This window comes from Dermacentor silvarum, chromosome 3 (assembly GCF_013339745.2).
Source record: "Dermacentor silvarum isolate Dsil-2018 chromosome 3, BIME_Dsil_1.4, whole genome shotgun sequence".
Taxonomy (NCBI): Eukaryota; Metazoa; Arthropoda; class Arachnida; order Ixodida; family Ixodidae; genus Dermacentor; species Dermacentor silvarum.
This window is the reverse complement of record NC_051156.1, coordinates 92128885-92200973: the sequence shown is the minus strand read 5'-3', so window position 1 is coordinate 92200973 and position 72089 is coordinate 92128885. Positions and strand designations below refer to the sequence as shown.

At 47.0% G+C, this 72089-nt stretch overlaps 1 protein-coding gene across 1 annotated transcript; it reads right to left on the bottom strand.

Annotated features, from left to right (window-relative positions):
* Nucleotides 1-14350: 14350 nt before the first annotated feature.
* LOC119444556 (estradiol 17-beta-dehydrogenase 8) lies at nt 14351-56472 on the bottom strand. The gene is made up of 3 exons (XM_037708936.2): nt 56149-56472; nt 23811-24004; nt 14351-14840 (listed from the first exon to the last, which is right to left on the bottom strand). Exons 1-3 carry the CDS (start codon nt 56312-56314, stop codon nt 14424-14426), a joined length of 777 nt encoding a protein of 258 aa, XP_037564864.1. The 5' UTR covers nt 56315-56472; the 3' UTR covers nt 14351-14423.
* Nucleotides 56473-72089: the final 15617 nt, after the last annotated feature.

Below are 72089 nucleotides of genomic sequence, written 5' to 3'. Positions count from 1 at the left end.
GTTGTCCGAACACCCAGCATCGGCTCAACCTCCAGGATCCCCCTTTCCCCAGACACGGCTATGCCGCGCACAGCTACATAGGTCCAACCCTCTTGTGTTCGGGTACGTGGTGTCGCAACACACCAAAAGCCTGCTCACGCAGACGCCCATAGGGGGAAGATAGCTTGTGTCTTGCTGCAAACTCGCCTTATGCTTGGCGCGCCAGACAAATGCGGACAAACGATTTTCGTGCCGTGTAGCGCGTTGCCTTTATATCTGGTTGTGGAAATTTCGGTGCACGTCGCAAAGAAAGCATGCGAATTATTAGCGTGCCTGAGCTCGTCCACTACGCAGCGGCATGTATGATGGGACAGCGCGTCCTTTATTTTTAGAAAAATAGAGGAGGCGCTGGCTGGAGAGTAACATCGTCGACGCAGCACCGGCAACTTGGAGAGCGCTTTTCGAACGCAACGTACCATCCGAAAGGCAAGTAATCGTGCTTGCTAACTACACGCGTATTGTGCATGCTCCTCGTGTGCGCCCAGAATGCGTGAACGTAGGAAACGGTACTCCCACAACAACAGTAATACCTGTGCTGACGCTTGCTGAGCGCCGGTTGGCAGAATTTAGTTATGCAAGTTTATTGCCTCAATGCGAAATTGAAAATCATGATAAGCGTTTTCTCCCGATGAGAAATATTATGTTCGGGAATAATCGTGATCATCATGCGCGCCTGTGCGTGAGCTCCCCCTTTTCTGCTGAAGTTGCATAATAGCGACCCATGTGCTTCTTCACCGACTCTTACTGCAATCCCGTTTCCTCGCTTATAAATGCTTCGACGTCGTAAATAATCTCTGCTTACGAGGTTTTGCGTTTAGGAGCAGTTCATGAGAAAAAAAATCACAGCTTGCTACTAGTAGAGCTTACTTTTAAGGACAAGGTGTGTTGACGTAACTTATACGCAACTAAACATGACGGGAAAGTTGCTTCTGAAAGGTGTCTTATGCTGTAGCTTTTATTTCCGATTTTTATCTGTTTATGCTATACGTTCGTGCAGTATCTGCGCATGTAAGAATTCAAAGTGTAGAGGGCCAAATATGTCACAGGTGCAAGCAGACGGCATGCTTAGCACTGTTTAACATATTCACAATTATTTCTCTTGTTCCCTGAATGAATGTCACTGGCAAATGCACATTTGACAAACTTGGAACTTCTTGAAATGATACACGAAGGCCAGTATTCACTGTGCCGCAGCTACTACAGTAGTGAGGTGTTTTCTAGTAAGTTTCTTTTTTTATATTCATTGCACGCTATTCCGTTGCATGCAAGTAGGCATTGTAGCAGTTGCGAGTCTGTCCAGTTACATTGTTTTTCATTTTAAGTCAATACAGCATAGACCACACAGTTAGCTGGTAGATAGTTCAGTGTATTTATAATGTGTCATGAAAGAAGCACGCTACTTTGCACGTAGTGCTAAAATGTCTGCTTGTTCTTATGGCATTTGCTGGTTACTGCAATGTTGCTCATCAAATGCATTTGATTTGAGCATCACCATACAGAAAATTCTGATTGGCACCCGTGTAATTTTAATAGTAATAATCAACCAACAATTCTTAATTCTACAGCTGTCAAGAATTATTTCTAATACTTTGTGTCCCTTTCCATGTGTTCTGTTTCATCATGTGTATTTCGTCAGCACAGTGGGCAGTCCTTTATTCATTCTGCTTGGCACTGCTGAGGTAGAAAATGTTAATCAGCAAGTCCAAATTATAATGCTATTGATAAGACCTCTATTACTGGGTGTTATATCTAATTGTAATAGTATTTTTGACCAAAATACCGGTGTCTAGAACAAGCATCATATGCAATGCAACTCTTATAGTGTTAAGTTGGGTAGGCAAGTATCTATGCTAAGTATACTTGTGCGTATACTTTCTACATATTAGCTAGTTTTTTAGTTACATGAAACAGCGTATGTTGTGACTGCTGAAGTCAAATTTATGATTGATGTGCCTGCTTGTTTTTGTTGTGCACTTACACTTACTGCTGTGGTGTCTTAAGCATTGTAGCCGTGTGACAGCTGAAGTATTGCAACAATGTCTAAGCTAGCTTGCACCTACTATTGCTACAGTATGTCAACAGATACATATCATCATATTTGTGCATTTTTTGAGAACCAGCTGTGTGGGCTAGGCGCAATTTGTAGTATCCTTATGAATCTGCCGGTCAGTTCAAGTAACTTTTGATGACAGAATTTACACAGAGAGGGAAGGGAGACCGTACAACCTGAATGCTGTTAAAAATGGACTTTTTATTTTGATGGAAGAATTAAAAATAACAATAAAACTGTATGTGTGCTTATATTTTGCACATGTCCTACCAGAGGGAAGGCGGGAGTTGTAATACAAAGACATAAAATCACGATAAACAGTACTTGCATTCAAAAAGTGGATAAGCACAGACTAATTTCTATCCCTTGTCATCAAGAAAGGGTGCTTTTTTATGCATTGATAACGGGGCTGGCTCACACGTCTCATTTATGTCGTATGCCTCACTGATTTCTCTTGTCACTCTTTCCCTGTTTGTGAAAAGAGAACAATATTAATCAGGCCTGAAGCCCTATCATGGCAATGCACGGCCATGTTGAACGAGCATACTGGTCTTTCGAGTGAAATGTGGTGATTTATTTTGCACGTATTTAGATAACGGCCAGTCTGTCCTGTATACATTTCACCACGTGTGAAAGGGATACAACACACTGCCACGCACACTAGACAAATTTGGTGGTATCTTTAACCAAGCAAACCTCGCTTGCCTGCTCCCCTTTCTCAATTCACTTGTGGACTGTCGTACATATCCTGCCTTATTTATTTTTCGCTGGAAATCTGTGTGCATAGCAGCCCACAAGCGAAATGAGAAAGGCACCCAGGCAAGGGAGGCTTGCTTAGTTAGAGATACCACGAAATTTGTCTTGTGTCCGTCAGGGGTATTGTAGACTATTCCTTTGATCATCTCTATACTTGGTCAAATGTACATGGGGCAGACTGGCCGACCGGTGCCTCAACATGCATCCAGGAGAGCATCGTAATTCACTCAAGAGAGAAACCGAAAGGCACAGAAAAGCGAGGATGGGGCGGCAGCTGGAAAAGCCAGTCAATAATTCACTCAAGGGACAAGTATGCTTACCCCACTGCATTGACACGACTGAAGCTGCGCATCAGATTTAGATTGTTCATCTGTTTTGTTCACCTATAGTAACCGAATGACCAACAAAAACAGTGAGAAACATCCCATAAAAGAATGGGAGAACATGTATGTGTCAGGGAGCCCCCATTATGATTGCATGACAAAGACGATCGAATGCTATTTAAATGACATGGAATAGCAATCACTCCGTGCTTTTTATTATATTTTTTATGCAAGTACTGTTTACTTTTGTACATTTGTATTGCAGCTTGTGTCCTGTTTCTGAAATAACTACTGTGCAGTACAACTGGACATGCAGTGTAAATATTTTCGTTAATCTTTCCATCAAAATAAAGATTGAATTGATATCTTTCGAGCCCTGTGGTCTCCCTTCTGTCCCTTGTTGTGTCGCACTCAAAAGTTAAACATGCACCAACTTTCTCAGTTACTTGTCAGTGTTGAGAATCTCCCAACATACTTTGCGCCGGAACATTCTTACCATTTATGTCACTTCTAGGCAGTGTAGTACTATTCCTCTGACTTTGTACTTCTGCATTTATGGTTTATGCAATGAATGCCTCATAGCACAAGTGAATAGTTGTAGAGATACAAGCTGTATGTTGACTATCACTAATTGCTCAGAGGGTGATCAGAGGCAGTGTAGGAGTCGGGAATCGTGGTCTCGGAGTATGGAAATACACAGAGGGTCGCACTCTAGCCTATGCCACCGGTGCATCACGTAACGGGTAGCTGACCTACGCTATCAGGGCGTCACGTCATATGGAGGCTTACCGTGCCCATACCGTCTTCCGAGCTGAGTTGACGAGGGTTGCTACTTTCGTGAAGATTACGAGGTCGAGATGTAGCGGAAACGGAACAGGTGGGTTTATTTACATAGGAATACGCAAACTTATTTACAGGATGAGAGCATACTCGTACTGGCCGGAGTATGGAGCGCAGTACATCATTCTCCTTACGTGAGCTACATGTCACAGCAGACAACATCGTTCTCGGAGAGCACCATCTACATGTGTGTGAGAGCACTCCCCATATACTCAGGGTGTCTCTTAAATAACTTCCGTCTTCCCGAGGCCACTCGCTAGGGAAAACGGTAATGTTCCAATTAACCAGTCATGTGGTTCGCATCGGCACAGCGCACCTCCTCCGAGGAGGAGAAGGCCGACACATCGTAATTCACTATTCATGGAACATTGAGAAGCCATTGTTACAAGCCATTCCCGTACATTGGAGAAGGCGCCAGCAAGTGGAGGAAGACGACGACTGAAGAAGCGCTCGTGTGGTTGTTGTTCCGCCATCTCGGCTTCGCTCTGTATATATTCCGTGAATACATTTTATCGTTTGTTTTGCCTATTCTTATCACCGCCACACCATTATCATCGCTTTGGCGCCCTTTGGCCACATCTGGCCCTTGCGCCAATAAACTACACTAATCAATGAATGGATCACGTTGTAAATGAAAAGGCACTACTTTCAAAACACAGACGCTGGTCGAAGACGCCGAACATGCCTCTGCATGTTTCTCGAGATGCAATTTATCACTCAAATGTCTAGGAGAACATCTTCAAACTCCACAAGACTAATATATCTGTATGTATGTAGATAGCGGTATTGCCAGTTCCTTAGTGATCTTGGGCATTGTGCTTACGCCATGCACGGGAAAACAAGACAAGCGGTCTGGATAAGTAGAATTCTGGATAATCAAGTGTTTTTTGCTCATGCTCAAAGTCGGAGTTGCTAGCGCCATGATTGTGCATGGGGCCGCGCGTTGAGTAGCAGTATTGCAGACGACCGGGCGAGTGCAAGAAGGTCGCCATATCCTGCTTCACATGACCACCTCTTGCGTCATGACGGCACCACACATACTCCTATTAGGAAACGAAACCGGAACTGGGCGTAGAAAAGATGTTATGATAAATTATTTTGTGGGCTCTGGGGGTTTCCAGTACGTTTTAGGGCTTTTGGAGGTCGACGACCTTTATTTAAAGCGCTGAAATAAAAAAAAACTGTCAGCCCTTCCACTGAGGTGGAGATGGAAGACAAGCAAAGCTGTACTATGGTCTGAATTCATCATCATCATTAGCCTATATATAATGTCCAATGCAGGACGAAGGCCTCTCCCTGCGATCTCCAATTACCCCTGTCTTGCGCTAGCGTATTCCAACTTGCGCCTGCAAATTTCCTAACTTCATCACCCCATCTGGTTTTCTGCTGACCTCGACTGCGCTTCCCTTCTCTTGGTATCCATTCTGTAACCCTAACGGCCCACCGGTTATCCGTCCGACGCATTACATGGCCAGCCCAGCTCCATTTCTTCCGCTTAATGTCAACTAGAATATCGTCTATCCCCGTTTGTTCCCTGATCCACACCGCTCTCTTCCTGTTTCTCAACGTTATTCCTAAGGTTTTTCGTTCCATCGCTCTTTGTGCGGTCCTTAACTTGTTCTCCGAGCGTCTTTCTTAACATCCAAGTTTCTGCCCCATATGTTAGCACCGGTAGAATGCAATGATTGTACACTTTTCTTTTCAACGACAGTGGTAAGCTGCCAGTCAGGATTTGGCAATGCCTGCCGTATGCAGTCCAACCCAATTTTATTCTTCTGTAAATTTCGTTCTCGGGATCAGGGTCCCCTGTGAGTAATTGACCTATAGTCGGATACAACTTTAGAAGACAGCGGCATTTGCCCCTCAAAGGCGGATGGACACGAGCCGGCACCAATAGGCGCGCACTTCAGGTGACGTCATGAGCCGGACGGCCGGTGTCCCCGCCGACGGAGAACATGCCTAACATGGCCGCCCTCGCTTCGAACTGGGCCGAGTCGCGTCAGCTCTGTGCGTCTCCCTTCGTCAGAGTGAATTCGAATTGTTTGTGGTGGTCTGTCATGCCGGAAATATTATTGTGAGCTTACGATGTACAATTTGTGCCGCGTGCGTTTGTTCTGAGCCGTGAGCCGGCGAAGAAAGATTGCAGCGAAGATCGGTGGCGCTGCGCTGCGCTTCGTGTGGAAACAAGATCCCGCGGCGGCATACCGCTGCAAACAAACATCGTACGTGTTTGTTCCGTGGTGTTTTGTTTTGCTCCTAAGTGAAGTTACGACGAGGAGAGTTCGCCAAAGTCTTGTACCTACTGTGAGCGGCGGGTGTGTTTGTGTACTGTGCCCCTGCGTTTCTCGTCGGACGTGGTGAAGTGATGGAGCAAAACCATTATCAGGATAAATGAGAAAAGCGTGCGCGGATGAAACCAACCTGCGCGTGTCTCAACAGAAAAGATTTGTGAAAGCAACCTCCAACGCAAAGATTCGTTGCTGTCAGCTCAGCGTGCAAACGACCGATCGTTGGCAGCAGTGTGATAAGATAGCCGCGCGTCTAGCGGCGTCGTTCGAGTGTTGTGTAGCACCGTCGATTGATTGCTTTCCACCAATGCTAACAATCAGTGACTAACACGCGCTGCTTGAGCGAATGTCATTGGATTGTTAACGGTCAGGCGTTTGGAAGCATGCAGTGTTTGTTTCCTCAATGTCAGCCTGAATGCTAATTTAAAATTATGACTGATACAGCTGGTGCCGTTGCAAGGGAGCTTGGCATGAATTCGCGTCGCTGTGTGGCTTAGAACTTTTCGCTCACTGCACGCGCCAGCTGTAGAAAGCCTGCTGTGACACAATCGCGCATAAGCTGTGCTGTCAGCGCTCGACTTGCTTTCCCACAACACAGCTTTGCGCTTTGTCGTGATATGTCGCTACTAAAAAATTCCTGACAGTGAAGGCAACAGAGCCAATGTGTACATTAAAAAAAAGTACGACAAAGTAGGCACAGCTGCTTGGGAACTGACTCCTAATAGTTCTACTCGCGTCTGCGTTAAATGTGTGTGCGTGTTTTCTTGTGTGTTTGTGTATATTTGTTATTTTGCCCTTTTTTGTATTTTATATCTTAGTGTTCGCGCTCGCGTTTGTGTTCATGTGTGTGAATATGTGAGTTCTTCCGTGCGTGTATGTATTTGTTCCTATTTCTATCCTTTTATTTTTGCATTTGTTCTTGTAAGCATGCTGCAGCCATGACTTTCGACAATTCCATTAACTCGTCTCATTCAAAGCACCAAGTCCAGTGAATAGCAGGGCTGGCCTCTTCGATGTCATTAAAGCCATTCTCTCTTGTCTACCTTGCCTCCTCAGTCTGCCACCTTGCTTTGTTTTCTCCTACTATTCTGACCTTGCTTCTTGTGCACCAAAGAAAGTTCTATCAGCTGTGACAACAGAAACATTGACAGATACAAAATGTTAAAAGCATCACGTGGCTTGCACAGTTACTTTGTCTCTTTCCCCTGTTAATGTGTTTATGCATCAGCGCATACGGTAGCTTACCAGAAGTGCACATGAAAAGGTGCCATATTGTGAAACAGCACCTTGCTATGTTGTTGCATTCAGTCTTAATAAACAGATGGTTTTGCTGCCAGTCACATGTAGTGGTACACATACATAACATTGTGCAGTGGGGTATCATTTCCTGTCATTAAGCTTTAATCATTACAAATGCAGTTTTCTAGTGAATGGAGTCCAGCAAAGTAGTGCTGTGAGAGCTTTTGCAACTTTCACCATTTATTACTTCCCCAATATCAATGTCTGAATCTGTCCGTCACTTTGCCTACGGCTTGTAATGAACAAAGTGACTCACTAAAACACGTTCAACTTTACTGAGCATTTTTCCGGTACGTAAATATGACAAAAAAATGCTAGCAAAGTTAATCACGTTAATAATTGTGCTTGCATTCGCATTACTTGCTCGAGTCAGATTAATAAATTGAAAATTGGCTATGACAACACTTCAATTTTCAGTGCAGACTGCTAACGGAGCCATAAAGCGTGCTCCGACTAATTTCACTATGGGGCGCGTCAAACTCGACGGTGGCTGCCTGAATGAGCAGTTTGGGCCTCACTAAGCTAATGTTTTATATTTGTTCTCTTAATCGCATTACTTGTGTGAGCCAGATAACAAAATAAACAATGCAACCACATGAGTGTGCTTTGGCATTCAAGCTGCTGACAGTGGCTGTCAGTTTGGTGTTGTCTGCTGCTATTTCACCACCACTCGCTATGAGATGACTGCGATTTCCAGTGCAGACTGCTAAGGTAACCATAAAGCGTGCTCTGACTGCTGCTATTTCACTATGGGGATCGTCAAACTCGACGGTGGCTGCCTGAATGAGCATTTTGGGCCTCTCTAAGCTAATGATGTTTTATATTTGTTCTCTTAATCGCATTACTTGTGTGAGCCAGATAACAAAATAAACAATGCAACCACATGAATGTGCTTTGGCATTCAAGCTGCTGACAGTGGCTGCTAGTTTGGTGTTGTCTGCTGCTATTTCACCACCACTCGCTATGAGATGACTGTGATTTCCAGTGCAGACTGCTAACGTAACCATAAAGCGTGCTCTGACTTCTGCTATTTCACTATGGGGCACGTCAAACTCGACGGTGGCTGCCTGAATGAGCATTTTGGGCCTCACTAAGCTAATGATGTCTTATATTTGTTCTCTTAATCGCTTTACTTTTGTGAGCCAGATAACAAAATAAACAATGCAACCACATGAATGTGCTTTGGCATTCAAGCTGCTGACAGTGGCTGTCAGTTTGGTGTTGTTGTCTGCTGCTATTTCACCACCACTCGCTATGAGATGACTGCGATTTCTAGTGCAGACTGCTAACGTAACCATAAAGCGTGCTCTGACTGCTGCTATTTCACTATGGGGCACGTCAAACTCGACGGTGGCTGCCTGAATAAGCATTTTGGGCCTCTCTAAGCTAATGATGTTTTATATTTGTTCTCTTAATCGCATTACTTGTGTGAGCCAGGTAACAAAATAAACAATGCAACCACATGAATGTGCTTTGGCATTCAAGCTGCTGACAGTGGCTGTCAGTTTGGTGTTGTCTGCTGCTATTTCACCACCACTCGCTATGAGATGACTGCGATTTCCAGTGCAGACTGCTAAGGTAACCATAAAGCGTGCTCTGACTGCTGCTATTTCACTATGGGGCACGTCAAACTCGACGGTGGCTGCCTGAATGAGCATTTTGGGCCTCACTAAGCTAATGGTGTCTTATATTTGTTCTCTTAATCGCTTTACTTGTGTGAGCCAGATAACAAAATAAACAATGCAACCACATGAATAGCTGCCCGAATGAGCATTTTGAGCCCGCCAACGATAATCAGGGTTAACAATAAATAGTGTTTCAATTCAGATATGCCAGCATTTAAATATGTTTCTATGCCACTTCTTAAATCGAGCACAATGTGTGCAGGACGTTGCTTATCAGAATTGAGCTTCTATTATAAGGAATATGCCATAAATGGAACTGCTTATTTATTTGAGAGGTCACGGAATGGATGGTTGGCTGTTGCGAACCCACCGGCAAAATTTTGGTAGCCCTAATAAGGGCTGTTCTTTTGTTAATAAGAAGCGTTTATGCTTCATCGAGTGGCTCAATGCCAGACAGCTCGCAGTCGGAGTCGCTGTCTTCAGTGTCATCTTCACCCAGCTGGATGATGATGGGTTGAATGTGCTCACTCCCAGACGTGTCAAATCTGAATTTTGCCTCCAAGTCCATCACATGCTGAATGCTCTTCCTCCAGTCTTCCGCCGTTACCTGCTTGATTTTCTCCCTCAAGATGACGTCGACCGTGGACAGCTTGAAGTCTCTGTTGTCCGCAGCGATGCCATTTTTGATCTTGGCCCACACAAGCTCAATGGGATTAAATTCGCAGTGGTACGGCGGGAGCCTCAGTACAATGCAACCGGCCTTTACAGCTGTGTTGTCTACAATGTAGCTCGGAAAGCGTGACTTTACAGATGCCACCAGCTCAAGCAACTGCTTCTTTATCCTTTCACCGTAGGTGATGTTCTTGCTTGTGAGCCACTCCTGTATCTTTTCCTTCTTCCAGGCTGTCGTCGGCAATTTCTCTTCTCGCCGGCTATGATAAGGTGCATTGTCTAAAACAATGACGCTACCAGCTGGCAACTTCTGCAGAACGTCATTGAACCAGCCCTCAAAGCGATTGCCGTCCATTTCCTCGTGGTAGTCGCCTGTCTTTTGGCCTCGGAATATATCCAAGCCGCCGTCGACGAAACCATCCTCGCTGCCGATGTGCGTCACGATCAGGCGCTGACCTTTCCCAGAAGGTTGTTTTAGACCCGTCGTCAGACCATTTGCTCGAGCGAACAGGCGTCCGCGCTTCTGCACCACGGTGTCTGTCCACACGATCGGCCGAGTGTGTCCCGCCGTCACCCATGTCTCGTCCAGGTAGAAGATCTTTCGGCCTTCCGCCCGGTAGCGCTCCACGTCACGGAGGTAGTGATTCCGCCAATCGGTGATGTCATCCCGGTCGATAAGCAGCGAGTTGCGGCTTCTCTTTTCATGCTTGAAGCCGATCTCGGCAAGCAGGTGACACACAGTACACCGCCTTAGTGATGGTATAGTTCCATACGCTCCGAGAACTCGGTAGTTACCTTCTCGACCGTCGGTACCTCGTTGCGGCGAAAGCAATCGTGCACACATGATCTCAGCGCGCACAACGTGAAGCTGTCAAACTTCGCGCTGTGTCTCCTCTTCTCCGCATTGCGTGGGCGCTTTCGCGAGGGCGTCGTCAGTTTGCCACCCGAAAAATGCGAAGCTTTAACTTCCTGTCTCACCCTGAACACAGTCCTTTCGCTTACACCAAGCATGTCGGCGACAAACTTGCTCGTGTCCTCCACGCTGCGTTCAGGCTGCCGGTTACGCCAAAACGTGTGGCAGTGGAAGATCATGTTGCCTGAATCGCTGTTCAGGATGTGGCCGTTCTTGTTCTTGCCGAGTCTCCTTGGTGGTGTGGTCATCGAGGCGACACAAGGCTCGTTCGGCAACAAAGGATTGCGTTCCGATGTCACCTCACTGGGCTCCATGGCGGAAAACTGGCACGGAATGCCGCGCGCGATCGTTCGCGAACTCACGAGATCGCAGGTTCGCAACCGCGAAAAAAAAATTAATTAAAATAACCCCAACACATTAAAAAAATAAGGTTGTGCAAACACACAAAAAGTATATATGAATCTTATGCTATTAAGCCAGCGACTGCTACGCCCGGTGCCGTCGATCTTGCTCTGTAGCAGACGACGCACAGCGTTGTAGAACGCACGGAGTTAATTTTCTCTCGCGATCCGGCATGTGCGGTAGCATTTCCATCATGATAGTTTTACCAAACCACTCGTCACACAAATCTTATTTATACCGACAAATACGTGTTTTAGAAGCAGTCACAATTTTTTGAGTGGGACTATTTCTTTAGTCGCGGAGGAATTGGCTGCTGCACTTCGGTCAACTGGGCGGGGCCTCCTCCTGCCTTCTAAAGTTGTACCCGACTATAGATAAACGTACTCCTTTACAGACTCTAGAGGCTGACTGGCGATCATGAATTGTCGTTTCTTTATTAGGTCCTTTGTTTCTTGGGAGAGCTTACCTACTGGTTGCCTTGGTGCCTTACCTCCCACTTCAATTGCTGCTTCTGAGATTAACCTAGTTACGGTTTCATTCATTACCTCTATGTTGTTTTTATCTGCCTTTTCTAAAGCTGCATATTCGTTTGCGAGCACCATCCTGAATTGGTCTGCTTTTACCCTTACTGCCTCTAGGTTGGCCTGTTTCCTCTTTGTATAATTTCACTGTTTCTCTCTTCAAGTTGAGAGAAATCCTAGACCTCACTAACGTGTGTTCACTGCACTTTACCTTACCTAACACTTCTACATCCTGCACTATGCAGGGATCGGCAGATAGTATGAGATCTATTTCATTCCTTGTTTCTCCATTAGGGCTTTTCCAGGTCCACTTCCTGTTGCTGCGCTTCCTAAAGAAGGTATTCATTATTCAGAGCCTATTCCTTTCCGCGAATTCTACTAACATCTCTCCCCTTGCATTCCTAGAATCGATGCCGTAGTTTCCAATTGCATGCTCACCAACCTCCTTTTTCCCTACTTTTGCATTTAAGTCGCCCATGACTACAGTATACGGAGTTTGCACCTTTCTCATTGCTAATTGAACATCTTCATAAAACTGTTCTATTTCTTCAGCATCGTGACTTTGGGGCGTAGGCTTGTACTACCTTCATTTTCTACCTCCTATTCAGCTTTATTACGACGACTGCTACCCTCTCATTAATGCTGTAGAAGTCATCAATGTTGCCCGCTATGTTGTTATGGACTAGAGGTCCTACCCCGGTTTCTCTCTTATCTGGAAGACCGCTGTAGCAGAGGACGTGGCCGTTAGTCAGAACTGTGTAGGCCTCACCTGTTCTTCTAACCTCACTAAGGCGAATAACATGCCAGGCAATGCCGGATAATTCTTCAAATAGTCCTGCTAAGCTAGCCTCACTCGAGAGGGTGCGCGTGTTGAACGTTGCTAGGATCAGTTTTCATTGGCGGCCTGTCCGGATCCAGAGATTCTTGGCACCACCTGCCGCGTAGTAGGTCTGACCGCCGCCTTGGTCAGGTCCTCTGCAGCCGCTGGGGACTGAGGGCCATGGGTTAAATGTCGGAGTCCTGGGGGAGGTAGTGGCCGAATACTGCACCAGGGAGGCCAATTCCTGTTCTGGTGAGGGAGTGACTGTGATGAAGCTTAGTGGGCCTTCCTAGTTTGGTTGAACCTGAACTAGTATAGCCCCACTAGCTCTCGGCAATGTATTTCTTTTAGGGGCGAAGCTCCTTAGGGTCGAGCCTTGTCCCTCGTCGCGCCGTCGTAGCCACGCTTGTACTCGCCGCTCCCGCTACAGGCGCAGCTGCGCTCTCTTTCCCGACGCGCGCGCTCTCTCTCGTCCGTAGCTGGGGGCGCTGCGGTGCACAAGGGCTATATAGGCGTTGTATATACTGTACACTTGTACAGTATGTATATATATATATATATATATATATATATATATATACACATGTCCGCCACGCTCCGTCTTCCGGAGAACGCTTCCAGATTTGCCAGATTGATCCCCCGGCCGGTGCTTCGCCCACTCATCATCATTCACTTCGTGGATATGCGGTGTTTTTTTTTTCTTGCCGGTGTTAGGCACCACTCCATGCCTGAAAATGTAGTGGACTGGAGTAGGATTCGAACTTACGACCTTCAGATTTGAGGCTGGGTATTCTACCTCTGCTCCACGCCACCACCCGGATTTACAGTGGGAAGTATGTACTTTCAATTATGACTTTAAAATGTGATGGTGTAATTGGGTATTTGAAGTATTGAAGAATGAGAAATATATATGATCAGGTGGTTTTCATTTGTTTAGTGACCACAGGTACCATGGCCTTATGATCGCTACGGTACACCGCCATAGGGGGTACGGCAAAGGTTGTCACGTTCTTCATATACATGTCACCAACGCCGCGCGCGTTCGGTGCGAACGCGGGCAATACGCCGCCGCCGTCGACAACAGTTGTGCGCGTTGTATATGTGACCGCCCACAACCGTTGTCGAAGCACTGGCTACGTGACGGAACGGCTAAACGCCATTGGCGACACTGTTAAGGGAGGGGCGGGCGAGAGCCCAGAGAGAGTCCGCGGCACAGGCGGCAGGGCTGCGCGCATGCGCCGCAGTGGGAGAGCGGGCACCCACACGCACAGTCTAGTGTGCCTCGAGGCCCTCCTCGCCCACCGCTCCTCTTCCGTTGGGAAGTCGCGTTTGCTCTCCACCGTGAGTTCGCTCCCCGTGAAAGCGCGCGTCCCTCGCCCTCGCGCGCTTTCACTCGCACATACAGCATACGGCCAATGAGTTTTTTTGTATTGCCGGACGCGACCATCGAAGAGTGAGCCCTTAACAGCTTCGCTGTAAAATTAAGTAATTTCGCGTCAGTACTTCAATTTCAATGCTGTTCTGCCAATCTGTTCATGGGCTTTGACATTTGGTCGAGATGCATGTGGGAAAACCCGCTCCGTATATTGCACGGATGAAGACAGTGTATACCTATTCTTTTTTGCTCGGTATAAAGTTGCACTGTTGTCAGCCATATTTACACGTAACCGGTGACAGGCAACATCACTTTCCTGTGGTACACTTAAAATCTCAAATAGACCCTATTTCTACATTGTTCTTAAATGTGAGGCCACTGCAGAAGACATTGCCAGATAGGTATACGTGATATACAAATGTATATGCCCACAACTTGCTTTATTTGATTATATCACCGCATCGCTTCATCGATGCAGCAGTGCCAGAAAGAAAAACATTTCACGCGTAGAATCCTCCGGTGACCTCAAGAGTAGCTCCCGTAATGAAGGAGCTCGCAGCCGGAGAGCACAGGAACTTGATGGCCTCGGCTATCTCCCATGGCTGGGCGGTCCTCTTGAGCGGTGTGTTCGATATGGCTTCAGCCTTGAATCTTGCATCAGCGTCGGCCATCAAGGGAGTGTCCACCCATCCGGGCAGCACTGCATTGCAGCGGATACCGTGCTCCGCAAGTTCCGACGCCGCAGACTTGGTCAGTGCAATGACGCCGCTCTTCGCGGCGCTGTACGCGGGTGATGTCGAAGGGCATCGCTTCGCCCCAATGCTTGATATGTTCACGATGGCTGCTCTCCCTTTCGGAAGTGACGTCCCAGATCGGAGCATATCACGGCCAGCTGCACGATTCACCAGGAATGTACCCTACAAGAACAAAGGCGAGACTTCAGATGTTTGCCGTATCACAATTTACGGCGCACTTACTTTCATAGCTATCATACACTCATGATGGGATCTGTGGCCCCGAACCTAACCAAACTACTTGATAAGCAACATCACCAGCACCAATGCAGCTGCGGCGGCAGCGGCAGCACCAGTAGTACCTACTACTACTACTACTACTACTACTAGTAGTAGTAGTAGCAATACTAGTTTTACTTTGACTGGGAGCCCTAATAATATACTCTTTACACCAGATTTTGCAGAATCTGTATTTCTTTGTTAACTTTAGCGACTAGAATTTTTCGCTTCACGCCTTGTAATGAGTAATTTAGTGTCATCCGCATATAGCACAGGTCGAGCATGAAGTAACATGTGAGGTCTTGCAGAATAACCAAATTTAGAATTTTAACATCATATTGAGCTGCATTGAAGTAAGCAATTTGATGCGGTCTCTTTAATAACTCTCAAAAAGTTATTCTGGTGTTCCGTTCATTTTATAACAATATTGAGTATATATCTTGAGTATATATCGTGATGTAATTTTGTAACATCTAGGAAAATTGCGGTTACCACATAATAATGCAACATCAGTTATTTTCAGTATAAAGTCCACAAACATTGCCAATGGTGGTAATCAAAAAGTATTTCCTAAAGCTCATTTCGTGAGGTGAAAGAAATATGTATTTTGCTAAGATTGAGTTTGCCTCTTTGGCCGTCTTACCTGATTTTTGAACGATGAGCTGTAGAAAACTATGTTTTAAAGGCTGTGCAAACTGGCTCCTTCTCCGGCATTAGTTCCACGTTAAGACATACTGATTGGCAATACTAATCTAATAGGAAGCTTTAGCATGGTGCAACTCCGATTTCCTTATACACAAATAGATCAACAAAGTGAAATTTTTGGGACTGCCCTTAAAAATATTTCAGTAGAATTTGTTGCACTTGAGCGAGACGATTAAGTTCTACTGACTCTAGCAAGTAAGCTTTTAAGTTACGGCCTGAAATCTTTTACAAAAATTCCCGAACTGGTAATTAAAAAAAACTTCAGCACGAAGTCTACAAATACGTAACTCTACACCAAAACAGATATCGCCGCTGTGTAAACTGCATCTGCTCGGGCATCCAAAGCGGGCAAATTTGATATATGAATTTACTGCTTACCTGAAATTCGTACAACGTTTACCAGGGTTGGCAGCATTCCTACTCACAAAATAGTGGTTCATTGCAATCTGACGTGTAAAACATCAATAAAAAAGTCGCAGTTTCGCCCTGAAAAGCGAAGCATCAATTGCGATAGCAAATTAGTAGAGAGCTATACGGAGTAAGGATAGTTGTTTTATTGGCTGCGTGAACTTGGAAACATTCGCTTACTAACTGAATTACCAAGCATGGTGTGAGTGCGCACAAGCAAGTGTAAATAGATCACATTCGATGACCGCAGATAACCAGTGTCAAAACGCTGGCGCGAGCAAGCGTGACACAGCAGCGAGCGAAGGTTCGTGCGGTCTATCGCTTCAATGGAAACTGAGCGACGAAAGCACAGCGCATACAAAGGTAAGAGCAGAGTGGAGATCGCTTTCAAGATACGGTGCACGCCACAGCTTGCAGCAGTGCAAAGTACAAGTGCGCGGTTGCTGGCAGAGTAAAAGCCACGCTCCCTCCCTCCCGCGCTGCCTTCCCACTTTCCTCCTTTCGCACTCGATATTGAGTCGCCAGATTCCCCTTCGGCCGGGTCGCTAAATGCGCAGTTGGTTCCGGAGCACAACGGCGCCCCCCTCCCTCGCTTCCATCCCCCCCCCCCACTGCCTTTCGCGCGGTCGCGTTTGCTCTCCTCCGTGCGTTCGCTCTCCGTGAAAGTGCGCGTCCCTGGCACATATAGCAAACGGCGCGCGGCTACGATTTTATCGCCCTTGGACTTTATACGGAACCTCACGACGACGACGACGGCAGAAATCCGTTTGGAGTGTCCATATAACTGCTATCGCAATAAAAATTCAGAGGGTACCTAAGCACTTCTGATCAGTTGTGAAAGCGAAAGTATTACTGTCCATTGGAACGCCGCTGAGCGGTACTTCTAGGGAGCCTACATGCAACGCCGTTTTAGTGTGGTGACAGCCTTTGTAAGGGCACTTGCCGCCGCCAGCAAAATTGGCGGGTTGAATCGGGCACAAAATGGCGAAAGACCAACCGACAGACCACATTTCCCACAACCCTTGGTGACGTGAAATTATTTAACTTCTTTTAATAAACTTTGGCCTCAGCAACCAGAGACAAATGGCGCGTCTAAGCGCAGTACACGGCACGTCTATGTTTTAGTTAAACAGACTAGTAAGGACACTCTTTATTACAGCACACTTCGAAAAGGACCCTTTATATATTATGTACAACTGGAAGGCAACGGCAATGCTTAATGTAGTTCACATTCTTGATGTGAGATAATGCTACAACGAGCACGCCATCGTGCCTGATAACTTGTTGCTTTATACGTGTCGCACGACATGCAATAGAAAAGAAAGTTTGTTGTGTTAAAATAATAGGAAAATGCAACTAGTATATTAAAGATATATGCAGGTTTCTTGTGCGCATTTGCGCAAAACTAAATTAAAGAAATTTAATGGATCGCGTGCCAACATGAGTACATCAGAGCGTGACAAAAAAATGCAGAAACACTGGGGCCCAAAATGGCTACCCACCAAATGTGGCGGTAAATAGCAGTCAAAATGTTGGTGTTGTCACCACCCTAAAACGGCGTTGCACATAGGCTCCCTAGGTACTTCGAGTTATGCACTCCTCGCGGGCAAGCGAGCGCGTTGAGAAGCGTGGCGCGTTTTGACGTGGCCGTACCGAGGCGCAGCTAGAACGCAGGCGAAAGCTTGCGCGAGCAAGGAACGCGCGGATAATTACAGGCTTCCGAGAGCGAGGGTGACGTGGCGTCGCGGCGATACCCTCTCCTCTCACGCAATACCTCGACGTACCCTTACGCCCACTCTTCTCCATCAAGGCCCGACGCAGCAAGCGCGAGCCAGCGTCAGGAACGCGCGAGGCGCGCTTGTGACGCGGCGTCGTAGCCAGTGGGAAGTTTCGCTGCCACAGACGCCGCCGGCTTTTTCGCTCAATGAGTCAATTGAGGCTTTCGCATGAAAAATTTAAATAAATTGTGCGGTGTTACGTGACAAAACCATGATTTATGATTATGAGGCACGCCGTAGTGAGGGACTCCAGAATAATTTTCACCACCCAGACATTCCTTAACGTGCACCTAAACATAAGTACACGAGCGTTCTTGCACTCCACCAGAAATGTGGCAGCCAAGACCGTGATTGAGCCCGCGACCTCTAGCTTTGCAGTGCAGCGCTCCAGCCACTAAGCTACGGAGGCGGGTAATACATCAACTTCGTCCGCTCTATGTGTGTAGGGCAGTTTACAGAATCGCAATATCATCTTTTATTGTTCAGTTACATAAATGTAAAGAATTGGCACTTGAGTTCATTTTTTTCAAATTCAGAATTTTTAACAATGTTTGCAAAACAATTTGACGAACTAAACAAAAAGTTCGCCGCCTGCTTTATCTAGATTTGAACCTTTTCTTTTGATTGGAACAAGCCTCGTCAAATTTGGTGCAGTTCTTTCCGGTAAATAGTAGCAGTTTCGCCCGAAAGACGAAGCATCGACAGCAAATTAGTAGAAAGCTATACGAAGCAAGGATAGTAAAAAGTAGTAAATATACGCTTACTAACTAAATAAACAAGCACGGTGTCACGCGCGCACAGTAAACATGAGCACATCTCGCTCGATGACCGTGGAAACCCGTCAAAACGCTTGAGTGAGCGCGCCAGCGGCAGCGAGCAAACTGACCTTCGCGCTGTCTGTCGTCTCGCTTCAACGCGAACTAAACGTCGAAAGCACAGCGCGTACGAAGCTATACCGCCACTCGGCGCATGCACTTTGTACCCATCGCAGATCGCTTTGAATATGAGGCCTCCGCAGGCGCACACTTCAGCCACATCGCAGAGAGAGAGAGAATAAACATATTTAATGTGTAAATGCAGCTTTGGAGAGGCGTCCTCATTCCAGAATGCCTTGAGCTCGGGCCGCGTCCTGTGCCCTCGCAATCAGCCGTTGCTGATCTTCGAGGTCGGAGCTGGCCAAGGCTCTCTCCCAAAGCTCGTTGGTGTGGTAAGGGTTCGGAGGATTGAGTGGTGCCTCTCTGCAGCCCCCTACTATGTGCCTGAGGGACCCGGGCTCTGCGCAGAAGCGGCATTGCGGAGAGAATTGTGTAGGGGCTATGAGGTGATTTCTGGTTGGGTGGGGGAATGTGTTAACCTGTAGAGCTCGGAGGAATCGCTCCTGCTCTCCAGGTAGTGACGTGTGGGGGTGCATATGTTCTGCGGGTTAGCTTGTAGTGTTGTGTGATGTCTTGGTATGAGACTAGAGGGTGCATGCGCTCGGGTTCAGATTCCTCGGCGTCGGCTCGGTGGGTCAAATCTCGAGCCACGTGGTTGGCGACCACGTTGCCAGGAATGCCGTGATGAGCTGGCGCCTAGATGATTATGACTGATCTGGTTGGCGGCTTTTGATTTATTATCTTGAGCGTAGTGGCATGAATTCTGCCGCTAGCGAAGTTGCGGCACGCCTGTTGGGAGTCGGTAACTATGACTTCAACCTGTGTTTGGGAGAGCGCGAGGGCTATTGCCGCTTCCTCGGCTTGGAGGGGGTTGTATCGGGTGAGCGAAATGCTGCTCCGATGTTCTTTGTTGACGATTACGGTGGCTGTTGTGGCTGCGCGTCTGGGGTAAGACCCCGCATCCGTGTAGGCTGTAGAGGGCAAAGTCCCGTATCGCTTGTGTATGGCCCGAGCCCGGGCCTCCCTTCGCTGTGCGTGGTGCACTGGGTGCATGTTGCGAGGTAGAGGCGGTACGGTGATGTTGCTCCGGATGGCATCGGGTAAGCTAACAGTCTGAGGCGGCGGATGGCTGAAAGGAGCAGATAGCCCCAGGCGTAAGAGGATGGACCTCCCCGCTTCCGTAACCGCCAACCTTGTTCGCTGGCTGGATAAATGTGCCTCGATCAGCTCCTCGGCCGTGTTGTGCACGCCTAGTCGTAGTAGGCGTTCTGTGGACGTACTGATCGGCAGGCCCATCGCCTGCTTATATGCCTTTCTGATCATTGTGTTGATTTTTGTGAATTCCGTTGCCTTCAGTAGTGTGTATGTAATAGCGTAAGTTATTCGAGACACGACGAAGGCTTGGACAAGTCGAAGCGTGTCCGCCTCCCCCATGCCTCTTGTCTTGGTTGTTATTCGCCGGATCATGCGGGTAACTTGGGCTGTTGTATTCTTAAGCTTGTTAATATTGTGTTGGTGCGATCCGACTGGAAAACCATTCCCAATATCTTTACGCTCTGAGACAGAACGATGGTGTGTCCCTCCAGTTGTATGTTGATACTGGGCGAGTCAGATGCATGCTTCTTTCGCGGAGAGACCAGGAGTAGCTCTGACTTTTGGGGGGCGCAGCTGAGGCCGCAAGACTTAGCATAGTCGCTCACCACGTCTGCCGCTTCCTGCAAGCGGCTCTCCATTGCCACGATGGACCCCGTGGACGACCAGATGGCAATGTCGTCGGCATATAGGCCATGCCGGATCCCCGAGATGTTATCGAGGAGCGGCGGGAGGCCTATTAGGGCGATATTGAAAAGGAGAGGGGATAATACTGTGCCCTGTGATGTGCCGCGCCCGCCCAGTAGAAAGGGGTCTGTGGCTTGGTCCCCGACCTTTAGGATGGCTTTTCTATCTGAGAGGAAATCTCTGATAAAGGAATACGTCCTGGCCCCACAGCCCAGCGTGTTTAGCCTCTGTAAGATTGCTGTATGCTTGACGTTATCGAACGCCCCTTTAAGATCTAAGGCGAGGATAACCGTGGGGGAGTTGCCTGTCGCTGGTACAATCACCTCCTCTTTCAGCTGAAGTAGGATGTCTTGAGTTGAGAGGTGTGGACGGAATCCTATCATCGTTGTTGGAAGTTTCCCCGAGTCCTCCAGGAATGGTTGTAGCCGGTTGAGAACGATGTGCTCTAGGAGCTTTCCTACACACGAAGTGAGGGAGATCGGTCGTAGGTTCTCAATGGCTGGTGGCTTGCCTGACTTCGGTATCAGACGAACCTCGGCCATTTTCCAGTCCTCGGGAAGGTTTCCTTCCCTCCATACTTCGTTAAGGTGAGCGGTAAGCTCTAGTAGCGAGGGGTTGTCAAGATTGACAAGTGCTTTATTGCTGATTTGGTCCATTCCCGGGGCTGTGTGGCGTCTCAAGCCCATTATCGCCGCTGTTACTTCATGTAGATGAATGTCCTCATCTAGGAGCTCATTTGGGGTGCCGGTGTAGGGTGGCAGAGGCTCCGATGGCTGTGTGGGGAAGTACCACATCGCAGATCGCTTTCAGGATAGGCGCCCACGCGGCAGCTACGCGAGCATACGCCGCTAGAGCAGAACGCACCCCGCCACCGTCTCCGTCGCCACCTCCCCGTGCTTCGCTCGCGAACGAAGACCGCGCGCGCTTCCGGCCACCTTCCTCTCTCGCGTGTGCGAGATTAAGCTGCGGTTGCCGGCTCACCCTCCCACGCTTTCACTCGCACGCACAGCGTTCGGCGCGCGGTGACTGTTTTATCGCCACTGGACTTTATACAGAACCTCACGGCGACGACGATGGCGACGGTAAAAATGCGCTTTGGGTGTCCTTATGATAGCTATGATAGTCCTTATGATAGATTTCAGCCAACCAAGAGAACAGGCTGGCTTCAGGAAGGGATATTCTACGATGGATCATTTCCATGTCATCAATCAGGTAATCGAGAAATCTGCGGAGTACAATCAACCTCTCTATATGGCTTTCATAGATTATGAAAAGGCATTTGATTCAGTAGAGATACCAGCAGTCATCGGGGCATTGCGTAATCAAGGAGTACAGAAGGCATACTTGAATATCTTAACAAACATCTACAAGGATTCCACAGCTACCTTGGTTCTCCACAAGAAAAGTAGAAAGTTACCTATCAAGAAAGGGGTCAGGCAAGGAGACACAATCTCTCCAATGCTACTCACTGCATGCTTAGAAGTATTCAAGCTCTTAGACTGGGAAGGCTTAGGAGTGAGGATCAGCGGCGAATATCTCAGCAACCTTTGGTTTGCAGATGACATTGTCCTATTCAGCAACAATGGAGATGAAGTACAGCAAATGATTGAGGACCTTAATCGAGAAAGTGTAAGAATTTGGTTGAAGATGAATATGCAGAAGACAAAGATAATGTTCAATAGCCTGGCAAGAGAACAAGAATTCAGGATAGCCAGTCAGCCTCTAGAGTCTGTAAAGGAGTACGTTTATCTAGGTCAATTACTCACAGGGGACCCTGATCCCGAGACAGAAATTTACAGAAGAATAAAATTGGGTTGTAGTGCATACGGCAGGCATTGCCAAATCCTGACTGGGACCTTACCACTGTCGTTGAAAAGAAAAGTGTACAATCATTGCATTCTACCGGTGCTAACATATGGGGCAGAAACTTGGATGTTAAGAAAGAAGCTCGGGAACAAGTTAAGGACCGCACAAAGAGCGATGGAACGAAGAATTTTAGGACTAACGTTAAGAGACAGGAAGAGAGAGGTGTGGATCAGATAACAAACGGGGATAGCCGATATTCTAGTTGACATTAAGCGGAAGAAATGGAGCTGGGCAGTTCTCCGTGTAATGCGTAGAATGGATAACCGGTGGACCATTAGGGTTACAGAATGGATACCAAGAGAAGGGAAGCACAGTCGAGGTCGGCAGAAAATCAGATGGGATGATGAAGTTAGGAAATTTGCAGGCGCAAGTTGGAATACGCTAGCGCAAGACAGGGGTAATTGGAGATCACAGGGAGAGGCCTTCGTCCTGCAGTGGACATAAAATATAGGCTGACGATGATGATAGCTATCGCAATAAAAGGATTTATCGGTTCCCATCTAATTACTTAGGAGCCCGTGAACTGGAACTTCCTCTTAAAATCCAGACGCTTCTCTCGTAATGCGTACGTTCCTTCCTCTGGAAGCAACATCTCATTTTATTGCTCTGCAAAATCAGACTAATGCTTGATGCATTATTTGACGGGAGAGCAACAGCGACGTGAAGGGCACGGGTTATTCAAAGAACTTCAGGACACATTTGCAGGGAACCATTTAGGAGGAACGCCAGCATTCAGAAGCTCTTGTACCATGATTATAAACTGTCGAATAAGCCATGTCTCGGATTGAAGCCAACGTTGTGTCAAGGGCATTTATGTCCATCAGGGTCACAACTGCGTTTCTTGGCATTAGCATAATTAACTCTCACACATCAGCGTAGAGAGGGTGTGTGGTGTGTGGAGAAAAAGCAGGCGCGTAGAGGCAGAAGGAAATCTGAATGTTCAAATAGGGGATGTTTTAATAGTAAGAGAGCAGGTGAGAGCGAGGGAGGGGTTCAGCTTCCGATTCTTGAAACAAGTATGGGTGGCAAAAAAGGAAAAGCACCTGTGTAAGCTGGCGTTAACTGAATATCCTGCAGTCATTGTGTTCCAAGAGACGAGAAAGTACAGTTGGATCACTTGAAAAACTTGCAATATAAATAATAAAAAATATAAAAGCAACTCTGCTTTATTAGGAGGTATCCGCTTAATAATGAAAGGGCAAATTGCAAATAAAGCAATGAGTACAATTACACCTGTGGTTGAGAGTTTAAACATCAATTCGCGAAATATAATATAAAGAAAGAAAGAAACAACAATGTCATTCATCAAAGGATGCTTAGATTCATTACTTTGAAAAGAGATTGCGAGGTAAGACTTGTGCAAAAAAAATTAGCGCATGAGATACACTTAGCTTCTGATAACATGTAATACCGCAGAAATAAGGCCCTGCTCTTTGTATTAGAGCTAGCAGCCAATATCGCACCCTCAGATTCACCCTGATGACGTCATCAAAGAGTTCATCCGTGCACTCGCAGAGTGGCGCCACGCGTAGTATACCGGCACAGTGGACGACTATGCTCAGCGGCTCGGAGAACGCACTTCTGATGCTGTTGAAGAGCTGCTCCACGGACACCGATTCGGCCACGTCAACGAACATGGCCTGGTGCTTGGCGTCACCTGCGAGGCAGGAGGTTATTATTACGAGCGTGGTAAAGATATGATTGCATTTCGGAGAAAGGAGAAGTGCTGTTTATCGTTGCAGTTATGAAGGAGCCACGTAAAACTCCCCACACAGTTGGGTTGTCCTCTTGTCTCTCAGTGTTCTAACTATATATGCTTAACTAGATCGCGATCCAGGCTGTATTCCAGCATATCCGCGTGCTTCCGCTACACTTAATTGGCACTTTTAAAACAGCTCAGCTCATACATCGAATAATGATGAATAATGAGCCGTTACCAATAGACCGATCCCACCGACCGATCTGCGCATGCGCCGGTTTTCCGGAAGTAGCACTGCCACCATCATGGTTGTAGTCAACTGGTCAACCACACCACCGCCCGTCCGCGCTCGTTGAGTACTGCACACGAGCTTCCCAGATATCTCTGCGACTCCACCACCGAGAAACATTCTTCATGTATTTTAAGAAATTACATCGGCTGTTCATTGCAGCATGCGAGGCGAACGTTGAAAAGTGCCTGCTGCTCTTTCATTTCGGTTGTTACCCGCCGACTACACGTTGAGTATCGTATTTGTTCTAGCTTTGTATGTAGTACATGCTGATGTACGCCGTCATTTTACGTTACTATTTCCGCACACGTGCATCTGGGTGACTGCAACGTTATGTTTGCTTAGCGACGGACATAATGGGATTTGTATACCTGTTGGAGACAGGTTTGAAATGCGGCGTCAAAACTTTCGTGCACTAATGATGCTTGCCTACATGGGTTTCGCGCACGACTTGCAGACTTCGGTAACAGCGATATCCAGAAGTTCTTAGGTAAACTAGGCGGCGTTTTTAACAGCGGAGCTGTCTAAGCCGGCGTTAATCCGTCCGTCGCGGACAAAAAATATGGGCCGATCCTGGAGGTAGTGCAGTAAGTCCAAGCGCAATGGCACATACCCCTGTGAACTAGCGAAGCTGAGCCTGGCTAAGTCTAGCTAAGCATGGTTAATTGGGATTACTTAAGCTTAGTCAATCGTCGATGGCCAATCGATAGCCAATCAATAGCTAATCGATCATTGATCAATAAATTCCGGAAAATGCTGGGGATGATTTGGTAGTGCTTAGCCTAGCCTAAATACGTGGCCAATACCTTGCGATAGCCAATCGGTAACCAATCAATAGCAAATCGACCAATAATCAATAAATTCTGGAAAATGCTAGGGATGCCTTGGTAGTGCTTACCCTAGCCCAAAAGCCAGGACTAGCTAGGTGCCCATCAGCTCCGCTGTCTCTTTAGCATTGCGCCTCCAGTGCAAGCTACACTAATTTTTTATTTGCATTCGAGCGAATGGTACGCTTGCTGCTTCGAAAACTCCGACTGCGTGGCGTGAGCCGAGCGTCCCATTTTTGTGCACATGAATACGCGCCGCTCTCCATTATGAGCAGCCGCGGTATACTTTCATAGGTGATTCGTACTGGTCGACTAAGCCTTTTAAGACAGTATCTTCGCTGTCGCTGCTAGCGATGGCACAGACCTCTTGCTCATGTTCGGGTGGCACAGTTGAGCTCCCGGGAAATTCTAGCTGGCACGTGAAGATAAAAAAAGAAAGCCATATGTTTCAGTCTTGTAACACTCTTATTTATTTATTTATTTATTTATTTATTTATTTATTTATTTATTTATTTATTATTTATTTATTTATTTATTTATTTATTTATTTATTTATTTATTTACAATACCCTCTGGGACAGAGGGGAGTTGGTTTTGATTACAAAAAATTTTAACATAAACAGCAGTAAAAAGAGGCAAACAAATAAAAATTTTAATTAAAATTAAATATGGGGTTTACGTGCCAAAACCACGATCTGAATATGAGGCACCCCGAAGTCGGGGCTCCGGAATAATTTGGAGCACCCGGGTTCTTTAACGTGCACCTAAGAATAAGTACACGGGTGTTTTCTCATTTCGCCCGCTTCGAAATGCGGCCGCTATTCGTCCCCGTGTTTCTTCTCGCGCTGTGTATTACAAGTACCGCCTAATAATCCGTTGGATCCACGTCTCTCAAAGCTTTCGCTCTTTAGGAAACAGGTGGAATCCGAAGCCTTTGTGCCTTGTGTTGTTGTTGTAACAGCCAGGAATGCAGCTGGTGAATCCTCCCATCGCACGATGGCTCCACACAAACCATAAAAATTGCCAAAAATTGTTCGGAAACAGGACACACAGGCACTCCGGGCGGCTGGAGCGGCCGGATGACTACAAGTACCAGCATGCGCCGCGGAAGTAGTGGCGTCGTGAAACTGGCCGGTGGGATCGGTCTATTATTATGTTTTAAAGACGACAGTCTTTCTTGGGGAACTTAAACGCTGAAAATTTGGTCTGTCTGTCTGTCTGTCTGTCTGTCTGTCTGTCTGTCTGTCTGTCTGTCTGTCTGTTTGTCTGTCTGTCAACCGATTCAGCCACCCGGCCAAAGTTGGACCACTTGCTTACCGCCCACACTACTTAAACTGGTACGGCTGTTCATACTTGTGAACGTTATCGATCAAAAAGTAAATATTACGCATTTCCGAGGCGCAACATCACTAGGTAAGTATTAGGAGGTGTGTTCCTTTAATAGAAAATACATGGATACGTAACTCTAAAGACCCTAGTTTCTTAAGCTGCGCTGAAAATACCATGCTATGCGCGCCGACGAACGACGTCTGCCACGAAGGGAGGGAACCCTCTGCACAAGCTCGTGTTTCCCCGACTGCGCGCCGACGAGCGCCCTCTGCCATGGAGGAAGGACACCCTCTGCACAAGCTCATGTTTCCCGATGTATTGCCAGATGGCGTCCATGTCTCACGCAGCGCCTCCTCAATTTTATCAATGCCAGCCAGATTCGGCCGATTCCGCCTCCTCAATTTTATCAATGCCAGCCAGATGCGGCCGATTCAACATAAAGGAAGCGCTGTCTGAGGCAGGGTAAAACATAAATGGCCGCTTGATGAAATACAACCCACTCTACAAGACATGCCCAGACAACGCAGGGAAAATACCGACGACCAAATTGCACCGGAGAAGCGCCGGCGTGCCGACGCTCGTCGTCTCAAGCGTGCCCAATAAACGTCCGAGCAACGAGCCGAGCGGCTAGCGCAAGATCGTGAGTCGAGGCGCACCCGGAGGCAACAGGACACAGACCAGGTGCGCGACGCGCGAATCGTCAGCGACCGAGAGGCTAAGCGAGCGTACCGGGCGGCAGAAGAGACGCCCGAAGCTCGTGCCGAACGGGTAATCAAGGGCCGCCAGGCACAACGGAAACGCCGGGAAACAGAAACTCCAGAAGATGGCGCCCAAAGGCGTGGAGCATCACGGGTGGCCGCGGATCAGACCAGCACTCAAGTAGTACGGCCGGCAGAAGACTATCGTCTTTCGACGACATTTGCAGCGAAGCACGCAGATACGCGGCCATTTTTTATGTTTACGCTACCAGCGCGTAGCACAAGAGCTCCAGGTAATCGGTATTTGAATCTGTCTCGTGCCAAGAATACATTCTCACAAGTTTCTGAAAATTCGGGAGTCCTTATCTGGAATTGCGAGCTGAATAAACTAAAAACATAGAGCAATTTTAATTTTTCTTTTAAATCTTTTTGTTACATTCTTTTAAAATGTTATAAAAATTCTCAATAAGAGTCACGTTTGCGAAACACTATCACATGTACTTTCTTGAGTGTATGAAGATTTAACATTTATTTGTTGTGTTTTTTTTTTTTTTGTTGAAAGTGAAATTACTCCTTATCGTATAGTAATATTGTTTTGTTTATATTCTTGAACCCCTACTAGGCTTTTACGGCTATGAGTTCAGTCAAAATCGAATTCTGTGAACTTTCTAAAACTGTGAATAAATTTCAAAACGTTCAAACTTCAAAACTTCAGCCGTATTTAAATTTTCTTCTGGTGACGCGTTCAGGTTAGGCAATTTACGAAAGTATGTAGAAAAATTCAGAAACGAAATTATATCTTCATGGTTGTGCGCCACAAAAACAGATCACAGCGGAAAAGAAGACTGCCGTTTATGCTCAGGCAGACATCCCATCTGCGTAATGTTCACTGGAAAGCAACCTGTTTCCAAAGAATGAACGCTAAAGTTAAAATATTTTGCTAAATAACAAACAGCGGACGTGTCTACAAAGTACACTGCAGTAACCTTTTGCGTTCCAATTGGACCACATCTGCGCTCTGCCTGGGTAATCGTGTACTTAGATTATAGCCAAGGGCTCTTATGAAAATGTTGTGTGCCGCTATCGCACCAGGGGCAAGGGCATGGCGCAATGCTTTGTCATAACTTGAGCTCACAATATAGGCCAAAGAACCGGTAATGGTGCTAAGCAGTCAGCAAGATCAAACAACGCCACTGCAACAGCTGCTGACTACAATGGGCCCGTTTTTCGAGCGAGATGTGTAGCTTTCTTAAGTTCGGGAGTTACCTTGGCAGGTGAAAACGTTGGCCTACCGAGAGCTGCTGAGTTCAGTCGAGCACCTTAGCAATCTGATATGCGGCCGGCCAGCAGGAGCAGGGTGTGAGGCCCAGGCCGCGCTGTGAGTAACCTCCATGGTCACCAGACGCGAGGTCACTTGCTGAACGACCCTTGCCGGTTATCAACGTCATAGCAACTTTTAAACCGACGTCGTCACGTCAATGGCTACCACACGTAGCGCCCATCAAGATCACGTGGTTTGGACATAACTGAAGCCTGAGACTGTCGAGCATTCATTTTTCAGAGTGACATGTCGTGCTAGATTATTCCGAAATGTAAGTTTTTCTCGGGATCATTCGTAATTATGTGCATGTCGCATTGGCTTAATAGTGGTACGTAACATAAAACTCAACTCCTTTCGTGCATGCTGAGTTCATTACCTGCGCAGCTGTTATAACCTTTGCAATTTTTGAGCACTTCTTTATGTCGATTCATATGAGCTTTGCAGCGTCATCATGCGCACTCAGACAGGTGTATCGTGTATCCAGTGAATCATGTAGCAACAGCTGTGTTAGTACAATCGCGATGTTATCGTTGCGGCTAACGGAGTAACCTGACAAAAATCTATCCTATAGCTGCCGTAGTAGCGACTTTGTCGTAACTGAGCGGGAACCTGATGTGAAGGCAAAGTCGACAGGAGACCTTGGTGTCGGCACGATGTAATTCTCCTGAACCACCATTTCAACGAACATTTAGTTGGATAGGCGTACATTTACTCGCTAAAGTAGACACAGGGTTCCCGGTATGAGTCTTACTGTAAGAACGTGCGGGCAAATATTATAAACACTGGTCAAGTTCGCAGCCTTTGCGTTTAAAGTAGTCTTGTTACGCTGGAATGTTACCGGCTGTAGACAAGCTTCAACTTTGTGTGAAATACTAAGGCGTTTACGTTGACTGCATATTTGTGGCATTGTTCTGCGCAAGACCACGCTTAAGTGCCTGACACCTGTTATTCCTGCTGGAAAAGGCGGCCATTTCGTTTGTTGGTTCTTTCCTTGGAATTTGCAACAGCCGCAAAACACAACAAATAAAATTTAAAGAAAGGCTGGGGACTAAGTATAAGTATATATAAGTATAATATATATTTTTCATGTAGTAACAGTGAGGGCATGCTGAAGCAAGTATGCTTCTTCGTCTATAAGAAAGGCATGAAGTTGGAGCATTGGACTGAACTGGACTGGAAAAACGTTATTTAGGTCCTGAAGGACGCGCTTAGCGCGTAGCGGGCGTCTCCCACGTAGGGACCGACCGAATAGCGAAATTTCCCAATCAAAGGGAATAGGAATATTCGAGAAAATAAGCATCGAAAATCGGATGAAATATTTTCCCATTTCTAGAGCGACATAAAACGAAAGTTTGCTTGGTGCCTGAATGATAAAAAAAATGAAATGAGGCTGATACACAAGAGCGCACGCATGTAATACCGTTCACAATTCATTGGGAAAAGACCGAAGGGACAAAAGAAGAAAAAGGAACACAGGACGCGTTCTTCGGTTGTCTTTGTCCCCTCGCGCTTTTTCTGATAATCAATCCATACCAACCAATATTACTGTTGCGATGCTAAAGAACCGTGTTTTATTGAACAGGCTTGAAGCCTCAAACGGGGACAAATGTCCTTCTCCTCTTCTTTCTTATTCACTCCGGCCGCACTCTTTCGTGTGCTGTGCGGGCACGTTTACTGTGATATTTCTCCTATCGTCGAGGAAGCCGGCCGGGCGAGCAACCTATGTTTTCTAAGTAAAGGGCTTCAGACGAGCGACGTGTGCTACGTCTATCTTTGCGGAGAGCCGTCCAATTACGGTGAGCCGCGCTAGTCGATAGTCTACTTCGCTTAACCGGTCAACGACAACGTACGGGTCGGTATAGTTGGCCAGAAGTGTAAACGTCTTTTTTTGGCGATAGAATTGAGACGGTGGAATTCAATAGAAAGTCTCCAACTACCGTCTTTCTCTTCGACCAGTATAACTGGAGCAGCCCCAGAAATTAACGATTCCGGAATTACTCCTTTCTGTTACATTTCGCTAACTTGTTCGTCAAGAATCTTGCGCTTCGATGGCGATGCTGCCGAACAGGCTGCACTGGACCCGGTGTTAATCCTGTGCCTGGTTTGGCACGCAGGAATAGATGGCGCGTTGTCCCTCTGGGTAACGTCGAAAAAACTTAAGTGCTTAGAACGGTCACAAATGTATGACACTTGTCCGACGTGAGTGACATGCGGATCATAAGCAGAACCTTTGAGTCTTGTGAACAAAAGCGAACTAGTTTATGTGGAACATCCGCAAGTTTACGGCGACTGGCGTCGACTTGTGCTCTCTGAAAAAAAAAGAAAGATTTATGCCGCCTGGTACGACTGCGTTTTCGACTGAAAGATTGGTGATTCATAGTTTAGAGCGCCGCTGACCCAGTCACAAGACAGTCTATTTATGCTGACGACGAACACATTTACTATAATAGTATTACACACGCTGAACAAGGGCCCCGCTGCAGGGGGCCGGGGTTATAACCTTTACTGCGCAGAACCATGGTCAGTAGGCGAAGAAGGGAATGGGTTTCACACTTTGAGTGCGGGATAATGTTCGCCACACAGGTGCATGCGTGGTCTTTGAAAATAGGCTTGCAGAAGCTGTCAACGAAGCGCTAGGTATCAGCTTGGAAGCGGGCTTAAGGTGGCCGCAATACTTAAAGAATGCAGGGCTTTTTTGCATACTGAGCAGCTGAGGGTCTTCCCATGTACAGACTTGGAGACTACGTTCACATCGTCGAGTAAATGCTGCATTCAAACCGCTTTAAATCTGTGGCAGGGATGGGGATATTTGCGTCTGTGTCGCTAAAGGTGACTGACGTAGCGTTTTCAGCAGCAGCTTCATTGCATTTTATGCCTGTGTGGCCAGGTAGCCAGCATAAGACAATCACTTCTTGGCACATGTATGAGGAGCATAACAGAATGTACAGTTCATTGAAAACAGAGTTCTTGAGTTTTCGTAGACTGATTACGGCTTGGACTACACACAATTAGTCCGTGCACACAATAGCCCTAGTGAGGTTCGTTTGATTTATGTGTTTAGCTGCAGAGAGGATCGCGTATGATTCGGCCGTAAAAATACTGGTATATGGATTAAGTGTACCGGATAGTAAAACGATTATCCTAAAGCTGCGTTAGCAACACCAGCAGGAGACTTCGAAGCGTCTGTAGAAAATTCAGCACAAGAATACTTATCCTGAAATTCAAGAAAATGTGAATGTATGTATGCTTCAGGTGCTTGTTTTGATATTTCTACGAAAGAGACGTCACAATGGATAGCCTACCACTATCGCGGTGTAGGAGCAATTAGGATATCCTCTAGAAGAGGGACGTCTGTTTCTTCTGACAGTGCTTCCAACTGAAGGGACGGAGGAGGCCTAGTGGTTGGGCGGTTACTGAACAGCCTGGCCGTGGACAAATCGCAAGTAATTGAATGCCACGGATTATCTACATCTGATTTCACATTCAAGGCGTAGGATAAGCTTAAATATGTCCCTTGGAAGTGTAGAGACCATTCGTTACATTCAACGTACAAGATTTGTACAGGATTTGCCCTTAAGGCGCCTGTAGCAAGGCGGATACCCAAGTGGTGAATGGGATTTAACATTTTCAAAGCACTAGGCGTGGCAGAATTATAGACTATGGCAGCGTAGTCAAGGTGCAGTCGTATTAGACTTTTATACAAGCTTATAAGGCATCTCCTGCGCTTCCGCCGCATGTGCGCGACAAGAGCTTCAACAGTTTCGTAGGCTTGAGGCAATTCGCTTTAGGGTACTTCGGATAGGAGATAAAGGTTAGTTCATTGTCTAAGATAATACCTACGAATTTTTGTTCGGAGCTCACAGATAGTCGTTCTCCATGAAGGTCTCGAACGGGGTCTGTTAGTAAAGTTCTCTTGTTGGAGAAGAGGTCGCACGTACTTTTTTTATGCTTTAGTTTGAAACCGTTCTCATCCGCCCACTTAGACAACTAGACAACTTATTTAAGCCAAGCTGAACTTGTCGCTCTAAATAGTAAGGTTACATGATTTGTCACGCATTTGGATGTCATCCACAGATACAGAAAAAAAACATTGTACGTGGTATGATAGTTGAGAGGGAATTCATTTTGACAATGAATAAAGTGCCACACGGCGGTGTGGTACACCAGCCTCCTGTGTAGATGATCGAGATCAGACGTTACCAACTCTAGCACGGAACGCGCGATAAGAAAGGTAGTTCTGCATCACATTTAGTAAGTTGCCTCGGACCCCTATTGCCTCGGCTGCCGCCATAACATAATTAGTAGTCCATCACGCGCGTGATGCAAATATTGTTGATTCGGGTTCCACCGGCGGCAAGTTGTTTTTTTAGAGCGCAGCTCTTAAACGCGCGTCCCTGCGGCAAGCGTCGTCGGGGGCGTTACCGAGCGAACGAGCACATCGAACAATGAAAGCGAACGCAGCCGCGCAGTGGGAGGAGGAAAGCGGAGAGGAGGGTGCAACGCAACCAGGAAGCGGAGGAGGGTATGGCGAAAGGGTGAGGAGGAAAGCGGAGTGCCGGCGGCGACCAGCCATACGGCATCAGCGCGTAAACAAAGCGCTGGCGTGCGCTTCGGACCCACTTCGTATGCGCTGCTTCGCCTGCGGAGCCACCGCCGCTAGATAATGCGCTCCGCTCGAGCCACGCGTTTCTGTGTTAACACTTGCTTTCTGAACAATGAGCAACGCAACCGGTGGAAATGCTCGGTCTGCCGCTGCTGCTAAGCGGGCTGCCCGAGCAGAGGCTCAGCGCCGCCGACGGGAACAGCCTGTCCTTCAGAATCAAATTTTTGGCCATAATATATCGCTAATTCAAACCACCTAAACAGCTGCGCCCGAAATTCGCATTAGGGGGTATCGTACTCGTCTGTGATTATTTTTCGTCCACTTTCATTTTCCTTTAATTTATCATTTTATACATTTCAATTGAAAATGCAAATAACTTCTATGCCTTCCTTCACTTCCTTATCTGTTGGCATCTTATGGTTATAATTAGCCTATTATGTAGCTCTTTCGTCAATGCTGAAAACGGCATACAGCATCACTATGCTAGACATAACCGCAGTCTAGGTCAAGGCGCAGAGAGTTTGTAATTCTCTATGGGGCTCTTGCCTTGCCCAGGGGGCGCTGCAAAAATGGTGCTAAAAAGCGCCCTCAATCCGAAACTGGGTAGTACCAAGCTCGGTCGTCTGCTTCGGGAAGCACGTTTACAATATGGACTCGCCACTTTCGGTTGTGTTGTACCACGGGTTGCAGCGAATATCGGGCGCCGAAGATTTTTCCATGGGTGGCATGCTGCGTAAAGGCAAGAAATTATACAACGCCGAATACGTGTACGCCGTTCAAGAAATAAGCGGCGAAGTTTTAGCGCGGTGTCAATCGCAAGTGAAGCGAGTCACGCACGTGTGAAGTTGAACTTAGGTAAGGTTTGCACGCTGCTAGATTCAGGCGCACAAACGCGAGGAAATGCTTTCTATAAATGAATTCACAGCAGCGATAAGCAGACATGTGTACGGAACTGCTCGAGCGCACGACGGTACGCGCCGCGACGGCAGCGGTCTTTCAGCATGCCGCGGTGTACGAACTGCTCGAGCGCACGATCGTACGCGCCGCGACGGCAGCGGTCTTTCGACATGCCGCGAAACGGCGGGCCTCCTGCAATCTTTCTTGACTGCATGCCGCTAGACAAGTAATTATGCCTGCGCTGTAGTAGCGGCCATGTGTCCCTCTAGCAATTGATAAATAACTGATGCAATGCATATAATTTCGCAGTAACGTACGCACGTGCGAATCACGCTGCAGCGCGAGCTCGTGCGCTGCTCGCTTGATGTAGCTTTTAATGACAGCGCTCGAACAACGATGTGCTGTAATCAATACTACCTTGCTGTGCTGCCTCAGCGTGTTGGCTTGAGGTCAAGGATGAGCACAATCAACTCTCTAACCTGTGCTGCTCGTAGTGGGGTAGTGAATTGTCACCGAATCAGCCCGACCATTTGTGGTCATTTGCACACACCTGGTCACTTCACCACTTCGCACCGGTCGAATTGTTAATTTTCGCTGTGGCCGGGTCTCGAATCGTGAATCACCAGCCATGCCTGCTGCTATGTCGGTCTTCCATTTCGCTTAGCCATGGGCCATGGCGCGACGAACTGCATGCAGTTATCCAGCGCGCCCGACGCTCCACTTCGTGAGGCCTTGAAGGAAAACGGTAGAATCTGATGTTGGGATTCAGGCCTTCTTGTTCATGGCAGCCCACGACGCAGCAGTAACGACGGTGACGTTTTTTCGAGGTTGAGCTAGGTCTCTCCCGATCGGCGTCGCCGATGTCTTCTGCTTCCAGCATTACGTCCCACGGCACACGGAGAGTCCGTTTTCGTATAACTATAGGCTGCGGCCAGCTCGCAGCCTGGTCGCCATGGTCTGTGAGAAGTGACGAGCCTTTTCGCACTCGAAACAGGGCAGAAAAAAGTGCGAATCGACGCAAAACGCGGGCTAGAAACGTGCTTCGCCACAGGCAGGGCTCAATACTATCCAAGCTGGTACTACCCAGATGACGCTTTTCGCCGCCACCAGGCGCCGCTACTATACCTCAAACTCCAGCGCAAGCCGCCCATAGGCAATTTTCAGCGACTTCTGAACTTAGCAAATACATGTTTCTTGGAAACGAATGTGGCCCTAACGACAGAGACTTAAAACGACTATCGAGCGCCCAAACTCAAGGACAAGCCGATTGGCTGTCTGCCGTATATGACGTTCAAGGCGACCCAGAAATCACTTGAGAGAACGTTTGCCCTGGGGAGGCTTACTAACAGTTGAGGGCAGAACTGGTGTCATGGACATCATAGAAAATGCAGGATATATATATATATATATATATATATGTGTGTGTGTGTGGGGGGGGGGGGGCGGCCTGCTAACAAGGCATCTTGACCGGAATTTAACCGCAGGAATTTAACCAGCAGAGTAAGTGTACACCGGTTATTGTCAGGTTCTGCAACTTCAAAACTCCATAAAATTTTATTTTCCAACGATCGAAACTCAATTCAATAACATATCTGCAGCTGAAGAGTTAGCTTGTGACTCGTCAGGCTCACTAAAAGTTAATTATATTTGCCAAAGCGTTACCTGAGTCTCCTGTTTTCCGGCTTCGATACAACAGGGTATTTGTAAATTACACGGGCTAACGGGGTGATAATTTGTAAGGTTTCCGGAATATACAAAAAATTGCCTGTGGCAGATTGCATAATTCTTGTCCTTGAGCTGATTATTAGAAGAGGCGGACATTACTAGCACGAGAAATCAAAACACACATTCAATTAACTAAAAGTTCACCAATTAACTTCTTAAATAACTACTTCACGGTACATATTCTATTTAGGAATGGTAGCCGCCGAGTTTGCAAGAAGTATTCACTTGAAAGTTCTGAACCTTCAGGATGACACCCGTATCGAGATATTATTTCCCAAAGTGCGGAACAAAATACATGGGCGTTCCAATTACTCTTCTGCTTCAATGCCTAGAAATGCGTTTTGTTAAAGAAAGTAAGTGGAACAACAGTGCATAGTTACGTCGAGTTTCAGGGCGCGTATCTCGAAATTGGTGTCATTCTGGAAATTCATTCCAAGTGGATAATCCTTGCAAACTCACCGGCTAAATTCTTGGATTGCGCTATGTGCGTATAGTAATTATTCAATGATTATTTAGTATTTTTCTTGAATTAGTCAATTATACATTGTGATTTCTCGCCCTCGTGATGTCCGCCTTTTTCAGCAATTCAGTTAAATGACAAGAATTAGGCTATATGCCACAGCCGATATTTTAAAATTCTGTATGGTATACAAAAACAAAAAAAGAAAGCCCTCATTCCACGACGTGAACCCCTATTTCGCGTGAGCGTACTTTGTCTCATTTCGGCCGTCATTGTTTTTCTAATTATTTTGTAGCGTTAGCTACACTGGCCTAGCCAAACCCGTTTCGCGCAGCACATCAAGAGCCGTGCTGCGCATGCGCAAGGATCAGTGATGTCACACGGCTTGCGCATCCGTCTAGGTCACTCTAACCGGAGCCACCGGAGCCGGCACCTCTCGCGCACTCCGCCGCCGTCGCGCGCGGCTCACCGGCGCCGGTCTGCGCATTCCAGAGGAGTGACGTCGTAGCCGTGGTAGACGCACTGGCGCCGGCGCGCGCTCGCTCGCTGTGCAGTCGCCGTCTGACACTGCGCTGGAGCCTCTGCGCTTCTGACTGGCGTTTGCCAGTGTGGTACAGCCATGAAGAAGGAGAGCGCAAATGCTGCTCAACAGCGCAGAAGAACGGAGAAGCTTGACTCATCGGATCCCGAAGTAGTTGCCTGGCAATTAGCGGTTGAGCGTAGGAGGAATGAACAGAAGAAGGCTATATACATGTGCCACATAATACGTACACCGCGTGTGTGTCATTGGAGCAGCAGTAAGCATGACAATCAAACTAATCCTTGACAATCTAGACAACCAGGAAAGCTAAGAATAATCAACTGAACCTTTGCTAACGCTACGTATGTCCTGGCATAGCTGAGCTAAGCCACTGCAACTTTTTTTCGTGATCTTGTAGCTGAACATTGAGCTCGAAGGACCGAGTTGCAACGCAAGCGCCGTCTAGAAAAACGTGTCTCACGATCCCGAGCCCGGGCTTGGCCTTTAGCGACGACTTCGGGATCGGTAGACTCAGGTTGTTCTAGACGGCGCTTCCGTCGCATCTCAGTCTTAGCTGGTCGTTCAGCTGCAAGATCACGAGAAGGACCCGCTCCATCCATGCTACTTCACAGCGATGAATCACCGACTGTTCTTTCCAAGCGCGGATACAGAACTGATTACGCGTCTCATGCTTCTCCGAACGCCAAGTTATGTCTGGCACTGAAGCCATCCGCTCCGCACCGCGCTACCTCTGCGAGTTGGCACCGCGCCATCTGTGCCGATGACGTCATCCACAGCGATGCCGCCTAATATTATTTAGGACATCCGTCATCCGCCGTGACAGCTGCGCCGCTGACCTCATTCTTGGCGCTGTGCCAACTTTTATCGCCGAACACCCGCATGGCAACTCTTCAAAGTGGGGCATATACACTTGCTCGTAAAATAAAAAAAGAAAGGTCCATACCCGACTACACTATATGTAAACTCTTCGCTGTGACTCTGTACTAGAGCTCTGCACGGGCCCGGGCCGTCCGAAGCGTTTTTCGGCGGGCTCGGGCCGGGTCCGGACTTAAAGCCACGGGCCCGGGCCGGACTCAGGCTTGAAGCCACGGGCCCGGGCCAGACTCAGGCCCGCTCATTAAAGGACCTAAGTAGGCCTTCGAGCACACGCAACCGTTATGCATTGCATGGTTCAATGCATTCTGTTCCAAGCTGACGTGACACGTGCAAAATGACTATCATCATCAGCAGCAGCCTATATTTATGTCCACTGCAGGACGAAGGCATCTCCCTGCGATCTCCCATTAACCCTGTCTTGCAATAGGTGATTCCAATTTGCGCCTGCTAATTTTCTAATTCATCACCCCACCTAGTTTTCTGCCGTCCTCGACTGCGCTTCTCTTCCCTTCGTATCCATTCTGTAGCTCTAATGGTCCATCGGTTATCCATCCTACGCATTACATGGCCTGCCCAGCTTCATTTTTAACACGACCCCGGCTAACATTTTAGCCGGGGTCCACCAAGACTTCACTGACGTATTTCCGTCACGGAAATACGTCACACGAACATACACGAACATAATACAAAGAAAGAAACCAGAAGAAAAAGTTCCACAAACATGCAAAATTTGGAAATCGAACCCACGACCTCTCGGTCCGCGACGGCAGATCGCCGAGCGTTTAACCCACTGCGCCACAAACGCATTTGCAGAGAGCTACACAGACGCGCCTTATATATCTAACACTCCTCCGTGTACCCGCGCTCTGCTCGTAGGCGGTGCCGCCGCCTACGAGCAGAAAAGAGAAGTACTGCATTATGACACTAACGCGCACCGACAGTGAACGCTTCGGTGGTCTCAGCACTACGACGCCTCGATGCCAGCATTCGAAGGGACGCTGGCATCAAGAAGCACTACCAACGCGTTCTCGCAGAAGCACTACTAGGTGGCGTTCACCGTACTCAGCACAGCGGAGCGTGGCCTCCGCAATTAGCTCTGAAAATGTTTCTGAAGTTGATCGCGGAGGCTGCAATTACGACGCGCTGTACGCGCTGATTTGACTCGGTGACGATTCAGTTACGTGCTTTGTCTTGCGCGTTGTATTAGTGTGTCAGTTACGTGCTTCGTCTTTCGCGTTGTGCTAGCGTGTGCAGCGTAGTGCAGCTTCCATATGCACGACGGTTGCTCATGGTCATCGACGTTGGTAGTCGTGATGGAGGAGACGTGCCACCAGGCGTCAGCGTGGGTGCATCAACGCCTAAGGGCGCTTTAGCCACAAAACACCAATAGACATTATATATCAATGTGCAATAAACATTACACTACTTCTGTGAAGACACGTTTCACTTTCGTGTTCTATACCGATTCCTATATAAGAGGGATCAACCACATTTTTTCCGCTTAATGTCAACTATAATATCGGTTATCCCCGTTCTCTTATCCACACCGCTCTCTTGACTGTATATCTTATCAGATGACTGTAAATCTTATCGAAGAAAATAGTAAAACAGATGATGTTCTCATTTTAACAGCGGAGCTGTTTCAGCCGGGCATAATGTGTCTGCTGAATCCAAAAAATGTCGGCCGATCCTTGCAGCAGTGCAGAAAGGGTCCAACGCAATGGCACATACACCTGTTAACTAGCGAAGCTGATCCTGGATAAGTCTAGCTAAGAATGGTGGGGACTACTTAAACTTAGTCAGTCATCGATAGGCAATTGATAGCCAATCAATAGCCAGTCGATAATCAATCAATCACCAATAAATTCCGGAAAATTCTGTGGATGACTTGCTAGTGCTTAACCTAGCCCAACAAATACGTGGCCAATATCTTGCGATAGACAATCGATAGCCAATCAATAGCTAATCGATAATCAATCAATTATAAATAAATTACGGGAAATGCTGGGGATGACTTGGTAGTGCTTAGCCTAGCCCAAAAGCCAGGACTAGCTAGGTGCCCATCAGCTCCGCTGTCTCTTTAGCATTGCGCCGGCAGTGCAAGCTACGCTATTTTTATTTTCCACAAAAACAAACATTGTTTCCGCGTAAGAAAAAATAAATTATACAAAGAACCACTCCTCAAACTATTTCCATGTTACCGCTTTTGCGATTGCACTATTACCAGTGTCGATACTATTTCATTATTTTAGCGCTAAGGCCAGTTACTTTTGTGCTTCAATGCATAAAACAGCGTTTTCCTCAAAAAGTTAACTGGAACGCCCATTCATTTCGTCGGACACTGAAAATTAATATCTCGAAACTGGTTCAGTCCTGAGGATTCGTTCCAAGTGGATACGCCTTGCGAACTAAGCGGCTATAATTCGTAGATTGAAAGATGTGCCGTAAAATAAATAATTTAAAAGTTAATTAGGGCAATTATGTGAAATATTCAATTAGGCCTTTTGACCATCTATTATGCCATCCGTGTCATAATTAGCTTGGAACTACATAAAACAATTATCCTCCTTAGAGCGTCATCGCATTAATGCGAACACAAGAAATCCTGAGATATGGTCAATTCCATACTTCAGAACACTCTATAAGCATCAGTCGTTAATACATAACCTGCCATTCACTTTGAACAAACACAAAAATGTTGATAATTTCAGTAAGACAGAACTCAGCTCATACGTTGGTAACTTGTAATGTATCTGATGTGATTATTATTCTGCCTTTGTGCATGGCTCTGAGTGTATAATGTACAATCTGTTTCGTTTTCTTGGCAAATATTAATCTTGTAAAATTCAGTCTCATGCTATGTTGTATAACTGGTGGTGCGCTGTTTTATATAGCTAGTATTGCTATTGTATATTGTATATAGGCTGATGATGATGATGATGATGATTGCTATTGTAGTGTCGTTTAAAATGCATTCTGTTAAAACATTTCCCAATTCTTTCAACTCGCCGCGACGAAATATTCTGTTTTTCCGTTCATAGCTATTTCGTCCGTGAGGAATTCCAGCGACAGCTGGAAATATATGTAAATTATTTTACATGTGCGCGCACTGTTTGCTGACATACTATTGCCTTGCCTGGTGTTTTGGGTCACGTCAAGCTACGTATGTAGCTTTTAGTCCAAAATGACCGTCCAGCATGTAAATCTGAGAATAAATTGATTTGATTCGATTGGTGTCGTCGGACACTTTGAAAATATTATCTTGAAACTGGTTCAGTCCTGAGAATTCGTTCCAAGTGGATACGCCTGCGAACTCAGCGGCTATAATTCGTAGATTGAAAGATGTGCCGTAAAATAAATAATTTAAAAGTTAATTAGGGCAATTATGTGAAATATTCAATTAGGCCTTTTGACCATCTATTATGCCATCCGTGTCATAATTAGCTTGGAACTACATAAAACAATTATCCTCCTTAGAGCGTCATCGCATTAATGCGAACACAAGAAATCCTGAGATATGGTCAATTCCATACTTCAGAACACTCTATAAGCATCAGTCGTTAATACATAACCTGCCATTCACTTTGAACAAACACAAAAATGTTGATAATTTCAGTAAGACAGAACTCAGCTCATACGTTGGTAACTTGTAATGTATCTGATGTGATTATTATTCTGCCTTTGTGCATGGCTCTGAGTGTATAATGTACAATCTGTTTCGTTTTCTTGGCAAATATTAATCTTGTAAAATTCAGTCTCATGCTATGTTGTATAACTGGTGGTGCGTTGTTTTATATAGCTAGTATTGCTATTGTATATTGTATATAGACTGATGATGATGATGATGATGATGATTGCTATTGTAGTGTCGTTTAAAATGCATTCTGTTAAAACTTTTCCCAATTCTTTCAACTCGCCGCGACGAAATATTCTGTTGTTCCGTTCATAGCTATTTCGTCCGTGAGGAATTCCAGCGACAGCTGGAAATATATGTAAATTATTTTACATGTGCGCGCACTGTTTGCTGACATACTATTGCCTTGCCTGGTGTTTTGGGTCACGTCAAGCTACGTATGTAGCTTTTAGTCCAAAATGACCGTCCAGCATGTAAATCTGAGAATAAATTGATTTGATTCGATTGGTGTCGTCGGACACTTTGAAAATATTATCTTGAAACTGGTTCAGTCCTGAGAATTCGTTCCAAGTGGATACGCCTGCGAACTCAGCGGCTATAATTCGTAGATTGAAAGATGTGCCGTAAAATAAATAATTTAAAAGTTAATTAGGGCAATTATGTGAAATATTCAATTAGGCCTTTTGACCATCTATTATGCCATCCGTGTCATAATTAGCTTGGAACTACATAAAACAATTATCCTCCTTAGAGCGTCATCGCATTAATGCGAACACAAGAAATCCTGAGATATGGTCAATTCCATACTTCAGAACACTCTATAAGCATCAGTCGTTAATACATAACCTGCCATTCACTTTGAACAAACACAAAAATGTTGATAATTTCAGTAAGACAGAACTCAGCTCATACGTTGGTAACTTGTAATGTATCTGATGTGATTATTATTCTGCCTTTGTGCATGGCTCTGAGTGTATAATGTACAATCTGTTTCGTTTTCTTGGCAAATATTAATCTTGTAAAATTCAGTCTCATGCTATGTTGTATAACTGGTGGTGCGTTGTTTTATATAGCTAGTATTGCTATTGTATATTGTATATAGGCTGATGATGATGATGATGATGATGATGATGATGATTGCTATTGTAGTGTCGTTTAAAATGCATTCTGTTAAAACTTTTCCCAATTCTTTCAACTCGCCGCGACGAAATATTCTGTTGTTCCGTTCATAGCTATTTCGTCCGTGAGGAATTCCAGCGACAGCTGGAAATATATGTAAATTATTTTACATGTGCGCGCACTGTTTGCTGACATACTATTGCCTTGCCTGGTGTTTTGGGTCACGTCAAGCTACGTATGTAGCTTTTAGTCCAAAATGACCGTCCAGCATGTAAATCTGAGAATAAATTGATTTGATTCGATTGGTGTCGTCGGACACTTTGAAAATATTATCTTGAAACTGGTTCAGTCCTGAGAATTCGTTCCAAGTGGATACGCCTGCGAACTCAGCGGCTATAATTCGTAGATTGAAAGTTGTGCCGTGAAATAATTAATGAAAAAGTTAATTAGCGTAATTATGTTCAATTAGGCGTTTTATTTTCCCGTGGAAGTAACGACCGCCTCATCGAGTAGTTTAGATCAAGGATTATTATAAAATTGTACAATCTGCAACAGGAAATTAAAAAAAAATTCGTTCAGCTAAAATGAAACACCCTGTATATTTGCATACTAAATGACATCATAGAACCATATCGTAGAAATCAAGGTAAGTGCATGCGCACCAGCGGAACAATAGCAGCACAGGCAATGGGCCGGATTACTCATGTTCCCGTGAGAGAAACAAAGATTTCGGCCTTTTATTGCTTATATACTGCAGCTGATTAAACCTCGAGAACGTGAGGCTGAAAGATACGGTACAATCTGTAAGTAAAAAAAGATTTTTTTTTCTCTTACAGGCCGGGCCTGGTCATGCACACGCGGGCCCTAGCTAAGCTTAGTAATAAATGCCCGGGCCCGGGCCGGGCTCGGGCCGAAAAATCTGGCCCGTGCAGTGCTCTACTCTGAACTCCACCCGGACGGCACCGACGCGAGGCACTGCTTCTAGGTCGGTAGTGCAATCACTAATTTTTACGAGAGTTTACTAAACACATTGTTCCTGGCAGCAAAGTAGAAGAAACTGAAATAGGAGAACACGAAAAAGGTGAGACTGATAGTTAAGTAAGCCTAAGGCCCATATTCACAAACGGAACTTAAGCAGAGCGTCAATAAGTGCGGGGAAAGTACAAGTGTTAGGAAAGTTTTAGGAGAGTACTTCAAAAACGACACTTAAGTATCGCTTTCGAAAGTAACACTTTTCGGGTCAAGTATGTCGTCTGGTGTCGAGGATACGTAAATAATTTACGTGTACGATAGGCTCAATCGTAAAACAAAAAGAAAATGCAGCAAAAGGTTGCAGTGCTTGCACGCGCATTCTGCTGAGTAAATACAAAGAACTATTTGGTTTTAGCGCTTTACTCAAACTCGTCTGGCCACAAGTTCACATTGGTCCTCGCAGCCACTGTGGTTGTGTGTGTCGCCCGTCCCGACTCTTTTTTTTTTTTTTCTGAAAACGTGCGGTGTTTGTGCATAGAGTGTGTGTGTGTGTTGTATGTTTTGAATCCGCGTGGACGATGGAAAAAAAAGAAAAAAAGCTTTTCCGAAGAAGAACGGCCGTGCCCCTGGAGCTCGTTTCACGCATTAATGAACTTAATTAAACATTGACTGATTGATTGATTGATTGATTGATTGCGGCGCAGTTTTATTCATTTACCGAGTAACACACAAACGCAGCTGTATTTCAGTCATGTACGTTCAATACTTGAATATGGATGTGTTTGTTGGGAACCACACACATCTGAGCTTATAAATAAATTAGAAAGAATCCAGAATAGGCTGTTAGGTTTGTTCTTGGTAACTATAGCCGGCAGCTTAGCATGACAGAAAGCAAACATAAACTTAAATGGCAAGAGCTGAAGGATCGTAGAAGGCATATCAGATTAAAATTTTTTCACGATACTTATTATTCTAAAACAGGCATAAACCGCGAACAATATATCCAGGCACCACACTACATATCTAAGCGACTGGACCACTGTTTGAAGGTCAAGGAATTTTCTTGTAGGGGTGACGTTTTCCGTTATTCTTTTTTTTTAGAACTGTTCGAGATTGGAACAGTTTGCCATCGCGCATTGTATACATCACAGAAAATGATGCTTTCTTTCACGCATTCTAATAATTTGTTGATGTATTTAGTAAAGTCTGTAACATCCCTGCTGTAATGCCCTACGGGGCGATGCAGGTAACTAATAAATAAAATAAATAAATGTTGTTTATTGGCGCAAGGGCCAGATGTGGCCAAAGAGCGCCAAGGCGAAATAATTAATTAATTAAACATTAACGAGGTCCCCGGTGACAACCTGAAAGGTTCCGGCGCCGTAGAATCGCAACGCGATCAGAAGCCGGAGCAGCAGCGGCACGGGGTGACCGCGTTCGTTGTCTTTTTGGGGCCAGTGGCAACATTTCCAACAGCCGTAGCGCCGCTTGCTTGGAAAAGCGGTACCGCCACGAGAATTCCGCGTCGTTGTATACTTCCAGGGGATTCTGTCGATCTCTAAGCCGTGGCTGTAATGGCGGCGCGTATCGGTATGCCTGACACTCCGTAATATCGTGCATCGTAACATCGATAGTCCCGTAAACGAAGAAGCGGTCCAACTATGTCGATATGGGCCTTAGAGACGTTGAAGATAGGGCTGGTGTTGAAATGATGCCTTCTCTGCGGCCAACAGTTCGCCAGAAAAACGTAAAGGGGAGCCAAACACAAGTTCAGCCGCAGAGCACCCAAAGTCGCGGCGAAGGGCCACTCGAGGGCCAAACATTGCCAATGGCAAGTGGTCGCTCCGGTGCTCACGGTGCAGGCGTGCTGTGAACGTCGCGTTTGTGCTTCCTATGAAGGCGCTCAATCATGCCGTTAGCGCACGGATAGTACGCAGTAGTGCGACAGTGCTTGACGCCAACAATGCAGAAAAAGCGCAGCAAATAACGCAGCTTCAAACTACCGTCTGCGGTTTGTCGTTACCATGACTGGGCAGCCAAAACGCGAAACCCTGGGAGGGACAAAGGTGCGTGGTACTGCCTGCGCAGTGTTGTCAACAATGGGGACTTCCTCGAGCCAGCGTTTCAAATGGTCCACTATAATCAAGAAACATCGATAGTCCCGTAAACGAAGAAGCGGTCCAACTATGTCGATATGCGCATGGTCGGAGCGCTGGTCAGGAGGTAGCAACTTTTTTTGTGGTGCCATAGTGCGACGGGTGACTTTGATCGCTTAGTACGCAATGCAGTTACGGGACCATGCAAGAATGTACTGTACGTATTGAACATGAGGCCAGACGTATCGCTGAGTGACGAGGTGTTGAATTGTACGTATATCAGTATGAGCCATGCCGTGCAGAGATGGAAGATGTCGTCCCCCCCCCCCCCCCCCCCGGGAACGTTGTGCGTGCGGCAGACGGTGTATGGGCCTTAGGGAACAGAAATGACGTAACCAAATGCACAAGTTAGATTTATACAAACACTTATCGCTTACCTGCCTGAATTAGGTTCCAGCTAGTGGGCGTCTTACGGTGTAATTTAGCAATCGCGCTCGCTCCCTACTACTAAATCAGCGCGTTTGCCTTGTAGAGGGTGTTTGAGCACTAAGGCAAAAAAAGAATGACCCCTCTACTGGTGGCACCTGAGATAGCCGCTGCCAGTCGAGCCCGCCGCACTCGTACGTGGTTGGGGCTCCTGCGCTTGCTTGGTTTTTTTTTTTTTTTTTTTTTTTTTTTTGGGGGGGGGGGGGGGGCTTGCCTCCTTTATGGCAAGCTTTGGCGCTTGCTCTCTCTACGTTCAGCCGTGGTCCAAGAGGTTGCACTTAGCCGCGCGCAAGGCTACATTTAGCTCCGATTGCTTAATGGGTGGGAGGGAGGGGGGGGGGGGGCGGAACATTGACGCCACATGCGACGCGACTGATGCAGGGTGTTTCAGCGAACATTTTCACGAATGTTTAAAGGCTGCCTATGGGAGATAGCACAATTCCAGTTCTACTCGAAGAGGCGGACATTACGTGCACACAAAATTGAATTGAATAAGCGATTACTTAACAAAAATTCATTAGTTAGGTTTTAACTAATTACGTTATGGTTCATACTGCAAACTACAAATTCTAACCTGTGGAGTTCGCAAGGCGCATCCACTTGGAACGAATTCTCAGGATGACGCCAGTTTCGAGATATTAATTCCCGAACATTGCGGAAAAACGCAATGGCGTTCCAGTTACTTTCTTAACAAAACGTCTTTTTATGCACTGGAGCACAAAAGTAACTGGAACGCCAATGCATTATTCCGCAATCTTCTGGATTTAATACGTCGAAATGTGCCATTGAGCTTGAACTCTTCCTGCAATATCACCAGGATCGGTCCACTTTTCAGCGTGACACCACCACCACCACCACCGACACTTGTGAGCCTATAAAGCTTGGCTTAAAAATCAAGCCCCTTGGGTGCACGATTTGTACAGGGCTCATTCCCAGCAAAGATTAGGTACTGCTCGTTTAAAATTCATTGTACTCTGGACTTTCACGTGCCAAAACCGCGATATGATTATGAAGCACGCGGAAGTGAATGGGCTCAGGTTTAATTTTATCAACTGGGATTTAAGGACGTACACTCATGCACTGCACAATGGCGTTTTCAACGCAGCACATTTCTTTGCCAAGGCCAAGGAAAGATCACGCGCAAGGATGCGCCTGTTTTATCTCCTAAATATGTGGGCCAATCACGGAGATAGTTCAGCTCGAAGAGCCGCGGGGTGTAAACAAACACAAGAAATAGTTCGAATTAAGGCAGCCAGTGGTGGCAGGTAATGCGCGTAAGCGCAGACGTGATCTGCAGCACCAACATGCCTTCGTTCTCATACTGCTGTCGCGTTTGCGTCGTCATTTCATTGCCTTCATGGTATTATGATCACACTTTCATTGTCATTTCATCTTTTCGCCGTTTTTACTCCGTGACGTCTATGCCATTGCGTTTTCGCATCGCCGTCGTTGAGCAGTATTCGTCACCATTTTATCGTCGTCATGCCACTGTCGACATCGTGTCGTCCTCATAAATTGTCGTCATACTACAATCGCCATCTCATGGTCGTCGTGCAGTCGTCGTTAGAACAACTTCGTTATAGCATAGTCTTCCCTCCTCTTGCGTCGTCATCCCACGGTGGTCATGTAGTTGTCGTCACATCATCATTGACATACTATCGTCACCCCTCTTTGCACACAATTGCGTCGTCTATACCTTTTAGAACTGCTTCGCATCACATTGATAATCATCAAGGACGGTTTCTGCCTCAACTGTGTTTTTTTTTTCATTCCACCCCATTGGAGCGCGGCCGCCTCTGTCGGTAATGTTCATTTCACCTGTCTGGCTGATACGCTCAGTAAACATTACTCCCACCTGTAGTATACATCTAAGAACTGCCGACCTGTGACTTCAGATAGCTCGTGAGTAAAAACAAAGCGTTCACCCTCTTAATATAGTCTGAAAATGTCGCAGTTCCGGCCGAAAGGCGAAGCATCAATTGCGATAGCGAATTAGTAGAGAGCTATTCGGATTAGGGATAGTAGTTTTATCAGCTGCACAAACTTGGACACATTCGCTTACTAACTCAATTAACAAGCGTGGTGTCAGCGCGCACAAGGAAACATGAATAGATCACACTAAATGACCGCAGACAACCACTGTCAAAACGCTGGCAGCAAGAGCAGCCGCCGCAGCGAGCGAAGGTTCGTGCGGTCTATCGCTTGAACGGAAACTAACCGGCGAATGCACAGCGCATACAAAGGTGAGAGCCGTGTGGAAATCGCTTTTAAGAGACGGTGCGGGCGACCGCCGTAGCCGGGCAAAGTACAAGCGCAGTTTTTGGCAGAGTAGAAGCTGCCCCCCCCCCTCGCTCCCGCGCTGCCTTCCCGCTTTCCTCCTTTCGCGTGGGAGATTGAGTGGCCAGTTCCCCTTGTGCCCGGTTGCAAGATACGCATTTGGTGCCGCAGCACAGCGTCGCCCGGCCTCCCTCCCTCGCATACCGCCACGGTCTTTCGCGCAACGGAAGTCGCGTTTGCTTTCTGCCGTGCGTTCGCGCTCCGTGATAGCGCGCTTCCCCCGCGCGCTTTCACTCGCGCATACGGCGCGCGGCGACGATTTTATCGCCCTTGGACTTTATACGGAACCTCACGGTGGCGGCAGAAATCTGCTTGAAGTGTCCATATAATTGCTATCGCAATAATCATTAAGGGTATATAATGTCAGCATCTTTATTAAAAGTACTACACATTATCTACATACTCGAAAACCTTTAAAATTGATCGCTAATAAAAGCCTATTTCATTAAAAGGGTGGGAGACTGTTACACACGCTCTCTATAGTGTTGTACGCTTCCGGCGATTAATTATTCAGAACCTCCTGTTCATATGCATGCGTCATTGTATGATATTGGGCGGAGAATTTCGGGCGGAGAATGTCCCAGGATCACGGAGACTAGGAACCGTAACGTACGCTGTGGTAGGCGCCGCAGGTGTAGGTGGCGACGGGGTGTTTCCATCGGAAGCCATGGCTGAGAAGACGACGGTGCGGCCGCTTCGGAGCTCCGTGGCGAGGACGGGGAACGTTCCACCTCCACCACGATGTTACGCGAAGAACGAGTCAGTAAGACGGGCAACTATTTACAGGTTGTATTTACAACAGCGGTTGCAGCGCTGACCGGTTAGGTTCACAGCGCGAGCCCAGCTCGTTCTTCCTCTTCTTTTCTCGAGTTATGGCGCCCGCGCGCCTCGGTCAAACAATCAAATACCACACGCGTGTATCAATATTGTTGTGTATTTTCTCTACGAATAATGTGGTAAGGTGTTGGCATAAGAACGGACCCTTTCTGCTAATAAACCGCTGAGAGTACTGCTTGTGTTCGTCCCCTCGCCTTGCATGTCTATTTTTGGGGGCTTTTTTACCCACAACTGCTCCTCATTACACTAACGTAAACACCGATAACGGTCGCTGATGCAGCTATTGTTAGTGGATCCACACATGCCAATCTCAGACACACCAATAGAATACGTCAAAATCAATTCGAGCTTTCAGGACAACAGTAACGTAGTCTTTGGCCCTCGACCTCTAAGTACTAAAATTTCGCAGAATGCCTGGAACTACGGATTCGATTACGCAGGAAAGCGCCTTTCACGGGCCTACGTTTTGGCCCCGACGGCAGCATTTATGCGAAGACTGGAAAGCAATAACACGTGCATTATGGTGTAATTAGCAGCAAATAATACTTACGGACTTTTGTGAGTAGACACAAATTGCAAAAAAAGTAAGCAAGTCTTACACGTTTGTAAAACGTAAAGGTGCAAGCTTGCCAGCTGTGGAAGCCAACGATGAACGCGCGAGCAGTGGCACGAGCGCGTCTTTGTCACCACATGAGGTGTGCAATCAGGCACGCACTATAATAGGCACATCTTTACTAAGCTAGAACCGTGGAGCAGCCGTGCCTCAGCAAAAACTTTCTTTTTCCAGCTTCACAGCAATACGTTGCAAGTTAAGCACTGGCTAGAAGAAAAAGGCTTTTTTGTTCCGTGGTCTCTTGACTGTCTTTTGTGCAAAAAGCCTGAGACCATTGAACATATCTTCCTCGAATGCTGGGAAGTCATATTCCTGTGGGATATCCTACAAGGAACCTTAAAAAAGGACCTCCCGTTGTCACATCGAGGCATCCAGTTTTTACTAGAGCACTGCACGGGCCTGATTTTTCGGCCCGAGCCCGGCCCGAGCCCGGCCGGCCCGCTTTACGAGGCCCGAGCCCAGCCCGGGCCCGTAATACAAAGCCCGAGCCCGGCCCGGGCCCGGGCGTACATGACCGAGACCAGCCCGGGCCCGGCCCGGGCCCATGGTTCCAAGCCCGGGCCCGACCCGGGCCCGTGTTACTGAGGCCGGGCCCGGCCCGGGCCCGGGCGTTCATTACTAAGCTTAGCTAGGGCCCGCGTGTGCCTGACCAGGCCCGGCCTGTAAGAAAAAAAATTCTTTTTTTTTTACTTGCAGATTGTGCCGTATCTGTCAGCCTCACCTTCTAGAGGTTTAATAAGCTGCAGTATATGAGCAATAAAAGGCCGAAATCTTTGTTTCTCCCACGGGAACATCAGTAATCCGGCCCATTGCCTGTGCTACTATTTTTCTGGTGGTGCGCATGCACTTACTTTGATTTGTACGATATAGTTCTATGATGTCATTTAGCATGCAAATATACAGGGCGTTTCATTTTAGCTGAACCAAATTTTTAAAGATTGCCTGTGGCAGATAGCGCAATTATAATCCTTGATCTAAACTACTCGATGAGGTGGGCATTATTTCCACGAGAAATCAAAACGCCTAATTGAAGAATTAACATTATTATGCTAATTAACGTTTTAAATAATTATTTTATGGCACATCTTTCAATCTACGAATTATAGCCGCCGAGTTCGCAAGGCATATCCACCTGGAACGAATTCTCAGGACTAAACCAGTTTCGAGATAATAATTTTCAAAGTGTCCGACGAAATCAATCGAATCAAATCAATTTATTGTCCAGTTTACATGCTGGACGGTCATTTTGGACTAAAAGCTACATATGTAGCTTGACATATGTAGCTGGGCACGCCATGTAATGCGTAGGATGGATAACCGGTAAACCATTAGGGTTACAGAATGGATAGCTAGAGAAGGAAAGCGCAGTCGAGGTCGGCAGAAAACCAGATGGGATGATGAAGTTAGGAAATTTGCAGGCGCAAGTTGAAAACAGCTAGCGGAAGACAGGGGTAAGTGGAGATCACAGGGAGAGGCCTTCGTCTTGCAGTGGACATGAATAGGCTGATGATGATGATGATGATGATGATGATGATGATGATGTAGCTTGACGTGACCCAAAAGACCAGGCAAGGCAATAGTACAGCAAACAGTGTGCACACATGCACAATAATTCACATATATTTCCAGCTTTCGCTGGAATTCCTCATAGACGAAATAGCTATGAACGGAAAGACAAAGAATATTTGCGTCACGGCGAGTTAACAGAATTGGAAAAACTTTTAACAGAATGCATTTTAAACAACACTACAATAACAATACTAGCTATACAAAACAACGCAACACCACCTATACAACATAGCATGAGACTGAATTTTACAAGATCAACATTTGCTACGACAACGAAACAGGATTTACATTATATACTCAGAACCATACACAAAGGCAGAATAATAATCACATCAGATACACTACAAGCGACCAAAGTGTCAGCTGAGTTCTTTTTTACTGAAATTACCGCCATTTTTGTACCTGTTCAAAGTGAATGGTAGGTAATGTATTAACGACTGAAGCTTATAGAGTGTTCTGAAGTATGGAATGGACCATATCGCAGGATTTCTTGTGTTCGCATTAATGCGACGACGCTCTAAAGATGCTAATTGTTTTATGTAGTTCCAAGCTAATTCTGACATTGATGGCCTAATTGAACTTTAACATAATTACGCGAATGAACTTTTTAATTAATTATGTTACGGCACATCTTTCAATCTACGAATTATAGCCGTTGAGTTCGCAAGGCGTATCCACTTCGAACGAATTCTCAGGACTGAATCAATTTCGATATACTAACTTTCAAAGTGTCCGACGAAATGCATGGGCGTTCCAGTTAACCTTTTGAGGAAAACGCTGTTTTATGCATTGAAGCACAAAAGTAACTGGCCTTAGCGCTAAAATAATGCCGTAGTATTAAAACTGGTAATAGTGCGATCGCAAAAGCGGTAACATGGAAATGGTTTCAGGAGTGGTTCTTTGTATAATTTATTTTTCCTTACGCGGAAACAATGTTCGTTTTTGCGGAAAAGAAAAAAAAACTTAGCGTAGCTTGCACTGGCGGCGCAATGCTAAAGAGACAGCGGAGATGATGGGCACCTAGCTAGTCCTGGCTTACACTACCAGCACTACCAACTTATCCGAATTTATTGATTATTGATCAATTATCGATTAGCTATTGATTGGCTGTCGATTGGCTATCGTAAGGTATTGGCCACGTATTTGGGCTAGGCTAAAGTCATCCCCAGCATTTTCGGGAATTTATTGATTATTGATCGATTATCGACTAGCTATTGATTGGCTATCAATTTCCTATCGATATGCAATTAGTCCCCACCATTCTTAGCTAGACTTAACCAGGCTCAGCTTCGCTAGTTCACAGGTGTATGTGCTATTGCGCTTGGACCCTTTCTGCACTGCTGCCAGGATCGGCCCACATTTTTGTATTCAGCGGACACATTAGACCCGGCTGAAACACCTCCGCTGTTAAAAATGAGAACTTCATCTGTTTTACTATTTTCTTTGATAAGATATAGTCATCTGATAAGATATACAGTCAAGATAGCGGCGTGGATCTGAGAACAAACGGGGATAACCGATATTCTAGTTGACATTAAGAGGAAAAAATGGAGCTGGGCAGGCCATGTAATGCGTAGGATGGATAACCGATGGACCATTAGAGCTACAGAATGGATACCAAGAGAAGGGAAGCGCAGTCCAGGACGGCAGAAAACTAGGTAGGGTGATGAAGTTAGGAAATTCGCAGGCGCAAATTGGAATCAGCTAGCGCAAGACAGGGTTAATTGGAGATCGCAGGGAGAGGCCTTCGTTCTGCAGTGGACATAAATATAGGCTGATGATGATGATGACAGTCATCTTGCACGTGTCACTTCAGCTTGGCACAGAATACATTGAAACATGCAATGCATAACGGTCGCGTATGTTCGAAGGCCTAATTAGGCCCTTCAATGAGCGGGCCCGAGTCTGGCGCGGGCCCGTGGCTTCAAGCCCGAGCCCGGCCCGGGCCCGCGGCTTCAAGCCCGAGCCCGGCCCGGGCTTTAACGCGGCTTTAAGCCCGGGCCCGGCCCGAGCCCGCCGACAAACGCTTCGGACGGCCCGGCCCGGCCCGCGGGCCGGGCCAGCCCGGGCTTTCGGGCCGGCCCGGGCCCGTGCAGTGCTCTAGTTTTTACCCGTCCCAAAGTTTGGAAGCATCCCCCTGGATATGATCATGGTCATGGTACTGGGCCTGTACAGTCTATGGAAAGTGCGTATGGCAGTCCGGAATGCCGACATAGATGCTCGCCCTGCGAGGCAGTACTTTATTGAGAGTATCTTATATGCTAGACATGCACTCAAAAGTCAAAGTGACCCCCCCCCCCCCCCCCCGGAGTGGATCAGTACGATGGATGAACTTGCTAACTTGCGGCGTTTTTAATGAGCGCTCCATCCAATGTCGGTGGGTGTTTCCTTTAAACGTTTTATGTACAGTCTTAGTTCCTGTTTCTCGCCAAGCAGGCAATAGAGAAAAAAAAAAGCCGTGGCTTCAGGGAAGCTCTTGATGTTGGATAGTAGCAGCACTCCTTGATCTACGCCGCGACACCCTCGCCGGCGCTGTTAACCTCCTCTTTTTCTCCCCTTCTTTCGCGGAGCCAGCGCATCTGCCACGCTGAATGGCTGCGGCGCGCGATACGACCCTGTCAGGTAACCCTGACGTCACGAAAACGGCGCGAAACTTTCTTTCGCGAGCATTTAGTTCCTCGCGCCCGCCATGCGCCTTCCAAGCGGTGGTCGCCCTGTCGCTCCGAACGTGCGTTTCTTAAGTTTTCCCGTGTTTCCGTAGGAATCTGGGCTTCTTTCTCCGTGGAAATGCCTTGCTGCTGCGCGTTTCAATGCAGCAGCAGGTCAGAGAAATGGCTACCATTATTTTCTATCCCCCGAGAACAACGGAATGTCGTGCGCCGGAAGCAGTGGCTCCATAACATCGGGAGAAAGGATTTCGCCCCTTCTAAGCACGTCGTTATTTGCGAGGTGATTGTTTCAGCTTTCCTTATATTGGTAGGTGAAGTTGCATGGAGATTTTAATGCCCTTTGCATAGCAGGACTCTCCGTTTAGTTCAATACAGAGCACCTATAACTGTGCATATAGTTTTGCTTTTTTAAGTGAGTCACTGAACTTTTTGTTGACTCTTCGCGCCGTGACAAAGTTTTTTTGTGTTTTAGCGCGTGCGTTAGTTTCCAAGTGTATGTAATTTATGAGTTAATAGCTGTAACTCCTATTCTGTGATTGTGTGTGTGTTTGCGCGCATGTGTGTGTCTATCTGTGTGCGTGTGAGTGAGCGCCGAGTTGAAATACTTCGTAGTTAACGTGTCACTTTGTTTCGAACCACCTACTGGTCCCGTCCGCAACCTTCGGCGCCGCCTAGATCATTCTGTAGTTCAGTGACGTCAGTTACGAAACACTGGTAGCGATTTTCATCGTGCGAAAAAGCACGAATAAGAATTATTTAGTTTAATTAAACCAAACAATTATCCTCTTTCCTGCATATAGGTTTATGAACGTGAGTTGATTAAGCGAAAGTAAAGATAAGTCAATTAACAACCGCTCAATGATACCTTGGCAGCCGTCGTGAAGTAAATAGCCGTACGCAGGAAAGCGAAGTTATTCGTATCTGACATTTGTTATTCGCGGATGCTCATAAAGTACAAGCCACGCGCTTTTCATAATCTTCCTGAACTCTGATGAACTTTTACATCTTCAATGCTGTAAGTTGATTATCAATTGCCATAGTCCTAGAAGTTTCCCTGTGAACAATCAGCCTCTTTTTTTCTCTTCTTTAGAGACCTCGGATAGTCCCAGAGGTGATATGGAATACAATTTCGCGTCGTTTCATCGTGACGGAATACAGGTGCGTGCGTTATGTTCTATATTGCTTATTTGGCAAACACAGCACGTATTTTGCAGAGTGACATTGGTACAAAGGCTTTTGGCCCACGCGAATTCGCTTTAAATAAACTATCACGTGTCTTCTTGGTTACCTTCTTTGAGCTTTTTAGAGCCACGATTATGAAACAAATTCTCGTGTATATTCTATGCTGCTTACATTATATGCGCTCAATACACCTCCGCGTTACGAGCAGTGCAAGTGGCGACGGAGAGGCAAACCGCTCAGCCACTACTTGGTACTCATTTTTTTTTTTCGGAACGCTTCTGCTTGTTTTTATCGAAGCGCCTTCAAAAAAATTTGCCACGCCGTTCTATTGGAAGCGTACTTTCGTCACGACAGTTTCACAAGGGATAAATTTCCATATAACGCTTGAAAGGGCCCAATAAACAAGCGCGCGCATTGATTCTAATGCGGCTGCAGCGAGCCACTGGAGGGTTCAGCGTGCCGTGCGCACCGCGCCAGCCCGGGGAGGGGAGAAATCCGAGGAGAATTGAGGAGGAAAGCGCGCGCGCGGAGGAGAGTGTCGCTGCTTTCTAGATCAAGGGGTTTTACAGGGAAGCGTGCTCGTCACGCACCCTGGAGGCCTAAGGTCGATTCCCATCCAGACCAAAATGCACCAATTTTTTTTTTCAAAGCCACTGATTTACTTTGTTTACAGGACCTCCCTGCGAATTGTGACGTCAATCCGAGCATTTGTAGACGTGTTTTTACTCTTCGCGGCGTTGGCCTTTTTCGTCACGGCGCAGTTTCGCCAAGGGAACCGCCAACATAGATACCTAAGGCTCTCGCATTAAAAATTTCATTTTCAATTTAAATTTAAAATTTTCTGATTACGCGACGGCAACATCGAGGCTGAAAACTATGAACGTATCAACTTTTGACAGGCTTCACAGCATCAGACTGAAGGAAGTATCGTAGCCAACCCACCTGATAGGAAAACTCTCAACTTATCAACTTTTGACAGGCTTCACAGCACCATACTGAAGAAAGTATCCTAGCCGACCCACCTGGTAGAGACAGGGCAACCTTGCGTGCTGCCTCGAGCCGCTTGTCAGCAACGACCACAGTGGCCCCGTCGGCAGCCAGGGTGTTGCATACCGCTTGGCCAATGCCGCTGGCACCCCCCGTCACCAAGGCTACACGTCCGTAGAAACACGCGCCCGCTGCAGCCATAGCGACCTACACACTTTCCTGTTAAAATTTTATGCGTGCTGCACGCTGCTGGCCTAAGAATGGCTGAAATCACGCGGCAGGACCTGAAACCTGAAATACTGCTGATAAACTTTTGCCCATAGGTAACGGATTACAAGTGCTGAGTAAAGAGCGTTTGCGTGTGTAGTTCGATAGGGGGGAGGGGGGGGGGGCATGAAACAGCTTGAGTATTCTCCATGGATTGGCGAATGCGCCAGCAATAAATGGAGCACTGGGATCTGAACAGCTGTTGCCAAAGCCCGCTGAGAGCGCAGTGGTCCACAGCTGTTAGTGGAGTGAATGTGCCACATAGGTAGAAAAGATAACAGAGAGTGCTTTGTGTATATTCGCGTGTGCTGCGTGGCACTTCTAGTTCATACGTTTGTGCATTAGTTCACAACGCGTACACGTGAACAGTGCAAGATGAGTGATAAACCTAATGAAAGCTTCGGAAATTGGGATCGAGAGATTCGTCTGGCTGTTAAGAAGGCGGTAAAGATAAAGTCGTTGCCTAAACCGTTTTTCGTACCATACACGTTTCTCAGTGCACTTGAAAAATGCTTGAACTTGCTCTTTTGGATACAAAGCTCTTAGTATAGAGGTCATTTATATGACAGGATGATATATACTGATGGGACCCCCTTCCACTCCCGACGCCTTCTATAACACCGCCATAAACAACTCGAAGTAGCCCGAAGGCGTCCTCTACATTTTATTTTTCATAAACTGGATCACATGCATTGCTAAATCAAAATCATGCTTACTGACTTATTACAAAAACTTCAGCTATGAAAATAAGGTAGCTTTACAATCCCGTACCGAAACAACAATACACTGAGATATATCAACATGTGCACTTATACTTGGCCATTCTTGTCTTGTAAAGCTGAACCTGGTCATTCGCATAAAGTCTTACTTTACTATACAACGAACACCGCGTCCCAAATTGGATACCTTTACGCAAACTAGGCCTCATCTGACTTATACTGGCTAAAATTTCAATAGTTTAAGATATTTTTAGCAATTTCTACCGTTAATTTTAATTGCATAGAAATACGTTCATGGCCTGAGCTGCACATCGGCTATAGGCACCGTACAGTGAAGTTTGCTGCGATTGCTGCGCCATCTGTCGCAGCGCCGCCAACAATAATGAGACGGCCAAACCTCCATGCGGCCAAAGCGCGCGGGGGTGTTCGTAGGCGCGGCGTTGATGGTGCTGTTCGGTCTTTTTTGGCGTTGAGACAATGTCATCCTTCAGCTCGACTAATTCGAATCCATCGACTGAAAGCGTACGGAAAAGGAAGAGGAACAAGTGTCGGTACTGCTGCGTAAAAAACTGCCACAGCCACGAAGGCCAGCCTGGCGTGAAATTGTACACCAATTTCCTGGCCGCTCGTGGGAGCAAGAAGGACGAAAAAGATCGATTGTTGCTGTTCGAAGAGTTAAGTAATTGTGAAAACAGCGTTTTCCTAGTGTCAATGGAACTATATGCTTTAAGGTCTAGCCAGGTCTACCTGCTTGAGGTTCTGCAATTGTATTTGTGTGCTTAGCACGGTTGGAAGTGTATGGAGCACGTTTTGCACAGCAAGCTTGCGTAGCGCGAAATTGCGCTTCAGATGCTCTTGTAGGCTGCATGCGAATCTTTGTTGATTGATTGCAGTCCTGTAATTAACTGTTAAATTGCGTTTTTCTGTGATACTTTCAGCGAAGTAAGTAAACTCGGTTTGCGCTGATTTTGGGGGTAGTGGTGGTGCGTGTAACATCTAAACTTCAAATGCCTTCACCAAGTGGCGCCCGCCGTGAGACTGCTCTCTCTCGTCAGCGCTTTGTGGCGTGTTTGCCTCGTTTTTACCCTCTCGTGAAGAAGTCATTCGGTTACTGCATGTGCGCTCTTGCTTGCGGCCGCATGCATAGGGCACTGTGTCGTCAGTATGAACTGCGTAGTATTCGCAATCATGCTCCTCTTCTTTTCTTCGGCGAGAATGACGGCTCGCCGTTGATGCCGAAGCAGACGAGCAGGATCTGCTCCAAACACTTCGTGAACGGCGGAGTAGCCAATAAAGGAAAAATCAACACCTAGAAACGCTTCATTTATAGATTTGCAAAAATGCGTTTCTGCGCACGTCGGCCACGAAATGAACGAAATACTGTAAATAGCAGAGCTGCAGTGGGACATTTCTGTGACCACGCACCGGAATACCTGGCAACGTAGCAAAAACGACGTGTAATCACCGAATGTCGATTTGGGACTTTTCTCATTCAAAAAACGTCGCGGTAGCATAATCTTGGTTTGAGCTAGTTGCAATGCGCCGCAAGCTCCCGTCCTGTTTGTGTGTTCTTCGTCTTCGTTTAACTTGCACCGCAGATTTTCCTCCAATAAGTCGTGGTAGCGTGTGCGCTTCCGCTTATGCGTCAAAACCACTCGCTGATATAAAAATGCATGCATGTTCTCCCTACCTGCAAGGAAACGTCGTACACTTGTTTCCCTTGCTGAGTGTGACCGACGGCGCCCTCAAGTCGGCGCCGTCGGTCTCCTTCACGTCGTAAACGTGGCCCGCCACATACAGCTTGTCTCCTTTGTCGAGTATAGGCGCACGAAAGTAATTTTCAATACAGCTTATTGGCTTAAAGCCGCAAAACAACACACGCGACATTTTCAACGTCACGCGCGCGTTGAAACACGTTCAGTCGCTGCCGCGGGGCTCGGAGCGGCCGTCTCAGTGTTTCACATTCCTACCACCATTGGCGCTGCACGGCGTTCTGCCGTATTCGGTTGTAGCGCCCTCTGTTCACTGTACGGAGCCTATATCGTGAATAACTTATTCATGAATTTCCGGTAATTACTTAAGTTTGAGTCGTAGTCGAGCACACATTAAACAGTAGCTGAGGCAGCAATGTCCATATTGTGTGATGACGATGATTATTGGAGTTTTTTGGCGAAAGGGCCAGATGTGGCCAAAGACGCCAAGGCTATGGTAATAGGCTGTCATTGATGGAATAATAATAAATATTCAGACGTGGATAAAACGTGCTGTATAGAGGCCTAAAATATTCGTTGAAAAGACCGGAACTATATATGCATAAAGTAGATTATCATACATGACATGCTATGAAGAAACGATGTATTAAGAAGCGGTAACATACTAAAATACGTCGCTACAAGTAGCACTAGTGCCTCACCAGGGCCCTTAAGCACAAGGACCTGGTGGTGGTGGTGGTGGTGGTGGTAAACATTTATTAAGGTGTTATTTACATAGAGGTTGTTCGGGAAAACCAGCCCTTAGTGGGCCAGCTCCCTACAATACTAGGTGGAGTCCCTATTCAGGGACCCCATTGGTCGTGGCCGCTGTCGTGACACGCTGGACCATGGCCTGTTGAGCCGGAAGGTCCAGGCAGCCGAGCAGGGCCGCCTCCCAGTCCTCTCGGGTTGGGTTGGGGTTGGGGGTTAGAGAAGGATTGAGTTGGCATGCCCATACCATGTGGTAAGTGTCAGCCACCTCCCCACAGTACTGGCAGAGGCCGGAAAAGGAACAGTCAAAGTGTTTGAGCGCTGCCGGGCACAGTAGCGTATTCGTGAATATGCGAAGAATAATTCTCTCGTCCGCCTTCTTGAGCCCTTTGCAGAGCGCAGGAAAGCGGTGGTGAGAGTCCCGATAATGGGTACTTATGTCTTTAAATGTGAGAAGAGGAGGATTATATTCTGGATCAGAGTGGTCATCGGTGGAGGAGGCAGTTGCCCGGGGAATGAGTGCGCGGGCGGCAGCGTGGCCTTCCTCATTGCCTGTGAGTTCCTGATGGCCGGGGGTCCAGATTAGTGAGCGGGGAGAGGGGTCACCTACCCGCGGGCAAGGTCGAAGAAATTGAGCAGCTAGGGCTGAGATCCATCCCAGCTGGAAATTTCGACAGGCTCCTCTGGAGTCAGATATGATGGTTTTGGAAGTGTCATGTGAGATAGCTAGGGCTATGGCCACCTCTTCAGCATGGGTAGCATTGGGTGCACGGAAGGAGAGACCATCCACCTGCCTGTCTTGGTGGACTACGGCGGCCGTATACCAGCCCATGGTAAGGGCCCGCGATGTCCGTGTAAAATACGCTTTGTTTGGAGCCGTAGTGGCGTCGGAGGGCAAGAGCGCCCGCGCCTCCCGGCGACCAGTGTGTGACTCATGGGACATATTGGTGGGGAGGGGTCGAACATGGATCGCGTATTTTCAGTGTTCGGGCACTCGTACCCGCTCCTGTGTGTGGAATTCATGCCTGATGTGTAGGCGATCTAGGAGTCGTTTGCCTGACGGGGTGTGCGCCAAGCGGGTGTATTGATTTGTCAAGTGAGCCTCCCGAAGCTCCCGGTAGGTGTTGACCACCCCCAAGGCAAGAAGTCTCGCATTGGAGGTGGAGATGGGGAGATCTAGGGCTCGCTTGATGATTTTGCGGAGAGTGACCTCCAAAAAATCTTCATCGTGTTTCCGTAAGTGCAGGTACGGAGTCGCATACAAGATGCGACTCGTGACAAAAGCTTGTGCGAGACGAAGCGCATCCTTGCTTTTGAGACCCCCCCGCTTGTTGGAAACCCGGCGGACCATGCGGCCCACCTGTTCTCCAACCTTATGGAGTTTGTAAAGTGTTGTCTCTACTCGGCGGTGTTTGTGTATATGGAGTCCAAGGACACGGATCTCCTGTGCCTCGTTAATGGGTCCACTATGTAGGGAAAGGTTAATGGACGAAGTGCGCTTCGGCGTGGGCCGAATGTGCACGAATTCTGACTTCTGTGGGGAACATTGGAGGCCGCAGTATGCCGCATATTCGTCCAGTATATGCGCTGCGGCTTGCAGGCTGTCCTCCATGTTGCCCAGGTTGCCCTCTGTGGCCCACAGGGTGATGTCGTCGGCATAAAGCGCATGCTTTACCATGTCGACAGCGTCCAGCCGGGCCGGGAGCTGTACCATAGTTAAGTTGAGAAGGAGAGGTGACAACACAGCGCCCTGTGGTGTGCCTCGCGTGCCCAGTGCGTAAGGGCCGTATTCCTGATCTTGGATGCGAATGTACGCAGCTCTGTCAGTGAGAAAATTTCGAATATAGTTGAAAGTGCGATCGCCACAGTTAGTGGCACTGAGGTGAGCTAGAATGACTTCGTGCTTGACGTTATCGAATGCTCCCTTAAGGTCAAGCGCTACAATGATCTTGTCATTGTGGGGGTGTTCTATGGGAGTGAGGACTTCGTGGTGTAGTTGTAGGAGTATGTCCTGCGCAGATGTGTTGGGTCTGAAGCCGTACATGGAGTCAGCGAAAGTGTTACGCTCTTCCAAGTAGGAGGAGAGACGATCCCTGACCATAGTTTCCATTAGCTTCCCCGCACAGGGAGTAAGAGAAATGGGTCTAAGGTTATCAGTGTTGATGGGTTTCCCTGCCTTTGGTATGAAGGTTAGGCATGCGCCATACAGGTCACAACTATCGTAGCAGCAGCCTCCGGTGAGAGGACGCGCTACGAATCAAGTGGGCTTATAATGCGCAATAAGTCGACATCTTGTAAAAGTTTTAACACTGATTTATGGTCAAAAATTGGTTCTGCTCCAAGAAACAATACCGGATGAAGGGGAATGTGGCATCTTTGTGCTATAGGAAAGTGCTTATTACGTTCAGCCTCTACTTCCCGACACTCCACGAAGACGTGGAGAACGGTCACCCTCTCACCTCACTTACCACAGAGGGGAGGTTCACCACCATTCAGCAGGTAAGAATGAGTACCGTACACATGTCCTATTCGCAGTCGACAAAGCACGACATCAGTTGGTCGCGATTTTGTTACCGAAGGCCAGTTTCTAGGTGCGGCTTGATTAAATAAAGTTTATTGGAGGTTTCACATTCCCAGATGGATTGCCAAAGGTTTCTTAGCTTATTGCGCAAGAAAGGCTTCGATTCTGTGGGAGGGATAGCTACGGTAGAGTTTCAGGCTCTCATTATAGATGTAGCAAGTTCGTTGGCAAGCGTATGGCCCACTATGCCTTTGTGCCCTGTCACCCAACATATTACGATACATTGGTTAGATGGGTACATAGTACACATAGAAGAGTAGAGGTCATTGATTACTGGATTTTCATGTTTCCGTAGAGGCACTAAAGTTCTTACTACGCTTAGAGTGTCTGTATATATAACAGTTTTCTGTAGCTTTAATGCTTTTATGTATTTTACAGCCGACAGTAACGCATAAGCCTCTTCCGTAAAGATGCTCGTGTCTGCGTGCAGAACATTGCATTCCAAGATTGGTCGGACTGCTGCGTAGGATACGCCATTAGGGGAATTTGATGCGTCAGTATAAAATTCTGGACAGGAGTACTTCGACTGGAGTTCTAGAAAGTGCATACGGATGTGCATCTATGGAGCATGCTTTGTAACTTCGACAAATGAGGTGTCGCGTTCTATCAGCTGCCACAGCTACGGTGGCAACCGCCTTATTGGAGCCATCCGTGGATGAGCATGTAGTGTGAATTTCATCTCCTCGCTCAGCTCCCTCAGGCGTAGTGAGAAAGGCTTTCTCATTGAAGGTCGTTTTTGAAATAGTGTGGCAGACCTCAAATCATTATTGGTTTTATAACACAGGTGATCGGGATTACAGTTCACTTTGAGGAAATATGTGAAGCTTATGTGGGAAAATTTCGGTGGTCATTGTGAAGAAGTTGAAGGATTCATCGGTGCGCCCTCTTTTTATGAGGGGGCGATCAGGGAGTTTGGGGTATGAGGAAGCCATACAAATAAAGTGATTTCGGCAGCGGTGCCAGCCGCCCACCGCGGAGCCCAACAAGGGGATGCGACAGGGTTGTTATAAACAAGACCTGCCAACGCCAGCTGTACACAACCACTATAACCAAATATGATATAACCAAGGTTGTCTATCTCACACAAGGTTAACCCTAGCTGCCCGGAAAATCAGAAATTCAGAAGTGAGAAGTGAGGAGACAGGAAAGATTGAAAGTGAGAGAAAAAGATGAAGATTGAAGAGGAGGATAGGAAAAGGCAACTACAGATTTCCCCCGGGTGGTTCAGTCCGGGGGTGACGTCTACGTGAAGCTGAGGTCAAAGGGGTGTGTTACCTCCGCCGAGGGGCATTAAAGGTCCAAACACCCGGCTTCGGCTCAACCCCCAAGATCCCCTTTTCTCCGGACATGACTAAGCCACGTACGGTTAAACGCGGGAGAGTCCGACCCTCATGTGCTCGGGTCCATGGTGTCGCAACACACCAAACTCCTGCTGACGCAGACACCCCTGCGGGGACTGTCCTATATCAACGTGACTGAAGGTTGGCGCATCGGCTTGTACTATCTTTATTTTATACCTCCTATTCAGCTTTATTACGACTGCTACCCTCTCATTAATGCTGTAAAATTCGTCAATGTTGTCCGCTATGTCCTTATGGATTAGAAATCCTACCCCGTATTCTCTCTTATCTGGAAGACCTCTGTAGCAGAAGACGTGTCCTTTTGTCAGTACTGTATAAGCTTCGCCGGCTACTAAGGCTAATATCCGAGGCAATGCCTGATAATTCCTCAAACAGCCCTGTTAAGCTAGCCTCACTCGCGAGGGTGCGCGCGTTGAACGTTGCCAGGTTCAGTTTCCGGTGGCGGCCTGTCCGGACCCAGAGATTTTTACCACCCACTGCCGCGTCGCAGGACTGACCGCCGCCTTGGCCAGGTGCTCCGCAGCAGCTGGGGACTGAGGGCTATGGGTTAATTGCAGGGGTCATGAGGGAGGTAGTGGCCGAATACTGCACCAGGGAGGCCCATTCCTGTTCTGGTGAGGGAGTGCCTTTGAGGAAGCTTAGTGTGCCTTCCTAATTTGGTTGCACCTCGACTACTATAGCCCCACTAGCTTTCGGCAACTTTTTTGCCAGTGTCAGGTGCCCCTTCAAGCTTGAAGATGCAGTGGACTGGAGGAGGATTCGAACCTACTACCTACGGATTTACAACAAATGATTGAGGACTTTAATCGAGAAAGTGTAAGAATTGGGTTGAAGATGAATATGCAGAAGACAAAGATAATGTTCAATAGCCTGGCAAGGGAACAAGAATTCAGGATCGCCAGTCAGCCTCTAGAGTCTGTAAAGGAGTACGTTTATCTAGGTCAATTACTCACAGGGGCCCCTGATCACGAGAAAGAAATTTACAGAAGAATAAAATTGGGTTGGAGTGCATACAGCAGGCATTACCAAATCCTGACTGGGAGCTTACCACTGTCGTTGAAAAGAAAAGTGTACATGATGATGTATGGTGTTTAATGGCGCAAGGGCCAGATATGGCCAAAGAGCGCCAGGCCAGTGTTCATGAGTTGACAATGGAGCAATGAATTGCGAAAGGTAGATGTGTCGTGGCTGTAAAAGGGCCTAAAAACAATTGCTGTAAAATGCGTAAAATGTATAAGTAATAAAATTATGGCAATGGCTAATGAGGTGCACTATGATCACGAAAGAACAAATTGCAAGATAATGACGATAGGCGAAAATATATCACAGACAAATCTTTTTAAAAAGCACTACTGCCTTGACAGACCCTTTGAAAACGTAAGGGCCTGGAGGCGCGTGCTATGCAAAACTACTGTCGCGGCGACATCTCTCTGAAGAGAGGACGCGCTACGAAACTATTGGACAAATAACATGCAGTACAACATCGCTCAGAAAATCCAGAACAGCTTTAGTGCTAAACAGAGGTTCGTCGCCAAGGAACATAGCAGGGTGGAGAGGGAGACGGCACTGGTACGCTAAAGGGAAGTGTATTTTTCTCTCTCTTTCGGCTTCCCTGCACTCCACGAGCACGTGTAGCACGGTAAGCCTCTCTCCACATCTACCACAGGTTGGCGGGTCATTTCCAGTTAATAGAAAATTGTGGGTGCCATATGTATGTCCTATTCTCAAACGAGAGAATAGGACATTAGTTCTTCGTATTTTCGTAACAGGATGCCACGGGCCAATCTGTGGCTTAACTAAGTGGAGCTTATTGTTCGTTTCGGCATCCCACAAGCGCTGCCAGTGGCTTCGAAGTTTCTTTCTCAAGTAGGGCTTGAGATCTGTAGCAGGGATAGAAGCGGTAGGGTTAAGGGCTCGCGATGTAGTTGATGTGGCCATTTGATCAGCCAGAACATTGCCCTCGATGCCTCTATGGCCAGGCACCCAGCACAAAATAATATGCTGGTTAGACATGTATGCTTTGCACAGAGCAGAATACAGTTCAATGAGTACAGGGTTTTTGTGTTTATGTAGAGTCATGAGGGCTTTTACGACGCTTAGGGAGTCTGTAAATATTATTGATCTTTTCAGTTTTGATTTGCCTATACTCTTCACAGCCGATAAAAGTGCATAGGCCTCAGCCGTAAAAATGCTTGTTTCCGGGTGCAGTACATCGGACTCTGAGAACGATGGTCCGACTACCGCATAGGATACCCCTGCATGTGACTTGGAAGCGTCAGTGTAGAACTGAGTGCAGGACGAGTACTTGGACTGAATTTCCAGAAAATGCATTCGGATATGTGCCTCTGGAGCGTCTTTCGTGACCTCTACAAATGAGGTATCACACTCTATGAGCTGCCACTGCCACGGTGGCACTGGCTTTGCTGGGGCCATCAGAGTATTTCCAGGTAGTGGGATATCGATTTGTTCACTAATTTTCCTTAGACGTACTGAGAAGGGATCTCTTGCTGTCGGCCGGTTATTAAAGAGTGTGGCACTGGTCATGTCATTTACGGTTGAGAAGGACGGGTGTTCCGAGTTCGAATTAACTTTCATGAAATAGGTGAGGCTTAGGTACGAACGTTGCATGTCAAGCGACCACATGTCTGCCTCTACATACAGGCTTGCCACAGGACTTGTCCTGAAGGCACCAGTGGCTATGCGGATGCCTAGGTGGTGTACAGGATCCAGCATCCTTAGGACGCTTGGTGTAGCAGAATGGTACACTATGGCGCCGTAATCTAGTCTTGTGAGTATGAGGCTCTTATACAAATTCAAAAGACACTTTGTGTCACTACCCCAAGCGGTGCGTGACAATACTTTTAGAATATTCATTGTTTTCATGCACTTGTTTCTTACATACTGTATGTGTGCCACAAATGTTAGTTTCGCATCTAAAATCACACCTAAAAACTTATGCTCTGTTTTTACGGCCACACGTTTTCCCTGCAACTCAATGTCAGGATCGGGGTGCAGACCCCTCTTTCTGGAGAACAGGACACAGGTGGTCTTTTGTGGGTTAAGGCTAAATCCATTCTCATCTGCCCAATTAGACACCTTGTTCAGACCAAGCTGAATCTGCCGCTCACAGACTGCGAGGTTGCACGAGGCGAAACCTATCTGTACATCATCGACGTATGCAGAATAAAACATGTTTCTTGGGATATACAGACGCAAGGAGCTCATTTTTACGATGAAGAGAGTGCAACTGAGCACCCCGCCTTGTGGCACTCCGGTTTCCTGCACAAATGGTCTTGATACAGCATTTCCCACACGAACACGGAATGTGCGATTAGATAAATAACTTTCGATGACATTTAACATGCAACCACGTATACCAACGTGTGAGAGGTCTCTAAGTATTCCAAACCGCCAGGTGGTATCGTAGGCTTTTCTATATCAAGGAATACAGAGAGAAAGAACTGTTTACGGACAAAAGCTTCTCGAATTTGCGTCTCAATACGTATCAAATGGTCGGCGGTGGATCGTCCTTCTCGAAACCCGCATTGGTACGGGTCAAGCAGTTTGTTTGATTCGAGGAAATGTATTAGTCGGCGGTTTATCATTTTTTCAAACAGTTTGCAGAGGCAGCTTGTTAGTGCTATAGGGCGGTAACTCGAAGCAGACGATGGGTCCTTGCCCTGCTTCAGTATAGGAACGACAATGGCCTCTTTCCAGGCAGAGGGGATCTTGCCGGAGGTCCATATAGCATTGTATAGGGTGAGGAGAGTTTTCTTTGTTTCATGGGGAAGGTGTTTCAGCATTTGATAAGCTATGCGGTCAGAGCCTGGCGCAGACTTGTTGCAACAACTAAGTGATGCATACAGTTCAGCAATACAGAATGGCTGGTTGTATGCTTCGTTTCCAGTACATTTTCTTTCTAGTTTCTGTTTTTCTATTGTAGCCTTGTGCCTTTTCAATGTTTGGGAATAATGAGATGAGCTGGCCACTTGTTGAAAATGTGCTCCTAGGCAGTTAGCTTGGTCTTCCAGAGTGTCGCCTTGTGTGTTTACCAACGGGAGTGAATAAGTTTGTAGTCCTTTTATCTTATTAACTTTCTTCCAGACTCTGCCCTCGTCTGTATACGAGTTTATGCCTGATAAAAACTTCTTCCAACTTTCTCTCCTGGCCTGTCGGCGCGTTCTTCTGCCCTCCGATTTAATTTTCTTAAAATTTACAAGATTCTCCGCAGTTGGGGAGTCGCGTAGCAACCCCCACGCTTTGTTCTGTTTCCTACGAGCGTTCCGACATTCCTCGTTCCACCATGGGACACGGCGTTTGCAGGTCGCACCACTCATTTCTGGTATACATTCAGAAGCGGCATCGACTATGAAGGATGTAAAATACTCGACAGCAGCATCAATTTCCATCGAAGATAAGTCAGACCACGAGATACTACTCGTAAGACTTTCGAATTTCTCCCAATCTGCCTTATCGAACTTCCACCGGGAAGCCTGTGGTGCAGGTTCGTTTTGTAGTGGTGATCTCAGCAGTATGGGAAAGTGGTCACTCCCGTAAGGATTTTTTATAACTTCCCATTTAAGTTCAGGAAATATAGACGGGGAAGCCACACTGAGATCAATGGAAGAAAATGTTTTGTTTGCAAGATTGTAGTAGGTGGGTTCCTTCTTATTCAGGAGACACGCACCAGAGGAGAAAAGAAATTGTTCGATTAGGCGTCCTCGCGCATCGATACGCGTGTCGCCCCACAAGCTGCTGTGTGCATTGAAATCGCCAAGAACGAGGTAAGGTTCCGGTAATTCATCTATAAATGATTGAAATTCATGCTTGTGTAAAGGATAATGTGGGGGTATATAGAGCGAGCAAATGGTTACGAGTTTACCCAGAAGTACAGCACGAACGGCTACCGCCTCAAGTGCCGTATTGAGTGGAAGTTGCTGACAGGCTACACTTCTGTCGAGTATGATGGCCACACCACCAGATGATGAGGCAGAATCCTCGCGGTCTCTTCTGAAAACAATATTTTGACGTAGGAAGTTGGTGTTTCTGGAGTTTAGGTGTGTTTCTTGAACACACAGCACCTTTGGATTGAATTTATTGATAAGTTCTTGGATGTCGTCTAGGTTGTGGATTAGTCCCCTAACATTCCACTGCATTATTGTGTTCATGTTTGAGGAAAATGAAAGGTGCTGTGTGTCTCAAAAGGGAGGAGAGTAACTTACTTTACAGAGCCTTTGTTAGGCCCTGTAATTGGTGTTTTGTCTTTTTTGGAGCGGTCGAGAGAACCTCGCCGCTCCATCGACGCTACTAGCGCCGTTTGGCTTGGACTGGTGTCCATAGCCTCTTGCGAGGCACTGGACACCCGCTCCAGAGAGCGATGTGTGCGTCGCGTAGACTTCATCTCGAGCGACGAAGTCTGCGTCCTCACCGGACCGGAGGTCGACAGGACCCCTGAGGCCTCTGTGGTGCCCTGGCTGCTGCCGGAGCTTGTAGAGGCCACTGGTGTGGACAATTTGAGAGATGGCAGGGCAGCGTTGGCTGCTCCCACCTTAGGGGCGGGTGGCGTTGGCCTCGGCACGCTAGGCGTGGTCCGGGCTGCCGCCAGATGCCGTTGTGGTGCCGCCCCCCGTTGCACCACTTCGGCGAAAGATGTTTTGAGCAAGAATAAAGAGGAGATACGTTGTCGTGCTTCACGGAATGTTATGTTCTCCTTCACTTTTACAGTAATTATTTCTTTTTCTTTCTTCCAGGCTGGACAAGCTCTGGAGTATGCAGGGTGACTGCCATCGCAGTTAGCACAATGTACCTCGTCATTATTGCAATCGTCAGAAGAGTGACCGGTTGTGCCGCACTTTGCGCACATAAGCTGCCCTCGGCAGCTCTGGGATGCGTGACCAAATCTTTGACATTTGAAGCAGCGTCGCGGGTTCGGAATGTATGGTCGAACATGAAGTTTTACGTAGCCGGTTTCAAGAGTCTCGGGTAAAGTAGTTGAACTGAAAGTGAGTATTAAATGCTTTGTTGGGATTTCGTTGTCATTCCGTCTGATTTTGATGCGCTGCACGTGGATTACGCCTTGGTCCTTCCATCCATCCAGGAGTTCTTCTTCATTCAATGTCATTAGGTCTTCGTCTGATACTACACCTTTTACTGTGTTCATTGTTCGATGTGCGCTTACAGAAACAGGGATGTTACCAAAGGCTACGAGGTGTGCGAGTTTGTTGTATTGTTCCTTGTCTTTTAGTTCGAGGAGCAAATCTCCGGTTGCCATCTTTGTTGCCTTATACCCAGCTCCAATGGTCTCTTTTAGGCACTTGGCCACAAGAAATGGGGAAATTGCTCTAGCTTTCGTAGATGGTTGATCACAGTGAAGGACGTGAAATTTCGGGAAAGTTTCTTTGTTTTTTGGCCAGAATAGCGAGGTTGCGTCGGTGCGTACCCTTTTCGAGGCACGATCGGTTGTAAACGGGTTTGAGGATCCCATGGAAAGAAGTGGTTTATTCGGCAACGGCGTCTGCCACCCACCACGGAGCCCAACAAGGGGACGTGGCAGAACATGTAAACAAGTCTGCACAGCGCCAGCAGTATGCCGTTACTATAACCTAATATGGTATACCCAAGGTAGGACAGCCACACCAGGTTAACCCTTGCCGCCAGGAAAAGTTGAAGTGAATGGAAAAGATGAGAAGACAGGAAAGATTAAAGTGATAGGGAAAGACGAAGATTGGAGAGAGAGCCAGGAAAAGGCAACTACCGATTTCCCCCGGGTGGGTCAGTCCGGGGGTGCCGTCTACGTGAAGCGGAGGCCAAAGAAGTGTGTTGCCTCCGCCGGGGGGCCATAAAGGTCCAACTCCCGGCATCGGCTCAACCCCCAGGATCCCCTTTTCCCCGGACACGGCTAAGCCACGCACGGTTAAGCGTAGGAGGGTCCGACCCTCATGTGCTCGGGTCCGTGGTGTCGCAACACACCAAACGCCTGCTGACGCAGACGCCCCTGCGGGAAAGAAAAGTGTACAATCATTGCATTCTACCGGTGCTAACATATGGGGCAGAAACTTGGACGTTAAAAAAGAAGCTCGAGAACAAGTTAAGGACCGCACAAAGAGCGATGGAACGAAACATCTTAGGACTAACGTTACGAGACAGGAAGAGAGCGGTGTGGATCAGAGAACAAACGGGGATAGCCGATATTCTAGTTGACATTAAGCGGAAGAAATGGAGCTGGGCAGGCCATGCAATGCGTAGGATGGATAACCGGTGGACCATTAGGGTTACAGAATGGATACCAAAAGAAGGGAAGCGCAGTCGAGGTTGGCAGAAAACCAGATGGGATGATGAAGTTAGGAAATTTGCAGGCGCAAGTTGGAATACGCTAGCGCAAGACAGCGGTAATTGGAGATCGCAGGGAGAGGCCTTCGTCCTGCAGTGGACATAAAATATAGGCTCATGATGATGATGATGATACCTACGGACTAGAAGCCCAGTGCTCTACGTCTGCCCCATGCCCCCCACCTCCTATATTTATCACATTTCAAACACTCAAACATCCACTGACATGACGTTTACTTTACATGGGTTGACCTGAGCAGCCGTGTGTGCACAAAGTGGGCAAAAAGTGTTACATGCCTTTGTCCTTGCTTTGTTACTGATAGACCCGACGATTTGTTTCAATAAAGACTATTTGCATTTATAATTTTGTTGAGAAATTTGCTTGGGACTTCCCCTGCGAAGGAATTCTTATATTGCAGAAGCTCTTCCTTTTACTACGCAGCACGACAGCATCTGACAAACACTTTCCTCATCCGTTCTTGAATACGTCAGACACTTGAACACTGCATACTCGCAGCATCAGAACGAATCCGTTTGCAAAAACGACGACGCAGCTGGGCAGCACTTTTCTGTTTCACCATCAGAGCAGATGTCACATCCGGTGTATAAAGGTCCGTTACACCGTGTACCTGTAGGGATTGAAAAATAAAGCGAGCAAGATTATAAAAAAAAAAAACTCCGTGATAACGCTAGTTGGTTGTTCGTGACACATCAGCACACGATACAGCAAAAAACGGTTGCAGCGCGCAACCGTTGACTTCGGCTGCGGTCGGACGATTTGTGGTAACTCCGTTCAGTTGCAGAATGTAGGTGAAATGCAGTTCCAATCCAGCTCAAATCCTCCTCAAATCCCCTCAAATCCAGCGCTTAAGGTAGCTCCAATTCCACTCAAATCCTGCGCTTGTGCAGTTCAAATTCAGCTCAAAACAAGTGCAGAATTGATCAAAACGAGTTCAAAATAAACTAATATGATTCAGAATAATTTAGAAGACAGGAATAACCAAGTATTAAGCGCATTAATTAGCAGAATCGGTTCCAAAACGCCAGACTGGTACCAGCGCAGCGCAAGAGAGGGCGCCACCACCTCACAAGCGCTAGGATGCCTCGATGCCCAGCGCCGCCGTCCAGGGTGGAGACAACCCCGCTGGCGCCGCCATATTGTGTCACACGAGCTGAGACTCAGCTACGCTTGCGTTCATAAAGTGTTACTCGCGGCGCGCTTCCAAGTGCTTTGCCTTGATGAGGATTTTTTTATCG

Bases quoted from the DNA above. Each gene is read 5' to 3' on its own strand.
- LOC119444556 (XM_037708936.2), bottom strand. From the start codon at position 56,314: ATGGCTGCAGCGGGCGCGTGTTTCTACGGACGTGTAGCCTTGGTGACG. The intron at 24,005-56,148 runs GTGGGTCGGCTA...CCTGCCTCGCAG, and splicing joins GGTTGCCCTGTCTCTACCAG to GTGACGCCAAGCACCAGGCC. The intron at 14,841-23,810 runs GTGCGATATTGG...TTGTTCTTGTAG, and splicing joins TCATCAGGGTGAATCTGAGG to GGTACATTCCTGGTGAATCG.